The sequence below is a fragment of the Strix uralensis genome, chromosome 1 (assembly GCF_047716275.1).
Source record: "Strix uralensis isolate ZFMK-TIS-50842 chromosome 1, bStrUra1, whole genome shotgun sequence".
Lineage (NCBI taxonomy): Eukaryota > Metazoa > Chordata > Aves > Strigiformes > Strigidae > Strix > Strix uralensis.
Window position 1 is genome coordinate 136,591,436 of NC_133972.1, and position 60,948 is coordinate 136,652,383.

The 60,948-nt window shown below is 42.9% G+C and overlaps 2 protein-coding genes across 2 annotated transcripts; both read left to right on the forward strand.

Annotated features, from left to right (window-relative positions):
• Positions 1-32,326: 32,326 nt before the first annotated feature.
• Positions 32,327-33,657, forward strand: RRS1 (ribosome biogenesis regulator 1 homolog). Its single transcript, XM_074882330.1, has one exon. It carries the CDS (start codon positions 32,437-32,439, stop codon positions 33,520-33,522), a length of 1,086 nt encoding a protein of 361 aa, XP_074738431.1. The 5' UTR covers positions 32,327-32,436; the 3' UTR covers positions 33,523-33,657.
• Positions 33,658-35,429: 1,772 nt separating this feature from the next.
• ADHFE1 (alcohol dehydrogenase iron containing 1) lies at positions 35,430-55,913 on the forward strand. The gene is made up of 14 exons (XM_074882342.1): positions 35,430-35,568; positions 35,840-35,877; positions 38,223-38,266; positions 38,444-38,497; positions 39,718-39,872; positions 40,039-40,235; positions 40,642-40,719; positions 41,874-41,979; positions 46,095-46,247; positions 47,395-47,493; positions 48,436-48,514; positions 48,644-48,740; positions 51,719-51,876; positions 55,654-55,913. The coding sequence occupies exons 1-14, from the start codon at positions 35,513-35,515 to the stop codon at positions 55,735-55,737; spliced, it is 1,398 nt and encodes a 465-aa protein (XP_074738443.1). The 5' UTR covers positions 35,430-35,512; the 3' UTR covers positions 55,738-55,913.
• The last annotated feature ends 5,035 nt before the right edge of the window (positions 55,914-60,948 follow it).

Consider the following 60,948-nt stretch of genomic DNA (forward strand, 5'->3'; position numbering starts at 1 on the left):
GCCAGCTCCACTGTAACCAGAAGGGATAGCAAGTGGGCTCCCGAGCCCTTTTGCTTTTGCTGTCTTGCACCAAAATCGTGAAGCGATTCTAGGAAGAAAAGGCAAATCAATAAGTAATTATTTTACAGCCCTCACCACTCTTTGTCCATGTCAACTAATTGAACTAATAAATAATTCATGGCTTTCTTGCTACCTCGCTGGAGACTGGCAGCAGTTTCCTCCAATGTGTCATTACTGTTGATAAAGAGGTGACATCTGCTTTCAGTCACAAGTGGCCTGGTGAGTTTGACAGTGGTAGTTCAGGGTCTCTCTGCCAAGCTGAGCAGGGCTGGCAGGGGAAGAGGGAGGCCTGGGGTGCCCAGGCTGCCTAATAATAGGGCGTCACTTGCATTCAGTCTCCTCCTAACAACACAAGTGGGCCAGGAGGCTCATGTACATGGTCCCCACTCCTCAGTATCTCTGATGTAGTTCATACGAGAGACGCCAGCTGAGGAGTGCCAGGGCACTGCAGGGGATGGGGCCTCCCTGGGGAGCAGTGGGACTCTCCCCGGGGCAGGCCCTGGCAGCCCATCCCATCCCACCCCAGCCAGGAGCAGGGCAGTCAGGGGGTACCAGACAGCCCCAGCCCTGGCCATTGGACACCTCCCTGGGGATGGGCTGAGGCTGGGACAAGAGGTCAGCCCACAGGTGGAGGTCAGGATCAGGCCTGGTGAGGGTAAACAGGGTCAGACATGCCCAGGATAGTTGGGCTCAGTTCTGGACACATCATCCCCATGACCATGGGGACAGGGGCTGCCCTCAGCTGCACCGGTGCTGAGCTGCCCCAAGCCTAGAAGCCTCGCCCAGAGCAGGGGATGCGCTCGGGACCCTGACAGGCAGGAAAACAAAAACTCTCATGGGCTGAGTTCATGAGAGCTGGAGAAAGCAGGCAAGCTGTCGGGACACAGCTCCTTCCACAGGTCTCCATCCACCACAAGAATACACAATTCATAAGGCTACATACAATTTAAAATGACCTGGTGGGATTTCTACAGGTTTATTTGATACTTATTAGCTTTTATTATTTCAAGGCTAACTACAAGTACCACCATTTTATGTTATTTCTGTTTTTTTAAATATAACACTGAATTGCTTTTCCTTTGCCCACCAGCAAAGAAGGGCCATTTTGGGTGACTGGGTAGCCTGATGCAGTCCAACTTGACTTCTTTGGTTTCTTCAATGAGACAGTATTTCTCAGAAGCTTTCAAAAAACTGCATGCATCACTTTCCACATCCAAGTCTTCATGTGTGAACTTCTGGACATAACGATATTTCAAGTTTTAAAATACATATGAGGGAGCTGAAAGGTAAGTTAAAAGAGTAGGTAGTAATGTACTTTTTCATTATGGAGTGCTATGTTATACTGTGAACATCAACATGAAGTTCAGACTCCAAACAGAGATATCTGATGAGGTGATTTCCAGAGGATGTTTCCCAGAAATCTCTTTTAAGACCTTATAAATGCTTACCTCTTTAGCAGACTTCACTTTTTGACTCATATTTTCCACAGGTGTCTGCTTTACACTGATATTTTTTCCTAAATTCAGTGGATACGTTTTGGGTGTTTATGAGAATAAACTTAGGGAAAAATTGTTGTTTTGAAATAACATTTCAGGTTGAAAGAAATTTCACACTGAGAAACTCAAGAGCCCTGGCTTGGAGCAGAAATTTTTTCCTCATATCAGAGAGGCTTCTCTGATGCATTTACAAATTCTGAAGAATCTTTATTTGTGCATGACCAGTAAAGATTTGTTAATATTTGTACCTAAAGTCTCTAAAGATGTGGTGGTACCAGGTACCTCCAGCTCAGGCTAGAGAGGCTGAGCATGGTTTTTCCCACAGTTGGTTTTCTGGACTGTCAGGGACCAATGTGTTACGGCTGTCAGAGCCATCTTCCTCCCCTGAATCACTATAGGTTCATCTACTACTGTTTGGATAAGGAGCACACTCTTGCAACAAATCCCCTGTCTGTCCACGACTTACCAAGCTTTGCTTCATTTTGTGGAGTGGTCTCACAGCACACGGGTCACACTCCTGCAAAGCAAAATTATTAAGAGGAGGTATGGTTCTGACGTAAAGGAGGGTCCTGACCATGAAAGGTTGTCCAAAGTGAAATCCCCTGAAACGCTTATGGAGTGGACATTGGGTCCTGAACACATACCATTTCACTCTAATATCTGCTCCCATTGGGCCACAGTACTTGCTAATGTAGACGTAGCCTCTCTGTAGTGTAAAGGAGTAGGAATCTCCTGCCCGATGCATAGGACAAGGACCAGACCAGGGGAAATGAAGGTGTAAGGCACCTGTTTGGGTATAAAAATTGGGGGTTTTAGTGGGTAAAATGAATTTATTTAGACCTACAGACAGTGAGTCTCAAACGGGGATAAGAAAGCTATGGCAAGAGAAACTGAAGTCAACTGCATGTGGAAGTGGGAATGGAACAAATAGCTGGGAGGAGAGCAGCAGAATGACAGCTAACAGCATCCAAACTGTAATTCAATTAATAGGTCACGGGTGAAACCCACAGAAGTTTTGCCATTGACTTCACCCTAGAACTCCAATGCTTTAGGTCCATCAGCAGGGTGTAATTTTAGGACTGTTACAAACGCATTTGAACTTTCAAATTAAAGATTGCCTCTGGCCCCCACTAACACCTCACTTCCCGCTCTCTTCTCATGTTGTGCTTGTGCCTGTAGCTGTAAGCCAAGCACAGACAGCCGCTCAACAGGAATAAGCTGTCATTGATCTACTGGTTTAAATCGCAGTTGCTTAGATTTATACCTGTTTGAGATCCTACTCTTGGAACTTGGCAGTTAGATGAAGAAAGAGCTAATTCTGAAATCTTTTCTATTTTAAAATGACAATGTCTTTGTAGTCTAAACCTAAGTATGTATTATTAAGCCTATTACCAGCTGTAGTTTACTAGCAAGGCAATAAGACACATGAAGAGGAAGAACAGGATGCAATTCAGGTAAATCAGAAATCACTTTAGCCTTGATAATATTAAGGACTTTTACCTCCTGCAGTAGTATGTAATAGCAAGTTGGTTAATCGGCAGAGGAAATGCACAGGATCTCTATAAATTATTTAATTCAGAAGTGACAGGAAAAGATTATTAATGAGTGACACTATGATATAATGCCCTCATGGTGACACCACCTGTAGCTTAATGAATTAACATTGTTACAAGGATCTTTGCTTAAGACTTATACATTTAATTTGACTGTGTTAAACATGCTACTTATTTATCTTTATTAATGGGATTTCTATTTTTAGATATTGGTCTCAACATGAGCAATGGGACAATATAATCAAAAGCAGCTTTCATGATATATACTCTCTGTGGGAAGATTGCAGTGTTTCTCTGTGCATTCCCTCCATTCTCTAATTTTTTGTCTGGCCTTGCTGCAACTTCAAGAATAAACCATGACAGAGTCAGCCTCTAAAGAGCAGATTATAGAGACTAATTGGGTGATGCAGGAGGCTCAGTCTTATCAAGCAGCTCTTACTTTAACTACAGATAATATTTTTTATTACAACCAGTGAAATGTCATATTTAAATCTGAACCCTGTTCTGTGCACAGCTACATCTCTCTTCTACCTACAGTTCATCCTATGCTTGTAGTCACATAGCAATATTGTCCCTTCATTTTGCTGGTTTAGTTTCTTCCTGGTCTGTTCCTTCCACTCAGACATTTCTGTCCCTCCTTCAAAAAGATTATAGTACAACCACAAAGCATACAGAAGCCAAGGTGGGAGGGGACCTCTGGAGATCACCTCGTCCAGCTGACCTTTGAAAACAGGGCCTCAGATTTGGTTATCAAGGGCTCTGCCAAGCCAAGGTTTGAGTGCCTCACTTGTAGTGAAGGAGATGCCACCACTTCTCTGGACAGCCTCTTCCAATGTTTAACTGTACTCATGGTGAAATTTCTTTTTCTTATATCCAGACAGAATTTCCCCTGAAATAACTTGTGTCCATTGTGTCTTGTCCTGTCACCATGCATACCTTTTTCCAGTTTACAGGGCACCAGATTATCAAGTACTGTAAATCAGCACAGCTCTGCTAACTCTAACCATCTGGAAAGGCAATTCACTAGCATCAGGCACCTATGCTTTCTCTACCCTGATGTGACATCAGAACAAGTTTCCTTGGGAGTCTCAACATGAGAGGCTGCAACCAGGGACCGGGGGCTATGAAAACAGGTATCAAACTGCCTGCCTAATTGACCTTCTGAGCGTCTCTGCAGATGATGTATAGCAGGGGCACTTGGTCTGGAGTCCTTGGGTTAGAGCCAGCCTGCCTGAAGACTAATCCGTCTTCAGCAAAAGACACAGAAACATTGGCAGGGGCATGATGGGAGCCAGAGTTGTTCTAGCAGTCTGTTACCTGCTGCCTCCTTTTCCTAAAGTACTGTAGCCCCTTCCTGTTACATCTGGTCTCATGATCTGTTGTACATACATGCTCTTGTCAATTTTGTTCATGTGACAGAGCATGTTGGATTAGATGGCAGAGAAACTGTGACTGCATAGAGCCCATAAGACCTTTCACACAGCACCTCTGTTCAAAGACGGCATGTATTTCAGCCAGCCCCTACTTTCTCCTAACCTTCCCCTAGCCTATGTGATTGTTTAAATACGTTTCCTTTGGGTTTGGGGGTTTGTGGTTTGTTTGTGGGGGGTTTTTTGGGGGGGGTGGTGATTTGTAATCATTTGAATAGTTCAATCTTGGGTTAGGAATAAATGTCTTTTTGATTATTGATCAAATTCCAGTCAAACACAGAAGACAAGTAGAAAGGTCTTTTAGCACAGGAAAAGAAGGAGGATTTTTCCACATGCAGAGAATATAGAGAAGGAATCAGAAGGCAAAGGAGCTGTCAGAGCAATGGATGGCCACACTGTCAGTAGTGCTTCAAAGGTTGTGCTCAAACTGCAGGAGAAGAAAACTGGGAATCAAGAAATGAAAAGGCTAGAAAAACTAATCTGGGGGACTCACCCGTAAGTAATACTGTCCTTCCACACCCTCCAACTGTAGACAAAGTAATTACATGTGACGTGTAATAGAGAACTGGATATAGACTGCTGTTTTATTGAAGAGATATGGCACAGACTAGATTCCCTTTGCTCTAGAGATGTGGGAACAAATGAGTTCAACCTAGGCAATAGGAAGAGCAAACACATAAAACTATACTTAAAGATAGTTAGAGGAAATTCAGTTCAAATAAAACCTAGATAGCATGACTGAACACAATGGCTACGTATCAGTGCCAAGCACACCATGAAAATCAACTTTTTTAAAATGTAGCCTATACTGACAAAGAGGAAACACCACACTTAGGAATTGATAAATTCTCATTTATCTGAGATTGGGGGTAGCAATCTCAGTCTCTCCAGACTTTTCAGCACCAATTACTCTGTTAAAATTTTTAAAAAGTGAGTCCTCACTGTCTTGCTGCATCCTCCTGAAGTGGGAAGTGGAACTGAGGTCACAGCATCTTGGTTGGGGCCATGCCCTGCACCCTGGGGGTGCAGGGAAGCACTGGCCAGAGGCTCGCTAAGTAACCCATATTCTCATTTCTTCTACCCTTACTTCTCCCAGGTGGCCATCATCCTAAAAGTTGAAGCTTCCTCTTCTTTTCCTTGACTCTAACACTTCATGCATTTCACATACTGCTCTCTTGAAAATCCCTTCTTATAACCTGGTGAGAGACCTTATTGAAAATGTGGAGCCAGTCAAGTCTAAATGAACACTCACACCCAAACTAGAGAGGGTATCAACCTGGAAAAGTCCTATTTAAACTAGCAATCATGAAAAAAAAAAATCAAAAACAGTCTCTTCCACAACTCCCCAGCAGAAAACATTAACTAACGTAGACCACTTTTGAAGACCAGTTTTGATGCAGTCAATTCAAAAGATATTGCACTATTTTCAATATGGAAAATTCTGTAAAAACTGCTAAAAAAAAGTAGGAAAAATCCTAGCACAGTTGAATCATTTACCCAAAAATTCATTCATTAGGGAAAAAAAAGTTAGCTATGAAAGTTTTTTATTGCTTTCCCTGCTGAACTAAAACCACAAAAATTATTTTATCCTTCTTACAAAATTGGCTGTTACCATAACTGACCTATTCTAAGAAAGAGCTAAAGGTCAGGTTACCTTTCAGAATCTGTATTTTGAAGGAAAACTGAAAGACACTATATTACAAATACAGCTTAAGGTTTATACATCTACATAAAATACTGAAATGATCTCCTGTCCAACCAAATACCCAAATATTCATTTGTCTTATTTCTTGAATTACATTGAAGAATTCCTTTATTTTCCTTTCCAAGAAGCAGAAGGATAGCAGGATCCTGAGGTAGAGAAAATGTTTAAAAGAGGAAAAGCAGCATTTTGTTCCATGTACGAGAATAAGAAAATGATCCACTCATGGGTGAGCAAGTGCCTTTGGTGGGTGTCCTCATAATTTCCTCAATGTCATTATCTTGTCTATAAAAAAGATCATAACAAAAATTAAACATAGAAGCTGTATCTTAAACATATTTTAGAATAGCTACCTTATTGCAAATAATTAATAAATTTCCCATTACACTAATTAGATATTCTAATTCACCTAGTGGCTTTGTTGACACCTCCTACACATCTCTTGATACAGCTGTGGGTAAGATACAGGATCCATACAGTTATTTTAGGAACATCTTCATACAGAGAACGGTTGCAAAACCTCACCAATGCAGAAACGTACAATAGGAAATTATGCAGTCTGATGGTGGGTTTTGCACTCCTTTTGCATATAAAACCAAAAATCATCATGCAGCAGAATTCAGGTTTTATGCACTGCTTTACACACACACAGGGCATAAAATAATTACATACCCTTATAACATTCTGTCATTTATGTTAATAACAATAAAATGTATCTGAAGCAAGTTTACCATCTGAGAAGCATATTCTATGAATTTGCTCTGATCTCTACTGAATTTAAAAGGAGAAGCAGGTGCATTTTAGAGAAATTTGGTTCTCTGATGTTTTAAATGGGTCAGTGGGTACACACAGTGGCTGGGAAAGGAGCTGTAGAGCTACAAGGAGCCACAATGACAGCAGCAGGGCCCCAAGCACATCCCCTGCTCTGGGCACTGGCCATCAGGCTCGGGGAGATCATGCCCCATCCCCATGCCCATAGGAGGACATGGCCAGAACCTAACCTGGCCATCCTGGGCTGTGTCTGACCCCAGTTCCCTTCACTGGGCCTGATCTTGACCCCCACCCATGGGCTGACATCCCATCCCATCCCAGCCTCAGCCTGTCCCCAAGGATGTGCCTGATGTCCAGGGCTGCCCCAGTGCCCCCCAGCTGCCCAGCTCCTGGCTGGGGTCATGGGTCCCTGGCTGGTTCCCCACTGCTTGGCCCCACACAATCATTCTGACTTTAAGCCACAGCAGGGGGCACAATGGCATTCATGTTCAGTTTGCATAGAAAAACATACAGGTTCAAGGCAAAAGAAGATCAGGCCCTTCATGGGAGATTCACCTCAACTGATTTTAAGGGTAGACATGCCTGAATGTGAGCACCTGGTACCACATGAGGTCCCTTAGGCTCTGCCACCCGTCCTCCAGTGCTGCTCCAGCAAGGCACAGATTTACCACCACTCCTGCAGTATATCCTCCAGCCTTGCCATGGGGTAGGGTGTCTCTGAACGCCTAAGCCAGGGAAACTGAAGTGATCCCTGACTCTCTATATGGTAAAAGTGAAATTCCTCGTCGGTTTAAGACACCTAAATTTAGCTATGACAGATGTTGCCATGGGAGACAAGTGTCTAAACTCCCATCGTCATCAGTGGAGCTCTAATCAATACAGTCAGGGGAGATAAAGAGCTGCCCAGCCAGAATTTTATTTTTTGGTGGGCTAAATCACTACCTTGAGTGTCAGGGAATAACAAAAGTGGGTCTGTTTTGAAAGGGGAGCTGGGAGCCAAGGGTGGCAGGAGAGCAGATAGGGCAGGGTCCTCACTGACACTGGGCACTTTCCTGGAGCATCTGGGCAAGAAGAGCTGAGCAGAAGTGGTGATGGGACCCAGCATTAGCCAAGAGCCCTGTAATCCCCCAGTGAGTCTGTAGTGGCAAGGCAGACCTGAGGCCAGGCCAAAAAGGCAAGTCAGGGATCCAGGGTGAGGCTCAGGGAGCTGCGAGACCAGACAGGGACCCCCCTGCACTGCAGCTATGTTAGAGACCAGAGGAAAGAGCTCCCAAGTGAAGGACAAGCAGGACCCTGCTGAGGATCCTCAGGGCCAGACAGCTGCACCACATCTAAGCTGGTCTTAAGCCCAGACTGACAAACCCCCAGGATTCAGAGGGATTTGCAGAGGTCCCTGACAGCAAGATTTGTTGTCTGCACTGAATAGAGGTTTGATTCCTCTGTCCAAGGATAGGCATCTTGTGGTTTTGGGATGTCCTAGTGTAGCCCGCCTAATCTCCAGCTGCTGCTTCAGAAGGGCTCATGTCTTCTGTAGGTCCTATGGCATATCTGCCAGCCCTGCGTAAGTGCATTAGTTTCTCTGAGGGATGTCAAGTGGCTATATACTGGAGCTTAGACCCAGCCCACACACATGGAGAGTCCTACTTGTAGACACCTAGTTGTAATCTGCCGCAAAATCCCACTACAGGTGTCCTGCCTCAGCTAACTGCCTGCACTCCCACTGCCAGTGAGAGAGAAGCAGCTCCAGAGGAAGTTCAGCTCATTTTACGTAAGTTGGACAAATCTCTCTTTAGAGGGCCCTCACTCTCTTTGTGTAGAGGAACCTAGGTGATTGATTAGATGAGATAGCTATCTAATAACCAGCTAAAGTTGAATGAGATGTGTTACACCCTTTGTTTTTAGAGATGTGGCTGTGCAAGAGATACTGATCGAAGACTACAGCCCATGATCCTAGTGCAAGGACTATCTAACACTGAGGGCAGCTACACTGCACGTACACCTAGACTGTAAAATTCTGCACCTGGGTCTTCTCAGAAGTACCCCAGCCCTGGCAACATTAACTCCTAGCTCCTTGGCTCCTGTCTGCATCCTCTCAGGATCTACAAACAGAAAGCTCTCTGTTTTGTCTGCAGCACTTGAATCACTGAAGCAAAGCTGTGTGTGACCTAATACATCAAGGAGCTCACAAGAACACCAAGAAGTGGCAATTTCCTCATTTTAATCCAGTAACTTAATCAAAGCAACACTCAGTTAGCAGGTGGGAGACCTGGGCTCAGTGACCTGCTCTCAGCCTTATATACCACTTCTCCAGAGCCCTCTCTGAAGGCAGAGAGAAGAAACCATAGACAGAAAGCATACATGAGAGCATCTAATCATATGTGTAGAGCACTCATCTGAGAGAGGAGAAATCAACACTTCAGTTTCTGCATCAGCTATCATTTATTTCATCAAATGGCTGCCTGATATAAACCACAAACATTAATTGGCACAGAGAGTTGTGGTATCAAAGTTCTTTGTTCTTGTTCTTATACCCCAAGTAACTATGGATTCCAGTGAAAAATGAGTAAAAATTACATAAATCATTTTCCTCTTTATACGTCAACTCATCAAAAGCCTATTGAAATAGTTCTTCCTGCTCCCTGCATCACACACCCCCACTAATCAGTCCTGGAAGTTTAAGGTGATTAATACAGCAACAGAGTCTTTTGGCACAGAGTGATGTAAAGGTGGAGGGTGTAACAAGGACAGAGCCAGGCTTTTTTCAGTGGTGCCCAGTGACAGGACCAGAGGCAATGGGCAGAAATTGAAACACAGGAGGTTCCCTCTGAACATCAGGAAACACTTTTTCACTGTGAGGGTGACCGAGCACTGGCACAGGCTGCCCAGAGAGGCTGTGGAGTCTCCATCCTTGCACGTATTCAAAAGCCATTTGGACACCGTCCTGGGCAACAAGCTTTAGGTGGCCCTGCCTGAGCAGGGGGGTTGGACCAGATGCCCTCCAGAGGTCCCTTCCCACCTCAGCCATTCTGTGAGCCTGTGCTCATTTCACTCACTGAGTCTGGTGGAGCACCGGTTGCTTTGTGTCAGTACGGTTACCTAAGTGCTTCAAGGCTGTCTCACGAGTTGTGACCAGCAGGACTCAGGCACCGAAGTTTGGAGACTGCTGAAAACCCTCACAGAAGAGAGAACCTTGTAAAAAGAAAATAGATTACTCGGGCACATGACACATTCTGCTTTGCCCCAGGGAAAACTACTGGAAAAGGTCACTGATTCAATTTATTTTTGACCCACTTTAAACTTTGTATAAAGGACATGATTCAGTGAGCTCATTTACACTGTGCTGAACAGCACAGCTAATATGCCTTGGGTGCTAATCATTTCAATTAACAAAAATTAATAATTTTGACTGAAAAATGTAAGCAGACTCATATTCTCCCTCACAGCCAAATGCACAGGGTCTCTATTAATTTCTGTCAATCTATGAATTGCAGTTAGGATTGTCTTGTCTCTTTGAGGCCAAATTCAATATTTGGCTGCAACCTGCCCTCTTACAAAGTCTCACCTGTCACTCAGTGGGAAATCCACAGTCCTGGTAGTTGTTTCAGGACATAGTTTGTTCTTCCAACAAAGGGCATCCTGTTTTTCTTTGTTAGCTGGTCTTCTTTTCCTCAACAACAACAAAAGCCTTACATAATTAAAAGTGTAGTTATGTTTTAAGGTGTTTTTAAAGAGATTCTGAGGAATTGCTATGTGCATATAAAATTGTACATAGATTCTCCCTTAAACAGTGAGAAATGGTGAGAAACAAAATGTTGTGTTATGAAAACTGACCATGCATCAGAAGCAAATTAAAACAATCATTCAGAGGTCAAAAAGTGATTTTTCTGGAAAATTAGAAATATAATCAATGCCATAAGCATTAGAAACAGTTAATAGCAGAACTCTATTTAAAAGGTTTGCAGCCTTATTTTTCTGTAGCTCCCTCTAGCTTGGTAGCTGGACCAAAATATTTCTAAGTTTAGACCCATGAAGATGCAAACTAAATATAGGATATAAAACAACACTTTATGAAAACAAAAATCCAAACTTTTCAGCTGTGGGTGTCTTTGGTAAGAGGTTCACTCTTAGGTGACGGGATGCAGATCTTACTCATTTCAGTGGGAGTTGTGGGACTAGGCATTTCTGAGCTTAAGGACACTTTTATCCAGCTGTGTCAATGTATATGAAGGAGTTTTGAACCTGCTTTTAATTTTCCCAAACCATTTCTTGGCAGCTTTCTTCTTCTCTCTGCTTCCTTATCTAAACCTTTTTTCACCCCACTCTTACCTAACAAAGACATCACTCCATTGAATTCCACACATCTCCAATCTGGAGACTGGCTCTCCTTGCTATACCATCAAACTTCCTAACTTTGATGAGACCAGGACGAACTATATTTCCCTCTAGTAATACTGGGAAATACCACAAGATGTTGCTCAGTGAAGTATTGACTTTTTTCATTTCATGTCATCTTTCAGTAACATATGGAATGTAAATTCACAAGTTGTAATGACAAAACAGGAAGGAACAAGCATTGCAGACAGACTCCTTCAAAAAGTTGGGGATGTTCTCAAAATGCTCTGCCATCACAAGATGCCTAGGAGGGGAAGGGCCAGCCTAGCTATAACCAGGTATGGTCTGCACATCTTTGAAGATATTCCCCTTCTCCAGCTGCAGCAGTTAAGCACATCCTGCAGAATTTAAATGTCATTATTGGGGAGAGTCGGGTTAATGTTATCTGGTAAGAAGAAGACACATCTCTTCAGTGCATGCATAAAGAACAAAACTCCAATAAAATTAATTGGGATCATTCTACCATTGTGGTCGAAGTCAACTTTAAGTGCAGAAAGTAACAGTAATCACAGAATAAACATCAGGCAACAATATTTCTTCTGGCTCAAATCAAGAAAGTTCATTTCAAAGTTGGAGCAGTTACTCTTTTCCATCTAAACTGTAACACTTCAATGAAACTTGACCCACTGGAAGCAGAATAAGAGCTATCTTCCTTTAAGAAAACAACATATGACTACTCTTTCCTCCTATCTATGACTAACCCCAATTAGAATTTACTCTTTTTATAAATATTCAGGCATCATTTGACGCACTGTTGAAGGAAGATAAATCTGAAACCAATTCTGGATGAGGAAGAATCACAAAGATCATTCACAGGAGGCAAATGCACTCATCTGTGAGAAATGGGAAGTGAAAGCTCTACAAGGATGGAGTACTCTCAAACTATCTGAAGCACTTGATGGATCTTTTCCCACCCTCTGTGATTAATAGAATGCATAAGCTGCTCAGTCTCCAAGCATTTTGCTTGAGGAAGCTTTGATTTGAAAAATGAGACAAGTGCTTCCCATGCTGTCATTGATAGGAAATTAGGTGATAAAAGAGAGCACATTTAAGCAGCTCTTAAATATTCATAATTAGAGCTGTCAAACTGCTATACTATCCCCTCTCTCTTCTTGCATTTACCCAAACGTTCTGTGAGGAGTAATGAAAACAGCAAAGCCAGGGGGATGTGACAGTACTAATATGCTTCAGGAGTAATCACAGGAGGACAAACAGGGGAATTTTTTTTGGTCCAGACCACAGTACAGATATAATCATCAAGTCAGATGTTCCTTACAGTTAATTTGCTATATTGTGAAGTTTTGAGTTGCTTATCTTTTAATGAATGGTACCATCAGAGGTTTCTCCTTCTGCTATTTCCCCTCTGTTTGGTGCAGTAACAGAGCATTGAATTCACCAACTTTTGATTGTTTTCCTAGAAATACATTCCAGGATGATCTTTCTCATAACTCTGAAAAAAAGACAAAATTATCTAATACAAAATTATAATAATAAACAAAAAATAGATAATTTATTTGAATATTATGAAAAGAATATATATTTATGTAGATCTTTTGTTTCTAAAGCCCCATACTGACAGAAGGGGCTCTTAAACCAGGATATCCCAAATATGAAAGTAGGTATACTCAAAAAACGAGGGATTCAAATTGTTATGAGCTTGATTAACTTCTGTTCTAACACCCTATTAATTTAGAACTCCAATTCGGCTCTGTTTTTTCAGTCAGTTTTGTGCACAGTGTGCCAAGAAACTCCAGAACTTCACCAGCAGCCACAAGATGTGCTTGAACAGGCAGTTGGACAAGCAAAGCAGCACTATGCATTCCAGGTTGCTCCTGACTGGACCAAATCTCTGCCACGAATGTTTTCAGAAGAGCCGTATCTGCTCAGGGTGCAAATTCTCACCATTTGTTTCATCACTAAAAAAAAAAAAAAAACTTCTTCATTGAGCACAGCTGCTCCTACAGAAAATAATCTTTCCTTCATTTATGTTTTTCCATACAGCTTCTAAAGGTATGAGTTCCTCCCATGCTGGGAGGACGTGCAAACAAGCTATAGCTGCAGGAGCTCCGGTCTAGCCGAGGCCTTAACCTGAGGTAAAGCGTGCTGCAGTGACTTCCAGCTGCCCTCAGCACCCATTAGGTTGGTCCTTAAGGAGCAGCAAGGGCAGATTACAATTTGTCACCTAGCATGTATAACTACTGCTAGGACCATTTCTAAATTGGAATAGTTATAAGGTTGACTTGAAACTCACCTGAGAGGTAGAGAGCAGTACAAGGCAGTATTTGGTACACAGTGATGGCTTCCTCCAGTTTTGGTACAGGAAATGAAGACAAATAGCTTTTGCAATTGACATTTCAGGAGGATGTATGTGTAAAACTGGAATTACTTCCAAAGACTTTTGGATAGGTCTTCGTATCCCTACACTAATGAAACAAGACTAGCTTGTAAAAACTAAAGGGATTGGCATCTCAGTTTCACTCACGTCTCTTCTGAGAGGCATCACACAGTTAGGGCTAGGGAAAAACAAATGATTCACAAAACATATTGATCATATGGAAATTGATTTTATAATAGTAAGGAATGAAAAATCCCAAATGTATGCAATTCTCCAGAAAGGGAATGGAGTCCAGGACTGTCTGGGTGGTGGATGCTGAATGCCCCGGTGTGTCCAGCTCCTTCTCCTGAATGGCAGACTGGCTCACAGCTGCACATCCCAGACGTGTAATGGAAGACCTGGCAGACTAAAAGAAAGTGGCCCCCGCTGGGGAACCAAGTCCCTGGATCTTTATCCCTAAATGTGCACACCCAGATCATGTCAGAAACTGGGCAGACAGAAAGCAGGGTTGCAATGAAAGAGAGGATGTGCTGAATGCACAGTCTATGTTCATCAGTATCTGCAAACAGGTTGTTTGAATCTGCATGTAGGTTTTGTTATGATGTATAAGAAATTTACCTTTTAAGCAGACAAGTATAATATAATTTTCCCATGTGTTTGACACAGTCTACTTTGCAAAATTTTAATGCTCAATCCACCATCCCAAAAGTCTTTCTTTAGAGTCACAGGGAGGCAGGAACCACAGTATTTTCCCTCCAAACTGGACTGATTGGCACCACATTGCATCCTCCTTTACAACTGTAGGGAAAAAACAAGCATTTTGACTTGCAAAACTGCAAAGGGCTCTAAGGAGGACTGGACTTTATGGTTTGTCAGGCTGGATCACTATGATAGTCTTTCTGCAACAAGCAAGACACTATTCTTCATTCCCCTGTGCAAGTGGTGGGTGGATACTGAAACATTTCTGCTGTCACTTTTTGATTTTATGTTATGTGGCTTCATGTTGAGCCTTAATTTGCTGCTTTTTATAGCTCAAGTGTAAGGAATACAGTTGAACAAATGTTACCACACCCCCCCCCCCCAAAAAAAAACCCTGCTGTGAATATTGATTTGCATTTTTGAACAAATTCATTGGGATTACACTCCTAGTTCATCTCCGACAAGTAATCTGGTGAATTCTCTAATGAGAAGCAACCGCAACTGTGAGCAGGGAATGTGCTTCGAACTGATGCAGGTCTACCAGGAAGAAATGAAGTGGCTTTGGCCAACCACCTTAATAGTGGTCACCCCTTCTCACATAACAGGATCTGGCTACTATAAGGACAATGACACAATCTGGCCTCCCCAGAGGCAGGTCAGGACAGACTTGCCTTCACACCTCAGCAGCATAACAGTGCCCAGGGAGGCCACACTGAATTTCTGCCTCAAAGGTTGTAAGTGGAGGAAGAGAAAGATATTGCAGACCTTTTTTTTTTTTCACATTCCCTTCATGGCTGGATCCACAGAGCTGACATACAGATGTTTTGGGAATCACTCCTGAATTTCAGTAGCTTGAGCAGGAGCAGTGTGCAGCCTGGTGTAACAACAATACATAAAGCATAGCTGTATAAGTGCTTTCCAGCACAGGGAGCCCCCTGGTTTTAAGGTTGTGCTGAAATATTTACAGTATCTTTGTCTTCGACCATGCAGAACAAGCAGGAGAAAATTGACAGCTCTACAGAAACACAGCAGCGAGTAAATAGAGTTAAATCCTGAGCCACTGAAGCCAACAGAAAATTTCTGAGGGAGCTGGACTGGATCGTTGTATCTTCACAGATATTTTAGACATATATACTGCTTTTATACTGTATCCCAGAGCACAGCACTGCTGTACCTGAAAGCCTGCAGTTTCAAAGAGAACAAAGAACAGAAATCTCCACCTCTCCTCTTTACCTCACAAGAAAAACTTGTATATTTAAATGTGATTTTCTGCCAGTCCATCCCCTGAGCTGACTCACTCTGAGGTCAGGTGAGTGCCAGTGGCACGTGGGAAGCCTCAGGGTTCCACAGCCAGGGAGGCAGGGTCAGAAAATGGCACCACCACCCTCTTTCAGCAGTGCCAAACCCCTAAACCAGTTAGCTGTATTGTCACTGCACCCCAAATGTCCCAGTGCATGAGACTCCTGGCACTGGACGAAATCCATGAAGCTGCCATGAAAGGCTCCAGGTAGGACAGAAGATTGCTTGAAGTAGCCTCTGTGAACACAGGGTCCACTGGATAACACCAGTCTCACTGCTGTGCACAACCCCTTCTCCAGATTACAGGTCAGATGACTGGCTGCATCTGGTATCTCAGGTCAAGGACTGAAAGTGGGTGAGACACAGGCGGGGCAAGAAGGGAACATTCAGCAAGGGCAGTCAAATGAGACTGTCCAGTTGACTGGCCTGCTTTTCACCTTTAGTTCTCAAGAGATGAGTAAAGATTTTCAAGGAATTTCTTAAATAGCTTGATTGCCAAACCCATTTATACAGAATCATCATCTCAAAGCTCCAAAGTGTGGAAGAAAAATAGATTATGAGTAAAAATGTAAGCAAGGGAATAAAAGAAACAGGAGAGTGGAGGAGAAAAAATAGCTTCTTTGGAGGAGATAAAAAGAAGGAAACAAGAAGAAAGAAAGACTCTGGATAGGGAATATATACATAGTACCTTGAATGGTCTCTGCCTGTCAAGGTCCCACACAAGAAAGACAGGATCCTCTCACCTACCTGTGACACCTACATAATGAGGGCTATACCTGAGTTACTCAAATTGCCACTAAGGTTACTGAAGAGAAACAATCACTTCTAGGGCAAGCTTTGTCTTGTCTTGAAGAAGTTATCCAGAATATGTCAGTATTTCTTGTTTCTCTCCACTGGCTCTAAAAAGAGCCTAAACAACCTGCTCTATGTGGACACCTATAGTGTAGACACCTAAAGCTAATTGAGGTTAATACCACAGTAACATCCCCCACACTCCTGCGTGGCCTCTTCTGCTTCTTGATGTTCCCTGGGACTCTTGAGCTCCATGTTTCCCACTTGTCAGAGAGAGGTGCCCATGACAGACAGAAGCTGTCACACTGCCAAGCTGGAGATCAGCTGGGAAACCAGGACCTGGCACACCACAACACACAAGACAAGTAGGCTTAGATGTCTCAGGGCATCACTAACATGCACTGCCAGTTTCTAGCCATAAAGCCAATGCCTAGCCCAGTAGCAACCAGTGTATTCCTCCCACTGTGAAGACTTTGATAAATCATGCAGAAACAGCAACGATGTCCACTTCAAATTTGCCTGTGGTAATCTGTCCTTCACAGGCTGGGTTCAGCTCTTGTGTAAATCCACTGAAGTCAGGGAGAAGTCATAACAGGAACAGAGCACAAGTCCTAGTAGAATGACAATAGCAGGCATATTCAGTAGCATACTAATTCAGTTCACTAAATTGGGCATTTTCCCACTTTATTTAAATAATTATAGTGAAAGAGGCATTTATAGAATGAAAAGTTTGGAAAAAAAGTTCGATTTAAACAAAACTGAATGAAATAAAAAGGTACATTTTCAGTTGGCAGAAAGAAATAGACTATATTTGGATTTTGGTCAGCAATTCAAGGACTGTTTTTATTGCCTCTAAATATGGCAGCAGAATTCTGAGGTCGCTGGTACTGGAAGTGATTCTGGAGGCACATCCTCTTTGGAAGAAGATTAGGGTAATTTTCCACACATTAATGTTTATTAATAGAGGGGGGAAGAAAGATTTAACTATCTCAGAATTGATGGAACTTTGTAAAAGTCTCAGCGCCCGGAAAAGCTTCTGTCCAGAGCTTGTACTTGCCGCTCTAACAGGCATCTTGCACCAAAGCACTGCTGCTTCCAGTCATCCACCTCTTCATCCCAAGAGAAGTTGAAAAGTTACCTGGAATTCCTGATCTGTTCAAGAATGTACTTTTGAATCTGTTTTCAGGCAGGTATTAGAGTAAAATGACACTGAGTTCAATTCACATTGATGGGCTAGGCCATGAACAGTGATGGTCCCAGTTTACTTCCATGGTGGCCTTCCAAAGGGTGCTAGGAGAATCTGGACACCCTTACTGAACAATGACATGGCTCAGCTATTTCCTTTTTTTGGGGCTGCCAGCCTGAATAATTGCTGGCTTTCAGTATTTGTGGATGGATTTGGGCCAACAGCCAGGTGACCTTGAGCTCATCATGTTCTGCCAGCTGCTCTGTGATGCTGTCTGCGTACTTTTCACCTCCCTCCCCATTCTCACCTGCAGAGCGCAGGGGTGTCAGCTCATCCCGGCAGGACAACTTCCCTTGCCCCCTTCCACCCAGGAGAGAACGGTCTTCAGACAGACAAGGACACATTTCTCAAACTTGTTGACTTGAAGTGGAATAACTTCAGGTTTTACCTGCAAAACAGACAGAGTGGGGATGTGCAGTAAGGACCACTGACATACTAGCGGGGAGCTCTGGGTGACATAGCTCTTTTAACACTTCTGCGCAATCTTGTGCCCTCCACAACAGCTCTGACCTGAAGTTTCAGCAGGAGACACTTGCCAGGGCCAAAGAAGCAGTGAAAATGGGAACATTGCCATGATCCAGAGGTATGACTGCAGCTCTTCTAAGCACACTTGAGTCACCTTCAGCTGCCAGCGCTGGTGCTGACAGCAAGCATTTCTGCACAGGCTGTGCAAATCTGCCCAGGACCCTGGGTAAGCACTTGGCTGCAGATGTCCTCAACATCACAACTCCCTTGTTATCTGTACCCAAGCCAGAAAATTTCAGGTGAGCTTAGGATGGAAAGGCAAGCCACAGCCCAGCCCTTGAACTGCAAAATAGTGATGGCGTAAACTGAAATGCTGAGTACATGGGACTTCTTGGTATTTTGGAAATGTGAGTGCAGTTGTTGGCACGCTGGATGGAAGGGATGTAAACAGACTACACATCCCTCCTATAAACCTCTTGTATATCTACACATGCACCAAGCTCCCTGTGAAACAGCATCAGGTTAACTACGCGCATTCGTAGAATCATGGAATCGTTCAGAGGCTTTTAAACCTTGCGATCTTGCTGGAAGAAGAAAGCTGAAAGCAGGGCACTTATTTATAATGAAGGCATTTACAGAAGCATTTCATCTGTTTACTGTGTAGTACCGAATAGAGGATTCTGCGAGCATGTGCATCAGATAATTGTGAAAAATGTATCTGCATTATCTTTGTTAAATATCTCACTAATGTGAAAGAAAGACTAAAGGTCATCTGTCAAATGTAGTTGTGAGGCAGGAAAAAAATCTCTCATGTTGGATATCTTGAAACCTTTAGCCTCATGGTATTTTTGTTGAACAGAGAAAATGTGATCAATGAATCATTAGGAGTCCTGTGCCTGATAATGGAGGTCAAGAGTGCCTTTTGATGATGAGTTTAAGATGCTTTTATTAACCTGTCTCAAGATGGTTGATTGCTTTCTAACACGATGAGACCCTCTTCAGCACTTGAATTTTAAATATTTAGAGATCTTCATTGTCAAATGCTTCTCAATAATGTTTCACAATAAATGAATTATTGTGCAAATGAAACTCATGGTAGTTTTTAATAAAATCAGATATTTCAGTATTCTGTAAAGACTAATCATGTTTTACAAAGTAGTTGCTAAAATAAAGGTAACTAATAGGAAGACACCTGGAAATTAATGACTAATTAGGTGGATCTCATTTTCTTTTCACACTAAGTTTCTGAGTATGTAAATATACTAATTTCTAATTCTAACTGCCTCCAGTTAAATTCTGGCTCATTATAACAGTGCATATGTGAGAGGAAATTAATTCATCTATGCTCAGGTCCTAAGGAGCAAAGCCATTTTCAGCCTTGATGCTTTCTGATACAAAATCTATTTTGCATCTCATTGGCTATATAGATTACATTCACATTTGCTTCACAATTCTGTTACACAGTTAGAGAAGTGCAACGTGATGTCTGACTAAATGAGAATCAGGCCATCGCACATAAATTTTCACTCCTGTTTCAGGATCCCAATTCCCATTTCATTTACACCAAAGTGAATCACAAGTACATCCATTTAAATCCACCTGTAAAACTGTACAAATGGGAAAACAGAGTAAGGAAGATCTTAATTAGAGGAGATGAGCAGCAGTGTTCCGTATTGAAATGGCTGCATGATTTGTAGAGTTAGAATATAAAGGATTTTGTTTATGCACCCTTTTTAAAACTCTGACAGCTTAGGCCTTCTTCTTGAAAGACAGTTCCACTATCAGTTCTGGATTTATAAAAAGGAGCAGAGCACAGTTTTTCATTAGGTCCTGCCAGCCTTAACTATTAGTGGTAGCTTAATGGTAGATGGTTTCCTGTACTCTGTTTTCACCTGGTGATATGTTAGAGGACAAATTATTAAGTCACTAATTAGGCTGGTAGCTGTTCAAATTCATATGACTTCACTTTATTGTACAGCTACGTGACATAATGCTCAATTGTCTCATCTGCCATCTGCTTTGGTGTCAAGATGTGCTTTTTTCCAAGTGACATTCTGTTGTCAATTGCAGCATTCTTGACATTTGTAAATGTCTTTGTTGAGAAGTTTGTGGTCTACTTCATGTTTTCCACAAGAAAGTGTTGTTGATCACCACCAGTACTATGGGACTCGCTGTTTGTGGCAGCCAGAGGGATCACTCACCCTGCCATTTCTAGGCAGCACCCTAGAAAATTCTGAAGCTTTGCAGTCATTTCTCCCAATTCTCTGCCAGTGTCACTTCTGAGTGAAGGATTCAGATGGCTTCACTTGCTCTGTTTGCTATTTTCCTCTTCACTTGCTCCACACGTTCAATATTCTTCTGAAATTACATGCAAGTATGACATCAGAAAAATTCATGTTGGTCATGAGGCCTTAGTCACCTAATACAGGTCAGGACTTCAAAGAGTTAATATGTTATTGAGATAGCTTACGGTTCTCAATTTAATTTAATATGGAGTGGCTGTGTACTGTACTATATCATATTGGGTGCTGTATTGTATTCTATAAGGGGGAACGTCTCATTAGGCAGCAGTTGTGCACAAAACAATGTTATACTCATGCATGAGCTGAATATGAAACAACAACATATAATGCTTAAAAAAAAAAAAGCTAGTCTTATTCTTTGGGGTACTAAAAGGAAGGCCATTTGCAAGACCTGGGAAGTATGTTACTGATTTTCATTTGGGTATCAAAGCCTAAGAAAGATATAGGCATATTTGAAAGCCTTCAGGGGACAGCAACAAGAATAAAAAGTCTGGAGAACCAACAACAGACAAGGATGGGTTGGAGGCACAATTATCATCACTGCAATTTCTGGAGCTCCTTCCCATTTGCAGTCCTGCAAGTGTGTGATCTTTGAATTCTTGACTCAATCCTTACAGCCCACAAACACCAACGTGTTCTCCTGTGGAAACTTTTAAAGATCCCAGAGAACTGTAGGGAATAGGTGGGAAAAGCTGCCTTGCTGTGGGCTCATTCACAGTGCCCGTGTGAGTATGTAACAAAGATGTTAATAATTCTCTATCTGCCAGATTTTTTTCCCCTTACATACCCTTTTCAACTTAGCCTAACTGTACCCTCTGAGGGTACCTAACTGTATCTTGCAGATACTGAGACAATTATTAACATCCTTGTACCTAACCAACTGTGCCCTAACTGTACCCTCAGAAACAAATAACACAGAGCAACTCCTTGGCTTGATGCTGTAAAGCTGTGGCTCTCTAATTAGTCCCACTGACAGTCTGTGTACAAAAGCAGGCTCAGATAGCTGGCAGAGCTGATGTAACCCAAGGCAATGCCAAGTCACACCTGTCAAGGATTAGGCTGTAGACCTGTACTGTAGCAATGAGAGAATTTGGTTCATAAAAGCTTTCAGGATCAGGCCCTGCATAGCTTTCATTATGCGTTTAAATAACTTCACTTACACGCTGCAAAAAAGTAGTTTGTACCGTACAGGAAAAGGTCACAACAGCACTTACATTTCAACAAGAGGTAATTAACATATTATTTGGCCTTTCATTTGTCAGTTCTTATAAAGTGATGTACACGGCCAGCAGTTACACAAGGACTTGGTTGTACTAATGTTAGCAGAACAAGATTTCATTAAGAAACTCTAAAATTTGCATGGAGGTGTTATTAAGTAACATAGAAGGTATTTACACATTTTCACTTTTTTGCTTTAAGGTTCATCCTGAGAATGAATACACGATGTTTCTTGACATAAAACATGTACATTTAAACAAAATATACATCCAACAATTCATGTTCTGTTGGCTCCTTCATTTTGATACCATGGTGAGAATGCAGGGCCTTCTGATTTTTAGCTCGGTGCGATGAGTACTGGAGGATCTTGCATTCAAAACCTGCAGTTAAATACATACCTCGCTTCAAACCCTGAAATCAGTAGGACTCTTCATGTGCATGAATACCTTTCTGAATCAGGCTGCAAACAAGTTTTCCCACCTAGTTTAGCTGAAGATGAAGCTGAGAGATTCAGCCAACATATTTTGGTTTGTCTGAACAGCTCTCATCTAGCATTAGCTCTCATTATCTTGGCAAAGCCCCACTCACTGCCCACAACACATGGAAAACCTGGCTAAATTTTGCTCTTCTCTATCCTAACACAAACAGTGATGTAATGGCATGATTTTAGTGCTTCTACGGCAAAAGTTTGCTAAGGATTTAAGGTTAAAATGTGTCTTCTGGACTCTGAAATCTCGATCATCCCATTCAGAAGCATAATCAGAAAGCAACTTTTCCTTTAAAATTGTCATTTTACCACCCTGAAAGAGAGCAGAACAAAGAAGTATTTCAAATGATTTCAGGGACTTGTACATCTGGGCATTTTGCAAAGAGCAAGTCTGCAACAATCTGTTGAATTTTCCAAAACTGTAATGAAACCACCTCAGAATCATAGCCTGTGTCCTGTCTGATCCCATCTCAGCAAATCTGTATACAAAAAAAATGGGTGGATTTCTAAAAGGAAGGGATCAAATCCCTATCCATAAGGTTCTTAAATTCATTCTTAATTTTATCTGCCTGGGTTTAAACTTCAAAACTCAAAGGAAAATGCAGACAATTAGCCTGCAAAACAAACGTACCTAGCTGAAGGTAGGTAGGAAGGCAGGTTTATAAGCATATTTTATTTATATATGTATGTAATGTTAAAATAGTGTAATTCACATGGAAAATGCAAACTCAAATGTGAAGGTATAAAAGTAAGATTAATTTTCTTTTTTAAGGACAGCAGTCAATATTGCAGTCAAAGTTCATTTTTCCTATATGTAAAACAAAGATCTCACACCACCTTGAAGACTACTGCCAAATCCATCGAGATGATGAACACAAACCTTTGAATTTCTGATTCAAAACCAGTCTTTTTAGCAACTAAGATATTTGACAGAATCCATCTACTTGTTCAAATTGTTGAGTTTAGAGGGTTTATTTAGAAGACACAGGCTTAGTGTCAGATGTTTCAATCATAACTCATAGTCTGAACAAGAGCATCTCCCAAGATCTCTGAATATCCTCAGTCCAGTCCTAAACCATCTACGTGTGTTTTTTTCTTTCTCTAATCAGCAAAACCATAATGAGAATATGCTTTATCTAGAGCTGTTTTGCACAGCTTGAGTAAATTGGAGGGAAGGAAAAGCTGCAATCATTCAAACCATTCATTTAAAGAGATGTTGCTCTCCTCCTTCCTCCCTACTGATCCTCTAAAACTCATTTATGAAGTATTTTTCCACTTAGTTTTCCTCTTATTTCCTCTACTCTCTCCAGTTGCAGACGTCTGTAGGACACAAAGCCCAGGAAAGGCCTTACCAAGTGAGTGAAAAGCAATTGCTTTCCAATACGTAACACTGCCCACACCAAATGTACAGCTGGGATTTTCCATGATCCTTTAATTGACTGGTAACATCAATAAGGGTTGAGTCATAAGCTTAATTCACAACTCAACTATTTCTCAAACTTACCATCAACTCTTTCTCAAACTTGCCACCACCTGTTTCTCCCACTTACCACACCATTCAAACTTAATCACACCATTTTCTCTCAGTGCATTATAGGAAAGTTAAGCCTGGCTTACTCACACAATTTAGTACGCACTTTTTTCCAGGCCCCCAGGAGTGCTCTGTAGAGCTGTGCAAGAAACACATGCTCTGACACACCTCAGCACAGCACACAGCTGTTCTGTCCACCGACAAACTAGCCCAGAGACAGGCTGTGGACTGGACCATGGTTGCCCCACACATCAGGGAAATTCAAGCTCTGTGCGTGACAGAAATAATTAGAAGTACCAACAGATATGATCAGGGTAGAGCAGAGACTATGAAGAAAAACTTCAAATACAGGAGCAAGTAAGTAAACACTGTAGAAATAATAGGCCTTGGAGATGTAGCTGAGATGTCTGCATTAATGCAGTGAAGAAGGAGAAACGACAGAAGGGAATGAAAGGGATGAGAGGAAAACAAGGCTCCAGGTGATGGGTTACATGGAGCACCTCTGAGGCACTCCAGATGGGTCTCTAGGGAGCAAAGCAATGTTGGGAAGCCCAGAGGGGAGGCTGGCATAGGATCATCCTCAAAAGAAAAGGAAGGTGTCCTTTCTCAGAATTTAGGATTTTTGGACAGCAAGAGAATGTGAATGCCTGGCCTTGTAAATACTACAGAGAAAGGAGCAACAGCACAGCCCAGCAAACTCTCATATTTCCATACAGCACCTCACACTAACAGGTAGTCCCAGTAGCAAAGTGTGAACGTGAGTTGTATAAGACAACTGCAGGTTTTAAACCAAGAGTTAACAGTACTGTAGATTAAGCCATTCATGCACCCTTGGCTAAAGAAGGAAATCTTTTCTTTTGTCCCTTTCATTTATGTGAAAATATTTATTTAGTTTCATTTTCTTGCTTCTAACTACTGCTACATACAGAATTGCCCTGCCCCTGCCTTAAAATTTCCTCAGAGGAAAATTACAGACTGAGCAGTTCCCACGGTGCCTGTAGAAGGATTCTAGAAACTGAGATTCTATCCCATTTTACAGGTTTGCCCATTTTCCTGCAGTGCAGCAGCTGATGAACAGAGGCACGCTGCAGAAAAAATAAGGATGCACTGTGCAGAACAGCTGATTTGGTTTTGTGGCAGCACGAGGGAGGTTCTGAACAGCTTGGAGACGTTTTAGAGGATCAGTAGGGAGGAAGGAGGAGAGCAACATCTCTCCAAGGACCCCCTAGGTCCCCTCCAAGGACCCAAGGACTACAGATTAGGACAGGGAATTTCCTAAGGGCTCTGATTCAGCAGCAGCGGGGAGGTTACCTTGTGACAGTCAACATCATTCCTGCTCCCAGTTATCCCCAGCAACAGCCCTCTGAGATGCTCCCAAGCCCTCTGCAGGAATGACTGAGCAACCTATGTACCAAATGGTTTAGTTTATAGTATATTATAACAAGGTCACACCAAATTGCTGCCAGTTTCTTTTAATGCACCAGGCTGTGAGCTCTGGTTGCTACAGGAGCAGTTATGGGAGATGTATGCTGCTACAGGAGCAGTTATGCCACCTCTACAAGACAGACTTCTTCAAGAAAAAGTTTGGTAGGCTGCTCTAGGCATGAACCATGATTGCTCCTCCAAGGGAAGCCAGCCCTGCTTCTAAGTCAAGCTGTGGCTAATTCCCTCAGGGGAATTAGTTTGAGAGACTGCTGTTCCCCTCGAACTCCCAGCCATGCATTCATGCTCCCACCCCACCCCAGAAGCTGCCTCCCCCAGCTACGCTTATTCAGCTACCTTGTGAGCATGGTCTAAAACCTGTGAACTGACTCTGTTAATCTCTAGGACTTCTTTTTCAGTGCAAGAACTATTTTAACCAAATCTGTTGTCACTGAGTAATGACGTAGAGTCACAGCCTTAGGCTGTATGACATTCAAAATGAAAAATATTTGTTTAACAGAAATTCCCCTAATTTACTCTGAACCACAACATACATCCTAGGTACAAGCTCATACAAGTTTACAGATGGTTCTTGTCTTAGATGAGTCACCTGTGGTAACGTGGTTGAAAACCTCCCTTATATCTTGGATTGAACCTATAAAGTGCCATATTCCTGTGTACAAAAAGATCTAAAGCAAGACTTTATTCCCCTTTCATTGATAACTGTCAACTGAAAACGTATTAGCACAACCTTGAAGTGAATGCAACCGATGTAATTGAAACATCAAATTTGAAGCACAGCACTTAGTATCTTTTACTTGGACACCTACAGCATACATTATCAAAATAGCTTGTGGGAGGCATAGTCGCACGCACAAACGCTTTGCTGCTTCATGGCAGGACCTGCATGTACATTCCCCACTCCTCATCACATCACCTTCAGCGTGTATTTCATCACACTGCTGTCAAAGGTAGCTTTAAGAACAAAACAGTCTGAAAACACACTGAGGACAAAATTCCATCCCGACTGATCAGACTCACTGATGAATGGAAATGTGGAGGATAAAAGGTTACACACCAGGCTTGGGAAGCCTCTTCCTCACCGACTGACAAGTCATGCCAAGGCTTTGAAGATACTTTTGGCAAGCAGCACTTCAGCATGTATCTCCATGTCACCCAGCAAGTGCTGGGGGAAGATTCAGACAGTTGTGGTGCATGAAATGGTTGTGGTGTGTGTACGGAATGACGCTTGGATCTATGCCTAGCCTCAGGTTGAAAGTTCCCCTATAAGTCCCTGAAGAATCATGGTCCTAAATGCATTGCATTGCTCTGCTTTGAGATCAGGTCTCAACCTTCTTGCTTTAGAAAAATCAACATCCAGATCTCTCTTGCACACACAAATGCTGTTACCTGCATAAACTTACATGCATAACATGCATGCAGTATTTGTACATGCACATAAAAGGCTGAGATTTTCTATTGAAAATATGTCCCAAGAAGCCCCTTATAAGGCCACTGCTGGAAAATGGATTGTTTCCAATTCACAGAAGCATCAGAATATAGGAGCTGGTATGGTCATTGTCAGCAGACATACAGAGATTTACCCTACTCTCAGGTTCACAGTATTGAAACTTTTGCTCCTTTAGATTTGCCTTGTGTCCTTCTGTGAACAAAAGTCATAGTAGCAACTATGGTACATCCTTTGTGCCATGGATTAAGACCTACCCATTTCATCTCACTCCCAACGTCGGAGACATTTCCAACCATGAACCCAACCCAAGAACAGAGGAACTATTTTTGTTCTTCTGGTTGCAAGCATAGACTTAATCAAGGGCTAATCTCTGTGCATGACAGATTTCTTTTAAAAGAAGGAAATGTGTTTGTTGGGTTTCTTTTAAACTTGTAGAAGTAATCTTATGCCAAAAAAGTAGGTCTACTCTAGACAGGTGATAAGAAGGACTGACCCTGGAAAAAGAACACGTTACTACGTTACCATTCTTTCCATCACTGTCTGATAAAGTTCTCACTCTGTTCTTTAAATTCTCCTAAAAAAAACCCTAACAAAACCAAGGCACGCCACTGCTGGTATTTCTAATATTAAGACCACACTACAACAAAACTTTCTCAAAGAAATCAGGTCACTGTAAAGCTCATAAAAAAGTAAACCACACCACAATCTGTTTTCAGCCTGATTCCCTGATGCATAGCAAGATAGGCATCAAGCACTTGGGAAGGCCTCAAATTAGCTTAGCTTTGTTTTGTTTACCTAAAATCAGTTGAGTGAAACCACACAGCCACAGCCAGTCAACTGATCAAAATAGATTATGTATGGTCTACCAATCACTTTCCGCAATGCCTGCAGTCATCCAAATCTCTCTGCTATCTCACCAGCTATCTATGTTCTGGCTTCTGAAACAAAAATCAGGCTCTACTTAGTATCCACTTGTAACTGCATTCCCAACTACTCAGTCTTAAGTTTTGGAACTAGATCCACAGCCTCCTGAGTTTCATCTTCATGATTTTTCACAAATACAGCATTCTGCTAAAATCACGTTAAGTCTTCAGACAGGAAATCTAATCCTGCTCCTTTACAAACCAACCAAAAACGTTTTTAAGCAGGTGAGCACAGATAATATCATCAACAGAACTTGCTTAGAATTAAGCATGTCTCTTAGCGTATTTCTAGGAAAGCCTTACATTGGTGAAACCACCAGAAGGAACTATCCATGACCTGTAATCAGTAAATCCGTAATTTAACTCTTTCTTGAATAGTAAAAACTGTGACTACCAGGCACATTTTTGTTATACTGCTGAAGTCAATCCTGATATTCAATAAAATGGTGGCTCAGGTCTTTGCAATTTTTTTTTTTCTTACAGTCAATTTTTTCACATTATATGGACTACTGAATAGGAAAGAGTGTTTAGCCAAATTTTCATGCCTATGCCTCATTATTTGGACTGCAGAACCACTTATATATCCCAGGAAATAAGATACGTGCTGAAAAACATGAAATACATTTTACAGGGGTAAAAAATATATTGGGAAACAGAATTTGGTCCTCAAACTGTTGTATTTCATTTAGTTTCACTGAGCAAACAACTTCTTTCTTACAGGAAGAAATCCTACAACATAGATTTTTACTTCAAGGTGTACTGAACAAAGTTGGTGGAAAGGAATGATTCGGAGACAATCTGGGTATTTTAAGGGTACTTTCTACTATTTGCCAAAATTACCAGCACTTTGGGTTTTCCTGATAAAGGTGTTCTTCATAATGATCCTCACAGCGGGCTTATGAATTGGTTGAATCATCTTGTAACTACATCTACTGCCATCCAGAGGTAATTGGCAAAAGTTTGAAGAGTAAATCTAAGTTAATGGTATCACTAACAGTGAGCCATGAATGCTGTACATTAGAGCAGCTCCTACCAAACACAAACTTAAAGTTGTAGTTCCACTGAACAGAAGGTACAAAAAAAAAAAGTTAAGTAGGATAATTCTTTATTGTTTTCCAACAGAAAAACAAAACCAAATGCATATCACATTGATGTTGTAGCTCTTTTGGTGCATCACATAGATCCTGCATTATGCTTTCTATTAATCTTTTGGACAAGTGTTTCTGCAAATTATGCTCTGCCATCTTACGCTTTTCATGCAGACCTCAACTGTGGTTAACAAAAAACAACCCAAAACCCTACAGCCTTCTTCACCCCAAAGAAAGCCTACACTTCGCAACAGCATCCAACTTCTGATCATCTCACAGTAAAGAAAGAAAGCAAACACTAAGGAATTAAACACATACCCACACACCATGACACTTATTACTATCATTCATACAGAAGAGATAAAGAACCTCATGGAAAGGGAGAGTAATGATGAAATTGTTTAAATATCTATGGATTGTGAGTGCCCACAGTTTGGGATAACTGCTTTCAAGTCCTATGGCTGAGCACTCACAAATCCAGCCACAGGCAGTTCGAGAAATGTCGTATTTTGGATTCTAAAACCAGGAATGTAAAACAAGAGATGATAAAAATGAACAAACATTTCTAAAAATTCATCCTTTAAAATATTGCTGAAAAAATCTATTAAGAAAGCTGGAGTAAACATGAGATAATAAAACCATTAATTTCCTAACAGCTATTTCTATAATTCAACATTGATATCACGCTTTCATCTTTTCAAAAGCCCAAACTTTCAGCAGTACACACACACCTATTCACTTAACAGAAGCTGTGTGCCTGCTTGTAATTCTCAGCTCTAAACTGGGAGTTACAAGCTCAAAGTGTGGCTATGATTACTACAGTGAGCATCTCAGAAGCCGCTTGTCACAATGGGATAGTTTCCCAAAATACCCATGACTCTATTTACAAATCTTGTTTGGTTTACAAATCCATTGAAATATTCTTCCAACTACCACCTTCCCAACCACACCGTGAAATCACACACTCAGAAATGCCCTGATTAATATATCATTACTATGTACAGCACTAATGATTTTGGAGTCAGGTTTCCCTAACAGACAGCATTGTACTGAGGACACTTGAAGCACAGTCGAACGAGGCTCCTTCTTCAGTTATGTCCTGTGCTTACAGGACAAAAAAGTTTGGCATTGCCAGTAACCTAAGCAGATATTTCTTTCTTCTACACAACAGGAGGAGGTCCAAACAGAGACTACAAAACTTCTGCTTGTAATAAGTACAGCCTGACTGTCAAGGACTACAGCAAAACCATCCAAGACTTCAGCTTGGTCAGGGTTTCTCCCATGTTCTTTAGAAGCCTGAATCCTTGAAAAGATGCAAGAAGCTTTTTCAGAATTATTCTCTAAACAGGTATTTACATTATTTCTTTGTAAGTGTTTTTTGCAATAGCTTTAAGAATGTGTTGCAGCATCGACTTGTGACAAGTTTCAAAGACTTGGCTAATTTGCTGAAAGTGGGATTTTCATAAACAGGAAAAAAACAAAACAAAACACCCAACCAAACACCAATGCGAAAGCATTTACAGATTTTCTCCATTGGTTATAATTGTTACTGTTAAATCATATATGTAGAGACTAAATATACAGGATCAGTTCATTCCCTCCAGCAATGAAACATACAACAAAGATCAGTAAAAGGAAAAAAAAGGCCATTAAAGAAATTCACCTTTGAACTCCAGCTGAGACCAAGTACAGAATTTCCTGTCACTAATTCATAATCATAAAGGTGCCCCTATTAGACTATTATTGCAAAGTAACACTGAGGCAATTGAGTAAAAGGACCGTCCAGTTTACTGCACTGGGACGACTCATAGAGTAAATGACAATTTCTGGAATACATAAAAAGGCTGGAATTGAGTTCTACACAGTAGTTGCCAGAAAGTGATTTTTACCTTCTGAGATTCTTCTTTCCCTTCCTTAGCAGGTTCATGCTACCAGGTAAAACAAGAAGAACAATTCCTGGCATGCACTCCTGCTATTCCAGTGATACACAGTAATCACTAATGCTTAAAGCAACTTTGGAAGTGCAATAGATATTACCACTTAAGTCCTCCCAGTCCCAGAAGTTTACCTGGAGGCTTCTGGGCTTTGTACACACGCAGTCCAAAAGAACTCAAAAAGTTAGCTGCATAAGGATAAAACAGGAGGGTACAGGCATCAGTGTAAATGTATTGACCAGACTGGCAAAACAGTGGACCTCGCAGCTCAAAAGTACACATTTATGCCTAAATCTGAATCTAAATACTGCATGTGAAGGTCTTCAAAGAACTGTCTGTAAAGTTAATTTTATCTGTAATTCCAGGTGAAAGTATGAGCTGTCCAAGACAGCGAACAAAATTTTATCCGATGCAATGCCATCTTGTGGTAAACGGGAAAACCGTCTGTGCCATCTGGCCTGGGTTTAAATACACGGGGACTCTGCGGCTCCATAGTGTACAAATCATGCTCAGAACTGCTGACTTTAAAAAAAAAAAAAAATCATAGTTAAACTTACGAAGTATAAGTCGTGATATGATAGACATTAGAATTTGAGAATCAGGTATTTGTCTTCACTTTGCAAGGGTGGCATTTTATTTTCATTCCGAAAACACTGCTGTGGCATTATATTCAGAATCATTTCCATCACTCCAAACATCATGTAAAGGCAGAGAGGTGATATAACTTAGAAGAGACTCTTATCTCGTGTAAAAACTGCTATCACTTTCCTTGGCTACAGTGAAGTGCTATCATGAGCTTGTTTTTAGGGCACTAGGGATCAGCTCAAAATGTCATGGCCATAGAAGCCAAATCACTGTATAGCTATAAAAGGATTCTTCCATAGACCATTTGCTTAAAAATAGCCCGGAGGTATCTTTGACCCAGCTGACCTTTGGGTGCACGCAGGAACACCCGATCACCTCAGTTAGCATTATGCCTGACGAGATGTCTGCCAGGTGATACTGCTTTCCAAACGCCGTTCCTCCCTTCTCTGCCGGGAGACTTGCCCACAAGACCTCTGTCGGTCTCAGTGGAGCTGCAACACAGTACTTGAATGTCGTTCTTGCGACGAGCACTTAGAGGCATTGCTCTACAGCAATAACTATCAGACATAATGATATGCTACCAAAAAACAACCCCAAAGCCCATGGAAAAAGTATTTTCCTGTTCCTCAGCCTCCGACGTGCCCAGTGTTTGAACGCCCCCAAGGCGGGCAGCAGTAGGGGAGGCTGCGCGGCCCCCTCCGCTCCGCGGTAGCCACGTCTCCCTGCACCACAGAGCTGGAGTGTGCTTTCGGCGCCCGCCTCCCCTCACGCCGCACATTTTCCGCCTCAGCACCGCTCGTGCTGGCGGTGGGAGATGGGTTTGGGGCCGCCTCGGCTCCCACGCAGCCCCAGCCGGGGGGTCGCTGGGGATTTCACCGGCATCACTGGAAGCGCCTGCCCGTAAGTCACGGCCGCTGGCGTCCCCTGACAGGGACCGAGAGGAATTAAGGCGCGCTGAGGCTCCAACAGCCGGGAGAAGGCCCAGGGAGGGCCCGTGGCCCCCCACCTCCTCCGTCGCCCCCCGCCCGGGCCGGCGCGGATGGGACTACAGCTCCCGACAGGCAGCGCGCCGAGCCCGCACCCGCGGGGCGGAGCCTCCCGGGCACTGCAGTTCCGGGCGCGGAGGCGCGCTTCCGGCCCGCTGACCCGGAAGGGCTTTGCTGCACTTCTGGGGTCGGCCGGCGGCCGCTGCTCGCACGTGTGAGAGCGGCGCCGCCCGGTGCGCCCCGCCGCCATGGCGGCCGTGCGGGTGGAGGAGGTGCTGGCGGCCGCCGAGGAGCAGGAGGCGGAGAAGCGGCGGAGCGTCACGGTGGAGAAGGAGCTGGAACTGGAGTTCGACCTGGGCAACCTGCTGGCGCTGGACCGCAACCCGCCGGCGGCGGTGGAGCTGCGCGGGGCCGGGCCGCGGCGGGAGGCGCTGCTGCGGGCGCTGGCCCGCGACAACACGCAGCTGCTGGTGGCCCGGCTGTGGGAGCTGCCGGCCGAGCGCGCCGGCGGGGCGGGGGGGCCGCTGGTGGCGCGGCTGCCCGAGCCGGCCTTCCGCCTGCCGCGGGAGAAGCCGCCGCCGCGACCGCGGCCGCCGACGCGCTGGGAGCAGTTCGCGCGGCTGAAGGGCATCCGCCGGCGCAAGCGGACCTCGCTGGTGTGGGACGAGCAGGCCAAGGAGTGGCGGCGGCGCTGGGGCTACCGGCGGGCGGGCGGCGACCCGGCCCGCGCCTGGCTGGCGGAGGTGCCGGAGGGCGCCGACCCGGAGGAGGACCAGTTCGCCAGGCTGCGGCGGGAGAAGCGGGAGCGGGTGGCGCGCAACGAGCTCAACCGCTTGCGCAACCTGGCCCGCGCCCACCGGGCCGGGACCGCCGTCCCCGCCGCGCCCCTCCACCCCACCGGCCACCAGAGCCGGGAGGAGCTGGGCCACGTCGCCCGCGTTGCCCGCGTCTCCACCGCCTCGCTCGGCCGCTTCCAGCCCCGGCTGCCCAAGGAGCCGGCGGAGCCGCCGTCCCGCAGCGGCGGCAGGAAGCGCCGCTTCGAGCCGCTGCTGGGCAACCTGGCGGCCGAGCGCAGCCGGCAGCTGGAGCTGCTGCGGGACATGAGCAGCAAGAAGCCGGTCCTCGACATCACCCGCGCTGTCAACAAGCAGCTGCGCCAGGAGGAGGCCGAGGCGGCCGCCGCCAAGGGCAAGAAGCAGTCGCAGCGGGGGAAGCGTGGCCGCCGGCAGCAGCGGGTTGGCCGCAGCGGCAAGAAGAGCGGAGCCCGGCGGCAACAGCAGCAGCAGCGGCCTGCGAGCAGCAGCACTGGCGGTGCCAGGAGAAAGAAGGCATGAGGGACAGGGACTGTGTGCGGCACGGGCCCGGGGATGCCTGCCGAGGTGCGGGAAGGGACTGTCAGTGCCAGCCTCCCGCCCAGTGCTCTATTCCCACACTTATTTGTCAATAAATACGCTTCAGCCTTTCTAAAATGTCCTGCGTTTGGCTCTTAGCTGGCAGTCAAGGAGGGCTGTGTTCTCTGTCCAAGGGGAGCTGGTGGTGTGTCAGGGGGGTTGGGAGCCCCAGTTCCCCCCAGTTTTGCAGGGACAGACAGGTAACATTGCTTCGTGGCTGCAGCACTTCCAGGCAGGACTGAAGCTGAGCAAAGCTGTCTCTTGCTCAGGTAGCTGGGACTGGTGGTGGACCGCAGCTGTGACCTGTGTTTTGATCGAGTAACAGCCTGCTCAGACATGAAACAGTCAAAAGGACAGGACATGGCTGCTGCTCTGTGCTCTGGGCAGGTGGCCTGACGGTGGAGCTCTTGCTCTGTAAGTCAACTGCTGCTGCTCAGCTCTATGGTATTCGGGTTCAGTTACAAAAAGAACATGAAAACTTACTGTAAGATTTATTGCAGGGCCTAAGAAATTGTACAGATTTCCTAGAGAGTTCTGTTGATTTAAAAGAAAGTCAGAACTGGTGACCAGCCATTGAATTCAACAGAACAATGTTTGTATTGAACAGCAGGTTAAAACCTAAATTTTTCCCTGTATTAACAGTAATCTGTCATGTCATAGAAATAGTTTCACAGTGTTTTTTGTTACCAAGCAGTTTAAGAGCAGATATTGGCAATTATCTCAGACTTCTGCTTTTTACTCTTTTGAACTGTAGTGCCTCCTGTACACATGAAATAAAATATACTATTTGCTGCCCCAATGTGTGGCTTAGCTACAGGAAGGATGCGGTTTGCTGGGGCCGTTCCTGGTAAGAGGGGTAATAAAACAAGTTCCAGCAATCTCAAGTAAATAAAGTTCTCCAGCTTTCACTTGGTAAACTTGTGAGTGGTTAATGATAACATAGTATTTAGCTGCAAATGAGTTTTTGAAAAAGCTAGGTGACTATAGCAGTTCTGTGGCTATTCAGTAGAATGGCAGCTTGAGCACAACCAAAAAGCAAAACCTCTGTAAGGCAGCTGCTGAGGTCAGAAGGGATACATGCGCCTTGGAGTGGAGGGGATTTGGGTAGCATTGACAGGGTGGCTATAGTTCTCATCCGATGGGCTTTGCAGAGGATGTGCTCTTTGCCTCTTAAAATTTGTTTCTTGCCACTGTGCTCAGCAGTCTGCACCACCGCGGGCTGCTTTGAACTTGCAGTGGCAGGAATGGTCTTGTGGGCACAACCCACTGATACTAAGCCTTCAAGTAAGTGGCTTGGCAAAGTAGGGGCAAAAAGCACTCGGACAAGTGGAAAAAGTTGCTTTGCGATACATTCCAGGCCTCTGATCTTCCTGGCTTTTCTGCAGGGCATGTCTTGTAGCTGCTCAACCAGAGAGTGTGGCTTTTTTTCCACATGCGCACACACCCACGATAAGTATTTTGTGCTGATGATGACATTGGAGAACTTTCTGCACTAAAATGCTGGGCAGTTTGTGCATTTCCAGCAGCAATGAGGAACGCAGGCTGGGGTGTGGGCACGCCGGGGGTGCTGCCGCTTTTTGGGTCTCCCAAGCGGATAAAGGTTTTACGGCTTCGGGCAGGGGCCCTGGCAGGCCATTAACCTGCTTTTAGTGGCTCAGCACCTTGCAAAATGTCATTTTGAAGCTTGTCAGATGTGTTGTTGCTTTCCTTAAAACAGGTATGGGTTGATTTGCAGCCAGGTACCACCCGCTGACCGTAGGAGTGTTGCTGGAGGGAGCAGAGCGAGCGCAGCTCTTCCACCCTGCGAAGTCCTGGCGTTTGGTCAACTACGTGACTGAAACCGGGGCGCGGGTGGGAGCCGGCGCTGCCCGGGCGCCGGCCCCGGGAGGAGGCGCTGCCGCTGGCTCGGCCGCCGGACCCCGGAGCCGCGGCGATGGCGGCCGGGCGGGAGCGGGCCGCCCGCCTCCTGCGGCAGCTGCAGCGGGCCGCGTGAGTGCGGGCGGGCCGGGGCGGCTGAGGGAGCCGCCGCCTCACCCGGGCACCCCATGAGCCGGCTGCCGGGGCCCAGGCGTGTCCCTCCGTGGGTGGGACCCCCGCTGCCGGCCAGGCCGGCTCCGCTGGCAGGCCTCTCCGGGGGAGGGCGCGGGACGCGGGTACATACAGGACTCTCGTAGGCAAGGGCAGATTTGGTTTTCGGCTTTAGTTTTTCCTTTTAACCATGCTTTTTTCTGTTTGGTTTTTTTTTTTAACCTTTAACTAGATGTCGGTGCCCGAGCCACTGCCACACTTATTCCCAAGGTAAGACTTAATTTGTGTCTCAAAAATAACTCTGTAGGAGACTATGGCCCCGTAGAGCTGTACGTATTGATGTAACCTGGGCAGAGGGTGCAGGTAACAGGTAGGAAAGAGAACAGTTTCAAGGATGAGGTAAGCGGTCTGTTATTTTGCAGCCATACAATGACAGTGGTTATTGTTGGAGAGATTCACTGTTTCCACGTAAGCCACAACTAATACATCCTGTCCCTCCCTCCCCTAACCGCGTGGCAAGTTGAGCAGAAATTTGTGGTGGCTGCTACTACTGCTGTCACCACCTGAGCCATCTCAGCTAAAGTTTTGAGGGGAAAAACATGCATCGATTACATTAGAAAAGAAACAGGAAGCAATATGAATAAAAAATGAGCTATTCACAAACATCTGCTTTGGCTTGGGGAATGTAATCTCCACAGTCAGTCCTGACACTGCAGCTCACTTGGGCCAGGGTTGTGGGGTAAGAGCAGGTGAGCTGCACTGAGTGACCGAGTCACCCTGGGAGGAATTTCTGTTTGCAGTAACTGTAGGGAGTCTATACGAACAGCTAACTGTGTGCTGGTCAGTCTCCAGATGTTCTTAATCTTTTAATGCATCTCATGTGTTCCATGTTTAATACTCTAAAGGTACCTAGAAGATACAATAGATATATTTTCTATAAAAATCAGTATTTTTGGCCATAATTTCAGCAATGTGTCGTTCTGAGTGGCTTGGTTTCACATGCTTTACTTAAGATACTTTTTAAAGGATTACCAGTACAGTTTCACGTATGGAAAAGCTAATATATGTTCTGATATTTGTTTTGCCCAAGACCATCGTACAGCAAGACAAGAGAGCAGCTGAGAAATAGAATCTCATTCTTCTGCTTGTCTGCTTGATGACTTAGTCAATTCAAACTAAGCCCTTGTTAAATAGAAGTCTTAGTTAAGAACCCTCTCTATAAGTTTTAGTCAGCAATTGAGTCTATAATGTAGTGAGATGGTATCAGTTCAGTAAGCCTTTAAATAGTGGGAATTGATTTAACTGACTGTAGCAGAAAAAAATTGTTCATTGTGTTTCTTGACATTGTTCAAGGAAATAGTGCAATTTTTGAACTCAGTAAAATTCTTCCAGCAAGTTAAGTTTGGCTCAAGAATATAACAGCAGGACACCTATTATACTATCAGAAAGCAAGAGAGTAAATGGCTTGGACATGTTCTTAGCCTGTCAAATTAATGACTGAGAGTACAGCAGACAAACTCCAGGAGAGGTCAAACATGTACAGCCTGGCAAGAGATGGCAATGAAAGAGCTGATAGCAGCTGGCCTGGACTTGAATAGAAAGTGCATAAAGGGTTTTAATACATCTATCTGTTACTGTTGTGGGTCAGTGCTTCAGTGCACCCCAGAGTGTCTGTAAGACTCATTATCATGGCTTCACTCATTGGATCTGAATCCAAACCGCATATTTTCAATTAATATAGCAGACAGAAGGCATGACTTCAGCAGGAAGAGCAGAATGCCTCATCTGATCTTTTCTTGGAGAAGAATGGGCTGTTTCAGTTGTTGCAGTTTGTTTCACTTTGTGGAAAAATCAGGATACGCAAGAAATGGAGGGTTTTGTAGAAATTCATGCAAGAGTGATGTGGCAGAGAGGATGTGACTGAAGTACTAGCCTTATAAATTTCTTCTTTCTTCTACTAGATAAAAGTTGATAGTGACATGGCAATTCTTATTAAAACTCTGTTTATTATTATCAGTGCACGCAGTTTCTTAATTTTCAAGCAAGCAATTCAGTTTCACCAGCAAGTTCAGGACTAGGCAGAAGTAAAAAGGAGCATAAACACCTATCAGTATTTCTCTCACACGTGCAAAAGATGTTCTCTGGGTGCATATGGAGGATGTCTCATGGATTTGTTTTAAAAGTTGTTCTGAAGGTTATCTTGTAGCCCCTACAGGTTCCTAACACCTCTCAACCTGTATGTAGCAGCCTGTATGCTCTGCAGATACTGGGTTTTGCATAGTTATATGTACTGTTCTGGTCTTTGCATACTGCCAACAAATTCTCATGCAGACTTCTGGCTAAGTTACTCAGTTTTTATAGGAAATAATTAATTCTCGAAGGGAGGAAGAACACCCTTGCATTGCTGAATTGTATGAATCAAATTAAGTAATTGGATCGTTTAATATCTCAAGCAACAAGGGATGAAATAGGTAACTGTTATGCAGACAAGCCAAGATGACCTGGGCAAATGTATTAGTGATTTTAAAAGCAAAGGAATCTGTCAACTTTAGTACTGAGATACAGATTGAAGTCACTTTTTGTTCCCTAATTCTACTGTTTCATTTCTATTCCAGTTCCTGAACAGCCTACCCTGGGAAATACAGACTATGCGTTTGAGGTAGATTAAACGTAGAATAATAAAATATATTTGATTTAAAAGTAGTATTTTGTATACTTTCAAATATGGCATTTAACAAATATTTACATTAGTAAATATTTATATTTCACTTTGGTTGGGAGTAGATGCCATTTCTCCAGTTTTCCAGAAAAAATATGTTCTTTTTTTTTTTGGTAGATGGCCATTTCGAACATCCGATACGGAGAAGGAGTCACTAAAGAGATTGGCATGGTAAGCTTCCGTAGTGGCAGTCCATCACTGGTGAACAGTTATTTTCTAAAGGACTGCTGGTGCTATCAATCCATTTTATAAGGGAACGCTTATGTATGGTGTGTCTGAATCTCTGCTGCTTTGCAGTATGTGTAGTCATACATACCACTGTAGAAAGGTCGGAAAATACTCTTGGGTAAAGAAGAGAAGCATGCTACATCAGTGTTGCTGTGGCATAAGTGAGTACATGAAATGCAGCCTAGTGGATAATGAGATCACTGATGATTTGACAGGATTATGCAACAATATTTTTCTCTGATGGGGAATTTAATTCAAAAAGTTCTGAATCCTGGTGACTCACCAGGATTTTCTTAGGATCACTTTCACCTCTTCCAGTGCTCATTAAAACGAATCAGAGACTTTCCATTAAATTAGGTGGATATTCGTTCAGCTCCAAGTTTGCCCTGTGAAAGTGTAGAACTTTTGTTTCGACAGTGTGAGATGATTCACCTGAGTACATTGTTCCAGTTTGCCTTTATCATTGGGTTTTTTCATTTATCATTTTTTACTCTCTTCTTGGCATTTATAGCATTAACAGTTTTCTTTTTAATTTGCAAATTTGTAAAGTAAATTAACAGTCAGATAGCAAATTAAGTTAGACAGAACTTCTGTCTTTAAACAGCATTAGGATTATTTAGATTTGCATGTTTTGTATAGCTATTGTGACAAGTAATTTAGCAAAGATTAGGATGTAGTATTATCTTCTTTTTGCCACCTTATTTAGATTTTTCATCAACAGATTAATATTCAGTAATAGATTTTCAAGATTTTAATGCTTTGATAGGGAGTTAGGGAAGACTTAACCTGTGGAAAAGCCTTTTTATGTCACAGAAATTGTGTAGGAAAAAAACATTTCAGAAAAATACTTCACATTTTACTGTAGTCTTAAGGAGTTCCACGTGGTTTTCACTTGCTCAACATCTTTATCATTAGTTTTTTTCTATCATAAGACTTCAACTATGTAAGTTTGGCAGCTTTATACTTCATGCTGTTTTCTGCATCCTGTGTGTATGTGGTTAATCTCTTTTTCTTTAGCTGATACTGTTTCAAAAATTTGACAATAACCATTTTTAGGTTGGGTTTTTTACTGTTATTAAATGGTTCGGTTGATTTGGATTAATATTCAAATGTGTATGATTTTATACCAGTTGTTTGGTTTTTTAATTTCATTGTTATTGTAGGACCTGCAGAATCTTGGTGCTAGAAGAGTTTGTTTGATGACAGATAAAAACCTCTCCCAACTCCCTCCTGTAAATGCAGTATTGAATTCCTTGGCAAAATATGGTATAAACTTTCAGATGTATGATAATGTCCGGGTGGAGCCAACAGACCACAGGTACTACTTCTGACAGTGCACTTCTCCAAGTAGTGCCTAGGCTTTTACAGCATGCCATACGACTGTTGAAACACATCCTTGTGACCTGTATGCTGGTCTTAATAGTTAGTTTCTCTGTGTGCTGTTTTTCTCCTGGCTAATTGGAAAGCTTTTCTTGTTTTCCAAGTTTCCTGGATGCCATTAAATTTGCTAAAAAGGGAGAGTTTGATGCCTATGTTGCTGTTGGAGGTGGATCTGTAATAGACACCTGTAAAGCTGCCAATCTGTATGCATCCAGCCCTACATCAGACTTCTTGGATTATGTCAATGCTCCTATTGGGAAAGGGAAGCCTGTCACTGTGCCCCTCAAGCCACTTATTGCAGGTAAATCAGGAGCAGGGTGCAATGGAGAGTGAGGGCTAGGAGAAGGGGTGTCATTCTACACTCTGTATGATATTTCTACTGAAATCAGTTTACCGTGACTGATTACCTTCCTTTGGGCTTACTTCTCCTCTAGTTGTATTCAGCGGCAATTTTGCTATTTACTTCGGTGGAAGAAAAATCACAGGTTTTGTCATTAGTTTGTCTTGTTTAGCTGAGTTCGACTCCTTTTACTGAGAAAATAGATCAAAGTGGCAGTTTCTCTTTGACCTGTTGGCTTCCAATCAAGGAGTCATCTGAGATTTCCTGGATCCTGTATTTTTGGTGGCATTACTATTGTGGTTTTATTTTTTTATGTTGCAGTATTATGTATTACTTATTTGTTGTTATCTCCATTCTTCCTTTTAAGTTCCTACAACAGCTGGAACTGGAAGTGAAACCACTGGTGTTGCCATTTTTGACTTCAAAGAACTAAAAGTAAAAACCGGTGAGGTGGTTTTTTGTGTCTGCTATTCAAGACAATTGCTTTTCCAATGTCTTCATTATTTCCCTGCCTTGAAAGAAAGGGATACTGCATGTCATTTCAGGTGTCATTTTGTTTGATTCAACTGCCACAGGCAAATTTGAAGAGCTTAAAAGTTTCCTCCTTTAATTAAATTTATAGCATATTAACATAATGAAATACCTATGTAATACAGTGGATTATAGTTTGAAGGCAAAACAGGAAACTAAAATCTTTCAAGTCCTTAAATAGCAGAAAATGTTAATTGCAAAGGAAATTTCTACTTACATTCAGGGTCAACCAACTGTTCCTTATTTCCTCTGTATATTTCTTTCTGCTTTTAAGACTTCTGTTTCTTTGTTGTGTAATTGCAACCAAATGTTCTTTTTCCTGACTTTTGAAACCTCAGGCCTGAGATACTATGCAAGTGAGAGGCACTGTCTTCCTTTGGCCTTTTCATCCCTGGCAAATGAAGATTAAGGCTAAAATGTCATCTTAAGCTTCATAGCTGTTTTGAGGTTTTACTTCTAAACATGTGGGTTTTATATGCCACACAGTTTACAGTACTTGGGACCCAAATGGGTGTGCTGAGGGGTTCTGACCATAGCTCAGAGTTTTCTAATCTATATGTAGTCAATCAGTCTGTGTCTGTCTGTCTGTGTGTATGTCTCTTTCTCTCAAAGCTACATCTGTGCCCCCTTAACCAAAATATGAAGGCATGGTTATTACAGACGCTCAAGACAGCAATTAGCAAACACAACTGATTGTAGACACAAACCAGTCTTGCCCTCTCATTGTTCACGGAAGATACAAATCTAAGAATACTGTTGCAGATGCCACTCAGCACAGACATTTTGAAAGTATAGGCCGCTCAGGGAGGGTTACAAATGGAGAGAGAACATTGTCTGATGTAATTAATTTCATGCAAAAGTGTCAAATCATATAACTCTCTTACAGGGAATTCATCATCAGAAGGACTTAGGTTCATAGATACTTCTTACTCTCCCTTCTCTCTCTCTGCTTTTATCTTCATAGTTTCAAATCATTTCCCCTCATTATTGTTACATTTTGAACATTAAGCTTGTCTTGTCCTATTTTGTTGCAAAAAAACTTTAATTAATTTTCCTCACGTATTGCAGGTATTGCTTCAAGAGCCATTAAGCCAACATTAGGCATCATTGATCCTTTACACACACTGTCTATGCCTGAACGAATAGTGGCCAACAGTGGCTTCGATGTGCTTTGGTGAGTTTTCTGTGTAGGCTGCTACTTGAATTTATTACAATTTTGTGGGTTTTACTATGATGGTTGTAGAAAAAATATATTTTAGGAGCAGAAAAGGATGATCTTTGTTTTTTCTCCCTTTCCTGTTCTTGTTAACGCAGTCTCTGTTATACTTTCCTCTTACTTGATTTCACTACCTCCCTCAGAATGTATGGAAACAAACCACTCGTTTGCAGAAATGTTAATGTTTTTGCAGTGCACTGGAGAAACCGTTAGTTTCCAGGATGGTTGTTGTCAGGGAAGAGAGTCCAGGTTTCCCTTTTTAAGAGATCATGTAGATGATTAATCACAATTGCAACAGCATTTTTCATGTCTCACAGACATGGCAGGGAATAGAGAACGAGGGTTTTCTAATAAAAGCCATGATGTGTCAACAAAAATTTGTGAAGGCTTGTGGGATGCTGGCAGGTCTTAGCCCAATTATGACCATCTTCAGAACCTCTCTCATAATTTGCTTTTCGCTTGGCACAAAATTTTCTTCATCTTAAACCTACAGCTTTTAATTGCACAAAATGCATGGAAGCTTTTGTTCGGAAGGCCAGAGCTTCTGGGTGCTATGAATATTAAAGTAATAGATGTATAATGAAAGCTTGGTGAAGTATCCTGAACTACACTTTCTGTAATGGAATTGAGGCATTTGTCCATAAATGAAAATGGTTTGTCTGTAATTTTGTACATCTAAATGTAGCAATGTAGGCAGTGCCCCTTCTTTATGTGGTCAGATTTATGAGTATCTGGGAGATGAGACTGTTGGCAGTTCCACTTAGGTTAAGGAATTCCAGCCAGTAAGTCATCTTCATGATGGGCCCAACTTAAATGCCTCTATGCAAACACACGTAGCATGGGGAATAAACATGAGGAGCTAGAGATGTGCTCACGCCTGCAGGGCTATGATCTTATTGGCATCACAGAGGTGTGATGGGATGGCTCCTGTGGTTGGAGTGTTGGAATGGAAGGATACAGGCTCTTTAGGAAGGACAGGCAGGGGAGATGTGGAGGGGGTGTCACCCTCTACGTCAATGACCAGCTGGAGTGCATGGAGCTCTGCCTGGGGATGGATGAGGAGCTGACAGAGAGTTTATGGGTCAGGATTAAAGGGAAGGCAGGAACAGGAGACATTATAGTGGGGGTCTGCTACAGGCCACGCGACCAGGAAGACCGAGCGGATGAGGCTCTCTACAGACAGATGGGAGCAGCCTCACGTTCACAAGCCCTGATCCTCATGGGGGACTTCAGCCACCCCCATTATCTGTTGGAGGGACAACACAGGAGGGTACAAGCAATCCAGGAGGTTCCTGGAATGCATTGATGATAACTTCCTTCTCCAAGTGACAGAGGAGCCAATGAGGAGAGGTGCTTATGCTGGACCTTGTTCTTACCAACAAGGAGGGGCTGGTCAGTAGTATGAAGCTCAAAGGCAGCCTTGGCTGCAGTGACCATGAAATGGTGGAGTTCAGGTTCCTTAGTGCAGTGAGGAGGGTGCACAGCAAGCTCACTACCCTGGAGTTCAGGAGAGCAGACTTTGGCCTCTTCACGGATCTGCTTGGCAGAGTAGCCTGGAATAAAGCCCTGGAGGGAAGAGGGGCCCAAGAAAGCTGGTTAGTATTCAAGGATCACCTCTTCCAAGCTCAGGAGTGATGCATCCTGACAAAGAGGAAGTCAGGCAGAAATGCCAGGAAGCCTGCATGGATGAACAAGGAGCTTCTGGACAAGCTCTAACACACAAAGGAAGCCTACAGAGGGTAGAAGCAAGGACAGGTAGCCTGGAAGGAGTACAGAGAAACTGTCTGAGCAGCCAGGGATCAGGTTAGGAAGGCCAGAGCCCTGATAGAATGAAATCTGGCCAGGGGTGTGAAGGACAACAGGAAAAGCTTCTGTAGGTATGTTGGTGATAAAAGGAAAATGTGGGCCCTGGAAACAGGAGACCTGGTTATGTGGGACATGGAGAAGGCTGAGATACTCAACAACTTTTTTGCCTCAGTCTTCACTGGCAAGTGCTCCAGCCACACCTCCCAAGACACAGAAGGGAAAGGCAGGGACTGGGAGAATGAAGAACCACCCACTGTAGGAAAAGATCAAATTTGAGACCATCTAAGGAACCTGAAGGTGCACAAGTCCATTTGACCTGATGAGATGCATCCGTGGGTCCTGAGGGAATTGGCATATGAAGTGGCTCAGCCACTAATCATATTTGAGAAGTCGTGGCAGTCCGGTGGAATTCCCGCTGACTGGAAAAGGGGAAACATAACCCCCATTTTTAAAAGGGAAATAAAGTAGACCCAGGGAACTACAGGCCAGTCAGTCTCACCTCTGTGCCCAGCAAGATCATGGAGCAGATCCTCCTGGAAACTATGCTAGAGCACACGGAAAATAAGGAGGTGACTGGTGACAGCCAACATGGCTTCACTAAGGGCAAATCGTGCCTGACAAATTTGTTGGCCTTCTACAACAGGGTTACAGCGTGAGTGGATAAGGGAAGAGCAACTGACGCCATCTACCTGGGCTTGTGCAAAGCTTTTGACACTGTCCCATATGACATCCTTGTGTCCAAATTGGAGAGACATGGATTTGACAGATGGACCACTTGGGTGATAAGGAATTGACTGGATGGTCACTCTCAAATTGTTACGGTCAATGGCTCGATGTCCAAGTGTAGAGCAGTGATGGGTGGCGTTCCTCAGGGATCAGTGTTGGGACCAGCGCTGTTTAACATCTTTGTTGGCAACATGGAGAGTGGGATTGAGTGCACCCTCAGCAAGTTTGCCGATGACACCAAGCTGTGTGGTGAGTTTGACACGCTGGAGGGAAGGGATGCCATCAGAGGGACCTTGACAGGCTTGAGAGGTGGGCCTGTGTGAAACTCATGAAGTTCAACAAGGCCAAGTGCAAGGTCCTGCACATGGGTTGAGGCAATCTCAAGCACAAATACAGGCTGGGTGATGAGTGGATTGAGAGCAGCCCTGAGGAGAAGGACTTGGGAGTATTAATGGATGGAAGACTGACTCTGAGCCAGCCATGTGTGCTCACAGCCCAGAAGGCCAGCCATATTCTGGGCTGCATTGAAAGCAGCATGGCCAGCAGGTCAAAGGAGGTGATTCTCCCCCTCTACTCCACTCTCATGAGACCCCACCTGGACTGCTGTGTTCAGCTCTGGGCCCTCCCACATAGAAGGACATAGACTTGCTCAGGCAGGTCCAGAGGAGGCCACAAAGATGATTGTGGGATTGGAGCATCTTCCATATGAGGACAGGCTGAGAGAGTTGGGGTTCTTCAGCCTAGAGAAGAGAAGACTTCAGGGAGACCTTATAGCAGCCTTCCAGTACTTAAAGGGGGCCTACAGGAAAGGTGGGGAGGGACTCTCTATCAGGGAGTGTAGGGATAGGATGAGGGGTAATGGCTTTAAACTGAAAGAGGATAGATTTAGATTAGATATAAGGAGCAAATTCTTTACTGGGAGGGTGGTGAGACACTGGAACAAGTTGCCCAGAGAGGTTGTGGCTGCCCCCTCCCTAGAAGTGTTGAAGACCGGGCTGGATGGGGCTTTGAGCAACCTGATCTAGCAGAAGGTGTCCCTCTCCATGGCAGTGGGATTGGAACTAAATGATCTTTAAGGTCCCTTCCAACCCAAAGCATTCTATGATTCTATAATAAATAACATCTTCTTAATTTTTTAAAGGTCAATACTTCTAAAAGAAAGGTAGCTTACAATCCTTCCAGTGCTAAAGCCTCTTATGATTCCTGTCCTACAGAAAGGAAATGCACTCACTGCAGATGTGCAGTGCTCTTCAGTGAAGAGCGTTACACACCAAGATGCGAGTTCATCCACCCTAACTTTAAGCATGGTGTGAGCTGATAGATTGTGACTGTGCCTGGATTGCCTTCTGTGTGTTTGTTGGAGAGTGAAGCACTCTGGAGGTGCCTGCCCAGCATTCTCCTAGTTGTCTGGAGATTGCATCTCTATTTTTGGCAACTGTTAAACACCAGAAGTAAATAAGAAGAACCTGCGTTCAAAGGACAGCAGGGCAGTAAAATAGAGCTCTCCCACTTAAATAATTTGGTTTTAATCTTTCTTTTAGCCATGCTCTAGAATCATACACCGCTCTTCCTTACAACATGCGCAGTCCCTGCCCTTCAAATCCAATCAATCGACCAGCTTACCAGGGCAGCAACCCCATCAGTGATGTCTGGGCTCTTCATGCGCTGCGCATTGTGGCTAAATATTTGAAAAGGTAATATGTTTACCAGCCATGTCCCTTGCAGTATGTTCAGCCTTCAGTGTCCAAAAAGGGATACTTAGACGAACTTGAATTTTAGTGTAACGTAAGGCAAACTACTACATTAACCCTTCATTTTCTACTCTGGATTTCTCTTAAATAAAGTAAAAAGTTTTTCAAATAATATTGAAAGTAAATTTAGGGTTACTAGGTTGTCTTGAGGAGATAGCTTTCTAATGCCTCTGTGTATCTATTTTAGAAGTCCTCAGTTAAAGGTATTTCAAACTGCTCAGTTAATGTGGGAGTAGCAGTCACATATTTTTTCAAGAATCCTCTTACTGTGACAGTATGTAACAAACTGAACAAATACTGCTGGTGTAATTTCTGTGACCTTCAGTGTAAATTAAGATACTTATACATCCCATCAAGAAGGTAACCACATGCACTTATGAATGTGCAAAATTATGCATTTACTGAAAACTAGTTCATACTTAGAAGACTTTCAGTTTAGATTAAGTTTTGACTTAACTGTGAGTTCATTTTGATCCCTAGCAATAACGTTTTAGCCTGTATATAGCTTTTGTGTACTGTGTGCCCTTCTGTTGAAGATCAATATGGGGTTTTTTGTAAAAGACTTTTTGCAGTACCTAGCTAGTCAAAGTGGTTGTTTATTGTTCCTTTGGAATCTATTCATGAGACTTTTTCTCCATGCTGTCAAACTACACAAGCAGTCTGATGTGTAGGAAGGCAAGGAACCCTGTCCTCTTCCTGCACAGGTGGTGGGGTCCAGACCTCCACCTAATGAGATGGTGAGAAAGCTGGAGTGATCTTGGAGCTGTACATAGGATTGCCAAAGCTCCCGAGTAGAATTGTTTAAACCACCACTGAGGTGAATATGGCTAAATTCACTCTATTTACTCAGTTTTTGGAGAAGTGAAAGGAAACTTGCCCTTCACTGAACCGGTGTGATCTACTTACTGATCCAGGAGCAGGATTGTTCTCTGACTGACATGTGACTTGATCCTATTTCCAACATTTTTATCTCAGCTTATCTTAGAGGTTTTTGTATATCTGTCTGTAAAGAAACCCTCTCTCCCTTCTTCATCCTGAATTACCAATCTATTTGTGAATTCACTGGTACCATTGTCTCCATGGTGCACAGAGCCATCAGAAACCCTGAAGACCGTGAAGCAAGAGCCAGCATGCACCTAGCAAGTGCTTTTGCTGGTATTGGCTTTGGCAATGCTGGTGTTCATCTCTGGTGAGTACAGAAAAATGTTAACCCCATCTGAGGTCAGCTTCTAGCTAGTGTTTGTTTCAGATTGTCAAAGACATTGCTGCCTTTGTGAATATATAGTAAGATGTTGTAGCCTGACCTGTGATGCAGGGGGAGCTGTGTGTTGTGAGAAATTGATGAGCTCTTGGCATTTATGTGTATGAGGATTGTGTATTCTGGCTTGTGATACTCAAATCCAATCACGTGAAAATTACAAAATATGGCCTTCTTTACCTTCCTTGATAGTAAAAACCATGGTTAGAAAAAAAATCAATGGCATTTAAAATGTTGGATTTCATGCCAGCTGTTCTGAAGTGAGAGAGCAATGAAGTAGTCGTGTACCATTCCTCAGCTGCTGCAATTGTCTGTAAGTTTGTCTGTGGGGCAGGCATTCAGCAAGCTGAAATAAGCTGTAATTAATATTGCAAGGCAATGTAGTTTCATATGGGTGAAAATCTCAGAGAAGCAAAGCCTTAGCCTGAAATGTGTGGAGAAGTTATTAGCAGTCGTTCTCTTCAGAGACCTTCCTTTCATTCCTTTTGTTTGAGCAAATCCACTCTTTAATTGTACTTTAAAATTCATGTTTATTTTTCTCAGGCAGTGTGATCAGGTAGGGATGCAGGTTATGCTATTTTTGGCATATCTGTATTACTTCAGTAACTGAGCATCTTTCAGTCCCGTCAGTGGAGTAGTATAACTTCACACTTGCAAAGTAGGGAGGTACTGTTTTTTACAGCTAGGTCCCTAAAGTGCAGAGAGGTGAGGGTTGTCTGTACCTAATATCCATACCATACCTGGACCTAAATACCTTTTGAGTATCTGTACCTAAGAGACTTGCATACAGATGACCACACAAGGGACTGAACACAAATTTTCCAAATACCAGGAGAGCTGCCCTAACCACTTTCTCTCTACTCTCTGTTCCAGCCATGGAATGTCTTACCCTATTTCTGGTTTGGTGAAAAATTATAAAGCAAAGGATTATAATGTGGATCACTCTTTAGTGGTAAAACTTGGTTTATCTTTGTTTTCATATTACACACTTCAGTTCTCTGTTATCTCACATTAATGAGCATTAAAGCACATCAAAGTTGAAAATACATGTCCTGTTGATGTGATTTTTTTTTTTTTCCAGCCACACGGCCTTTCTGTGGTGCTGACATCCCCAGCAGTGTTTGCTTTCACAGCACAGATACATCCTGAGCGGCACTTGGAAGCTGCAGAGATACTAGGTAGGAATCTCTATGGATACAACTTACTCATACAACCGGAATTCTTTCCAAAATGTCTTTTCAGGAGGAAAAAAAATGTGTGCAAGCAATTGTCATTGGTTGTTGCAGGGGTTTTAAGTTTAAAAAACAAGATCCTGGAGTCTGACTGAGTTACACATAATACAAACTTAGGTAGAATAATGCAAAATTTTTATACTGGATGATGTAGTTAGAGAAGCAAACTGGAGAAATCTTCTTGGCTAGAAAACTGGATAGCTGATCTGTTACGAATCAGAAGAGAGTAGCTGTGATTGGCATCTCTCTTGGTGCTTTATGGAGAGTATTTACTTTAGATACCATAAAACAAACAAGTCCTCAGGTGCATCTGTTAGCTAAAAGGAAGCATTTTGCCTAACAAATTCCCTGCTGTGCAATGAATTAGGACAGAGTGATGTTCTGAATCACTCCTGCTCTTTCTGTGGCATACAAGTTGTGGGTTTTGATCTTTCTAATATAGGCCTAAGCTTATTTGTAGGTGTTGGAATTTCTCAGTGGCTGATGTCAAGGGAAAGCGTGGAGTAGCTATTCTGTGGACACATCTGTGATGGCTGAAAAGTGGGGTGATGAACAAAGTGGCTTTTTCTGCTTCTTTGCAGAGCAAAAGTAAATGCTGCAAGCTGACAGCTCATTTAAAGGTTACCTTTTCATGCAGTGCTTGTTATCTGTACAACCCTTCACCAGAAGGTGTCCTAGACTCTGTGTTGTAGCTAAACTGCTGCTAATATCCATGCTCGCTAATGAGCAATCACAGTCACATGTGCAGCAGTGTTGAGAGTAGAGAGAAAGTGGTTAGGGCAACTCTCCTGGTATTTGGAAAATTTATGTTCAGTCCCTTGTATGGTCAGCCTTCTGTATGCAAGTCACAGCAATCCAGTTGCATGTAATGACTTCCTTTTATAAGTAATCTGAGAGCTTTGAGTGGGACTTTTATATAGACAAAATATTATAGTATTTTAAAGAGGATGTAAAACAACAGGGTCAGAAAAACTACATTGGGGAAAAATTTCGTTTATAAATGTTGGCTGTGATGTTGTTCAGCCTTCCTCCGAAGTATGTAGTCCTGCCTATCGTCAAAAACAGAACACAAACCTAGTTGGAGTCATATATTAAGCTACAAAATGTCTGTGTTCCTACAGCAATAACACACAACTCAAAGCAGACTAAGAAAATGTTTCTGGATAACTGACCAGCTCAGCATATCGGAGAATTTGAACTCTGGCTCTTTGATTTTAAAACAAGTGGTTGAAAAGCAGTTCCTTCAGGTTTTGCAGTATGAAGTGCTGCCATAAATTCTGTCTCTAAAAGCTGTTAATTGTTTCAATAGAAATTTAAACTACATTATTGTCTGCCTTGCTGTAAAGGGACTCAGCCGAAAACAAGTCATGTGGAATTGAGTTGGTTAATTGCCACCTGGGGTGTTTACTTCTGATTCCAGTCCAGAGTCCAACTGACTACAGTAGCTGATTCAAACCTGTCATGTTGCCAAATGCAGTGACTAAGAAGGTATTTTATGACATGAGGCAGATTACTAAATAGTTATGCTGTGTGTATGTACAGTTGTGAATTTGGGTACAGCCAGAAAAAGCTTAATACCTCCCTGGGTGGATTCTTAAACAGTTGAAATAGGTGTGCGTGTGGCCAGAAATTTTCTAAGTGCAATCAAGACTGATGTATCCTTTAGGTTGAGCAAAAAGAAAGTGCTAGAACTATAGCAGTATTTTAAAACTACCCTTCACATTTACTGTCCTTTTTTTCCCTCCTCCCTTTCCCTTTTACTTTACTGTCTAATGGTACTGGATTTATGTGCTAGTTACTCCTCTACAGCAAAACCCAGGATAAACTCAGACTGCATGGCATAATCCCAATAGCATAAGACTTTGTACAAGACTCCATCATACCTTATGTATCAATTTCTCCGAGACATTATCTACTACATAAGTGCCAGTCTTATTACCCAAATATCTGACCTCCTCAAATGAGCTTGTTGATCTCGTGTCCACTTAACCCTTTGAATGTTACACTGAACTGCATGAGGATCACAGAAAATATTTTTCCTGTGGCTATGCTGTGCTCTTACTCATCTCTCAGTATGGCACTTGGAGCTAACATAGTTCTGGTGTAACATCATTGAGATTACACAGAGAACAAATTTAGCTCAGCTTACTTTGAAAAGAAATCATGGAGGAACCTGTGTCTTCTGTCTGGACATGTTTTTATTTTTACTTTTAAGTAAGTCCTGACCATTCACTGAAGAAGGGGAAGCAAGCTATTTTGTAAGAAATATTGGTAGTCTTTCATTTTATATTGATGCTTTCATTACCGTCCAGTAGATGTTTTAAGACACCAGTTCTTCCTCTTCAGTTCTGCATTATCCTACGCAGGTCAGCACATATTCAAATAGCATTAAGTTTAGGATTCACTTAACCCCTTGAACGCTGCCCTGCCATCTCCTGTCTTTCTCAGCCTACACGCTCTAGTCCTCTCTTTGAATATGTAATTGAACAGAATAGTCAGTGGTTTCCGTGTCCTCTAGATGTCAGCAAACTCAAGGCCTTAAAATAAAGTTAGCATTTGGCACACTGTCCATAAAAATAAATACCATTGACGTTCATGAGTTAGCTTCTTTCCTCCCAACAGTTAGTCAGACTGAAAAAGTGCTTCTCCCTGTAAGCACAGAGGGAAAGGAAGTTAACCTCATGTGGCAGTTAGTCTTTCTGGCAGCAGTTACCTGCTTCTCCCGATCTTGTTTTATTTCACCTTTTCCAAACTATTCCAACTGTAAAATGAAGACTGATTCCTCTTTTTACTTCATGTTGCTTTTAGGGCAGTGACTGTTATGTATGGATATGTATTCCACTGATATTATGATTAAATTAAGTCCAGAACAGGCTTCCTCTGCGCTCTCCACCCTACAGTCAAGGCATTATGTCTTATTTTAGGAGCTGACATCCGCACTGCCAGAATCAAAGATGCGGGGTTTATTTTGGCAGACACGCTCCGGAAATTCCTATTTGATCTGAATGTTGATGATGGCTTAGCTGCAATTGGTTATTCTAAAGCAGACATCCCTGCATTAGTCAAGGGCACTCTGCCTCAGGTAAGACAGCAAGCAGAACAGTTTTTCTTGTCAAATAAAATGGAACAGATTTTCGAAAAAACAGAAGTGTTTCTTTTCAAGCAAATGTTATTTCTAGTCCTACATGAAAACAATTGAAATGGAGAAAATTATGGATAGTCAACTGTATTTTGTTTCTCTGCACGGTTTAGCTTTTTTTCTTTTCAGTGAGATGGAGCGTGTGCTGCAATCTGTTCTTCGCATGGATTCAGAAAGAATGGCTAGGTGTTTGGTTGTGGGGTTTTTTTAAATGTCACATTTTTAAAAAAGAGGATGTTTTTCATAGACCTTTGATCTTTGTAGATGATACTTCTTTTTCATAGCTGTCTCTGTTAATTATGTATGCAGGATGGGTCATAGATAAAGCCTTAATACCAAGTGCTATCTGTTAAGAATGATCAAGCTCACTTTGCATTAACTTTTCCATATTGAGAAGTTGCACTTTTCTTCCCAGATGGCTTTTTTGTTCCATTGACCCCCATCAGAATTTGAAATAAGGTCCCCTGGGATGATATAGATTAAACTTGTAATACCCTTTATTGTTTCAGTGCTCACAAAGACACTGCAAAAAGCAATACACCACTCCAAAAGCAAAATCCAGTGTCTTCCTTGTAAAAAGACCATTTGATTCATATGCTATGGACTGTTCTGTCTGCTTAGGATTTATTTCCACCAAGGAGCAAGGGAAATAAACACTACGAAGAAAATTAAAATTTTGTAGGCCGAAAGGTTATTTGCTTTTTACAACAGTACCTCTTACCACATCTAGTTCTTCTCATTCATAAATCTCAGAACAACTTATAGCAGAGGGTAAATGTTAATATTCCTATTTTATACCTGAGAAAATGACACAAAGGTGCAACTATTTAGGATCACACACAACAGAGCAGTGGCAAAGCCAGGAAGAAAACTAATGTCTCTGAGCACCCATCAAATAGGTTATGCATGTAAATTGTTATGGGGCATTTTGAAGGTTTGTTTTGATAAATATATTCCTTTAAAACAGTTGAGTTTGAGTCATCACAAGCACAGCATCTCACTTGAAGGCATGTTTTCCACAGCTGGGGAGGGGGGAAGGTTCTTCACCAAAAGATATTGAAGGGGTTTTTTGTTTGTTAGCTTAGCTCAAATTGACTTTTAATTCATTTACTGTCATCTCACGGCATTGATGATTAATTGTACTGTGTAAAATGAGATGACCTAATAGTTTCTCAAACCTTATTTTTGTATATGAGATCTAACATGATGAAACTGTATTAGTATTCCTTAATAGTCCATTATTACCCACAGAGGTAGTCCATACATCTTACATGGATGGACTTACATCCATACTATATACATTTAGTATATTTTTTCTTTTCATCTAGCAGTAGGTTTTCTTTGGAATACAGCACTGACCCATTCACATTGGCAAGGCAGTGTGGTGCAGTGGTGGTAGCACTAGTAAGTGTGTGAAGTGTATTCCACACTGTGAAGTGCAGGTTGCAGGAAAACAAAACTGTTCTGCTCTAACTGCTGGGATTTGGGGTGGGAACTCTGCTGGGACAAACATTTATGCTTGAAGTTAAAACAGAATTTTGTTTTCCTTTCTAAATGAGTCTGTTGAAACTGATCCTATTTACAGACAGCAGTGAGTCTAGCAAAGAAGGTCTAAGGTGGCTGGCCCTGTGATAGTGTTTGAGAGGAGATGGGGAGGACTGAAAATGAGAGCTGGGGGAAGGGCTGTTCTCTAGCCCACCCACCCCCTGCAGACATCCTGGAGGCAGCTGCAGTGGGGCTGAACCACCAATGAGCCCGGAGCTGCACATTTTTGGCACTAGACCAGAATGCACTGAGTCAGACTGAGCGAGCCGGGGCCTCGCAGTCTGGGCACCAGCAAGTATCAGCAGGCTTGTGCAGAGGGAGTGCTGGTGCCTCTGTGTCGAGGCATACAGGAGGAGCATCCGTTTGCAGCCTTCTGTCGATATAGCTGGGAAATGCTACAGTCTGTCAGGGTGATCGTCTCCTGTCACCCCATGTGACTTTACAGATAACTCTGGCCATCTTGGTGCACAGGGCTGCAAAACTGTAATTTCGCTCCAAGTGTCCTCATATAAGCCTGATGAATTTACTCAGTACTTGAGCACTGAGTTGTTATATTTTGCATATTGTGAGTCTGAAAGAAACAGCATACTTTTGCCCTAGTGCTGTTTGAATTTTCCATTTGGTTTCAAAACGGCGTAGAAGAATCTTAGTCTTTTCTTTGGCTGGATCTGCGTGCATAGCAGTGCTGGTCAGGGATGGGAAAGAGGTATCATTTGATTGCTACTGCTGCACCAGCAAGGCTTCTCGTGTAGGTAAAGTTCTGCACACAAAGCTGCACTTCTCAGACACATCACAAGCCATGCTAACTGCGCTGATCGTGATTATGAACGGTGAATATCGCACAGCTAGCTTCCTCACCATGCTAGACCGATATTTCACATGTTAAGTTCACAGCGCGGTAGCCTCTCTTGCTGTGTAACCACATCCAGCCTGTCCACAAATCGCAGCCCTGCGGGTTGAGAGGGAAGTGGAGCGGCTGCAGCACTGCGCTGCAGCATTGCACTGCGGCACTGTGCTGGGCAGCGGGCTGTGCTCCGCGCGGGAGAGTGTCTGAGCTGAGCCCCCCACCAGGCAGGGGGCTGGAGGAGCTCCTTCCCCAGCACCCCACTCAGTGTGTGAGGCAGGGCCCCTAGCAAATGACATCCACTGTCCCACATGTGAAAAAAGGGGGAAAATATCGAAAGCTTTTACTGGGACAGCCTCTTCCATGAGAGAGATGTCGAAACAGGTTGTAGCAGAAGAAACTCCGCCTTGCCAGAATACACCACATTCATCTAAAGATAATGCGTTCCTAGTGGAGGCCTGGCCTCTGTCTTTGCAGATGTTTGTAACTCTCCCCACTCTTTCAATAAATGTTAAAATCATTGAGTGTTGAAGGCATGAAAGTGTTAATCATAACCAGGACACGAGATCATTAACATTAAGCCCTTTCAGCTGAGTGTTTCTGCAGTAACTGAATACCTACACTAATACAGCTTCTCATCCTCAGTAGCGTGGGGCTTTTCTGAATTGCCATCCCTGCCGTTGTGGTTATTTTGTCAAGCAGAGCAGTGAAGCATATACCTGAGTTTCATTTCAGTCAGGGGGACTTCAGCATCCGAAAATTCTGTTGAATCACCGTCCAAATGAAGACCAACCACAACCATTTTGTTTTCTGACTCCAAGGTGTCAGGCTATTTATTAAGCAGTTTCACTACCATCCCTTGCTGTGTATCTTTTTTGGAGTCTGAGTTGCAAGCACCGTTTACTTTTCCCATCTACAGCTGTTCCTGGGCTTTGAGAGATGTTGTATTTTGAAAACCTTGGTCCCTCAAAATTGAACTCCTAGTTCCAATGCTGTCAAATTAATTTTAAAATGGACTGTATTCCCAGGGTAATATCCTCCAGTGTACCGATGTCTGTGACTGACAAGACCCATATTTGAAGTACTTGACTTTGCAACTGAACTGCATTCTAATCTTGCTTCTATGTATGTAATTATATGCAATTTTAACTAATATATTCTTGAAAGTACTGTACAGTTGATGATGCTTCAACCTTAATTACTTGATTACTTACTTGCACAACATTTTTGTTCTCTGTGAAGGACGTTAGTACAATGGCACATAGTTTAGCTACTGTTTGATTAATTTTATTGGCAACCTTCTGTAATCCAGTTTTTCTTTACTCTTGCAGGAGAGAGTCACTAAACTATCACCACGTCCCCAAACAGAAGAAGACTTATCTGCCCTCTTTGAGGCTTCCATGAAACTTTATTAGCTTAAACATTTTGTTCTGTAGTGTGCTGTATTCTAACACAAAGGTAATTTCTTATAGATATGGGGCTGAATTTGTTTAGAGAATGGAAGAACTTGGGTACCTTTGACTTCTGTTCCATTGTACACTGCCAAAAGGCCAAGTAATTCATCTTTAACTAAATAGTGCTTTGAAGTGAAGGCTTGTCTGTCATTTATTTCGTGCTCAGTAGTCAGTAGTATTAACTTGCATAAAAGTTGGAGCAAATTGCTCACTTTACTGAAGGCTTTCTTGTGCTTTAGAGGTGGTCAAAGGTGGAAAAATGTTTTAAAGGATATTCTAAACCATTTTGGAAATTATGTTTTTTATTTAAATTGTCCATGATTTTGTTTTAAAAAGTCATGCTATTTAAGAAATAATTGAGCTAATTTTTAATTAGGGAGGGGGAGCTCCTCTGCAGAAAATGTCAGCTTACTATATTCTGTTCCACTTTATCATCTTTTTACCATCTGGCTTTGCTAAGAAGGCTATTGAACTGGGGTACTTTTTTGTTGTTTGGTTAAGAAAAAACCTACACACTTCACACTTGTTTGGAAAAGGCTTCCTCAAAGTTTGCTTTGGGTTAAAATTCTGACATGTATTGTCAGATATTTATCTTTCCTTTTAAGATCTATATGAAGCATTCATAGGAGGAGCAAAACTAGAGTAGAGTAGTCACATGCTCAGCAGGAAACACATAACAGCAAGACATCATCCATCATGGTCACTTTGTGGAGGCAACAGCTCCCTTTTCCTGCTGCATTCTGTGGAAAGAAACTATCAACTGTATTGTGCTTCTCTGTGAAGCAGTTGCTCTGCTGAGCTCCTGCAGGTGCTGTCACTCAGAGTGCAGCCACCAGCTTAAGGAAGTGGCAGTGTGCTGTGGTTCAGTATTAAAAAGTGGTGGTATAGCATATGGCTGCACAGTGCCCCATTGGGAGTGCTGGTTAAACGTGGGAATAAGTGTGCACGTTCAGAGCAGTTAACCAGCTGCTTGACTGTCAACTGAGAAAGGGAAGTGGGAAAGGGAGAAATGAAACTAAAATTTTAATACTGTTTTTCTTTTTTTTTAAAAAAAAAAAAGTGCACATGGTTGTGTGTACAGTTCATTTAAATCAGATTCTGCTTCATGTTGGACCCCTTCAGCATCTGATTCATGCAGCTACCACAGCACAAGACAACCTCAGGAACCACCCCATAACCTCTGATGTGATTATTTCTTTCTGCTAGGGAGGGAGCACTTTTCAGTCACCCTGCTGAAGTAGAAGGCTCTATACTTACACCTTTGCATTCTTGTGTTTGTCTGATAAAGCTAGCGCTGTCGTAGAATCTGAGGACAGATGTGTGCTGGATATTGACATTGGATCTGGTTTAATGGTATTAAAATAGGTGAATGGATGCTGCTTGAAGACTGGAGACTTTGGTTTTAACCACAGAACAGGTTTAGTGGCCACAGGGACTGCACTGCCAGTATGCCTCAGCCTGTGCTGGGACACACGTTTGATTTCCATGTCTTTCTGAATCTTGTCCTCTGCTGAAACTGCCCACAAGAACTTCTGTCATGAAGGCTGATGTTGTAATAGCAAGTAGCAAGGGATTCATTTTATTATATTGTGCAAAGCTGCTGTATTTGAAAAAACTTTGTCAAACCCTTTTGTATATAATCTTTTGGCCTGTTTCATCTTTCCACTCCTGTCTTTTTCCAGGCTGTGGTAGCAGTACAGAGTCCTGAAGAGAGAATCTTTTTTCCAGGAGCCTAATTCATGTCAGCCATGCAGTGTTTGGGGAGAATATACTTTCTGGGGAACTGAACAGCATGTGAGTTTCATCACTGCAGCAGAGCACTTTGATGGGCTAGTTAGGAAGGTAGGGTATTTCCTTCCAGCACGCTTTTTATTTGCCATTTATGCCAGTATGGCAGTTATTAGCAGGCTGTATTTTCAACTGACAGAACCTCGCGCTTAACTTCCCATACCAGGTAACCCAGAGCTCTTGCTAGTTTTTAAATTAAACCTCACACCCCCCTCTGATATAGTAGGTTCTATCCATATTTTATAGATGAGACAAAGGCTGATATAATGCCTAACCCAACATAAGCAGATGGTGCTGTAAGATGGGCCATTTCCATTTTCCACACCCCTTTGGCAGCATCAGGGTCTTTGACTGGCTTAAACTGGTTGTGAAATCTCACTCACAGACATCAGCTACACAAGTGTTCTCCCACCACCAACTATTAGTTACTAGTGGAAATTTTCTGAGGAAAAATCAGGGGAGCTCAAGTCACCCCACAGTGCTGTCTTTCAAATAATGATGGTGTGACAGAGTATCACGCCCTGGCTCCCAGGCAATGGTAGTTTTATTCACAACTGAACAGTTACTGGGATTTTCCATGTATTATCTTACTAAATTACTCTGTATTGAGACAACCTAGTTGGTCAAATATATCTGTATCTTTGAACATGCCTATTTTGTGGACAGGAGCCTGGCATTTGTATGGGGAGCTGGGGTGACACTGTAATTGTGAGTGCCCGGCGGTGGTTGGGAATGTGTGTGTGAAATCTGGGTGGCTTGTTCTTGTGGCTCCTGTTACTCAAGCCCTCCATGACAGATCCATTATTGCCTTCAGATGATACTGAAATAGAAATAACAAGTAATATTGTACTTTCTATAAACACAAGCTTGTTTGAAAGTGTTTGAGAGCAGCGTTTAACTCTGTCATGTTAACCTCAATCCTACAAAGTATCTATGAACCAAAATCAGAGAAAGTCAGTGTTCGCTAGCTTCACAGAGCACAGTGATTCCTCCTGCAAAGTCGTTTGCTTGGTGAGCTTGGCACTATGCAGACAAAACCATTGTATGTATCGTGGGTGACAACCAAGAGCAATGGGAAAGGCTTTCCAGAAATAAAAGCAGCCAAACTGCTGCACAGTATTTCTGTGAACATTCAAGACAGTTTCCACATGCCTCACTGTGTAATCTGTACATAGTTATAAGTATTATTACATATTTTATGACAGCACTATCAATCCTTGTATGTCATACTTGTTAGCAGTAGGGCTTGATTGAGTCCCTCTTCTTCCTTGTGGAGTCAGAGACTTACTTTCTGCCTTAAACAGCTGTAACTGTATAAAAGGATTTGTCAGTCTTCATAAGGAGAACAAATGCCCAGTTTATCTAGACCATGGTTTTTGAATAGGTTTTAAGTAAGCATAAATGGCAGCTGTTCAGTCATGACAGAAGAATGGTTTGAAGAGGCTTTAGGGACTCCTATTAGAGTAGGAGTTACCAGGTTCGTGATTCTTGCTGTGGACATTGACCTGCTATTTCTCTCCCCTTGTCCTGTATTCTCTGAGTTCTGCACAGACAAACACAAACGCAATCCTGGCACATCTGGATACTCACTCAGTCCCTCTACAGTTATAAGCTTAGCTCTGAGGAGTGAATATGCACAAGTGCACATGTAGTGCTGGTGAAAATAGTTTACCAGTGGGTACAGTTTTACCTGGAGTACAAAATGGAAAGCCCACACCCCTCACAAGGTACCAAGAGCTCGCAGAGTTGCTGCTTGGCATCAACAGAAATGAGGGCAGCTGGTACAATAGTTTGTCTGGCCCCTCTTTTTCCTTGCCTCTTCCCATTCCAGTGCTGATTTTCCCAGCAATTAAAGGAAAAAGAGAATGAAGTGAAAAATATGTAACCAACATGCCTAAATCTGCAAAAACTCTCACCGTCATCCTGTGTGAATAAACTTGGAAAAAAACCACAGGTAGGTTTGTGTGTATGCTCATTCCTTGTTGCACCATCTTCACTTTAGGTAATGGACTAAGGCTGTCATCTTCTGTTGTGGTTGGCTTTCCATCCCCTTGAGACCTGAAAAATGGATGAGAAAGAGTGGGGGTTAAGAGTCATAGCCAAGCTATGTCTAGGCACTTTCCATAACCCTCAAGTAAATCTGCTTAAGCATCACAGTGCTCCAGGACATGTTCAGTGTGCCTTGGGTTCAACAGCTTCAACCTAAGAAATCGTCACTGCATTAAGCGTATCTGTGCAGAATGGACAAGGGCAACCTGATGTGATGCAGCAGGAGGCCTAAAGATATGGTCTCCGTTTTTTCTCAGACTATCCCCGTGTGCTTCCTAAATAACAAGGAACTTAATTTAAATTCAAACAGCAGCTAGTGAATACAGAAAGTGATGCGACCATTTTCCTGATCTCTCCAGGAGCTCACGCAGCGGTACACAGACTACTTGCCTGCCGCAGTGTCAGCTGGGCAGTGAGAAGAGGGTCTTCCACACCTACCTACCCCTGCTAAACTTGCCTCAAAACCTGGTTCCATCTTTGACTTGTCACCAGGCCACCTGCAGAAGAAGTTCCTTTTTGAGTAGTGGTGTGGCAGGACTGTCAGCGACTGAATTTGCAGAGGTCTCGGCTTTCTGCATGCGTTTTTTTCCACAGGGAGTTACCTTTGATCTTGCCTGCAGTGTACATATGAGAAATCACGCAGGCTGTTTGTTACAAAACGTTTAGTGCATGTTTTTTATGCGAGTTGCCTATGAGAATAAGCAGAAGCTTATACTGCTGCTCTGAATTTCTCAGTGAAACACAAAAAAAAACGCAAAACCTGGGCTGTCATTAGGAAGGCTGCAGTTCCCTTAGATGCAACATTTCTGAATGCAGTTTCATATTTTGCCAGTTCTAGGCTCCCATTAAATAACCCACTAAAATGACATTCATTTTCTTTTTTCCCCATTGTACTGAAGCAGCTGCTATGAGTGAGTTGGTAGAAAATGTTCTACAGCCAAATAATAACAATAAGAGGAAGAACCATTTGACACGCAGCTCAGTGGAATGTTAATCAGGGTCTTAAGTTAACTACTTTCCTAGTAATAGGGAGTGAAAAAAATATTTTCAGTCTTTGGTTTCTTTTAAAAAATTACATGTCCTTGTTTTTCAGAGAACTCTAAATATAACAAATGGCAGTAGATGTTTTCCTTATTTCTCTGAACATGGGAATTAAAGGGGGAAAAGTTAATGCACATCCATGAGGTGGCACAGTTAAGTGAAAGCAGAGGAAGTGTGACATGTATTCCTTGGAGAGCCATGTTAATTCACATCACACTGTAGAGCCGCAGAGCTTTGTTCTGCAGCCATGTGTGCTGACAGCACGTACACCACCAAAGTCAACTGAGCAGCAAC

Bases quoted from the DNA above. Each gene is read 5' to 3' on its own strand.
- ADHFE1 (XM_074882342.1), top strand. From the start codon at position 35,513: ATGGCGGCCGGGCGGGAGCGGGCCGCCCGCCTCCTGCGGCAGCTGCAG. The intron at 38,498-39,717 runs GTAAGCTTCCGT...TTGTTATTGTAG, and splicing joins TCACTAAAGAGATTGGCATG to GACCTGCAGAATCTTGGTGC. The intron at 40,236-40,641 runs GTAAATCAGGAG...CTTCCTTTTAAG, and splicing joins CCTCAAGCCACTTATTGCAG to TTCCTACAACAGCTGGAACT.
- RRS1 (XM_074882330.1), top strand. From the start codon at position 32,437: ATGGCGGCCGTGCGGGTGGAGGAGGTGCTGGCGGCCGCCGAGGAGCAG.